Raw genomic sequence first — 72,089 nt, 5'->3', positions numbered from 1 at the left:
ATCATATAGACTTTTTTATTCTCTACCCCCTTTATGTTATAGTTGTCTTCACATTATATTTGCATATATTAAAATCCCCATTAGACAATTTTCTATTTGATTTGAGCCATGTGAGCCAACTCTTCTTCAGATCTCAACAGAAGAATAGTCTGTTGCCCTGGCCATGTGGCTCTCATGGTTGGAACATCATGAACTGAAAGGTTTGTAGGTTTGATTTTGGTCAGAGCACCTGCCTAGGTAGGGGTTCAGTCCCTCATCAGGGCATGAACCCCTGATCAGAGATCTCTGGTCTGGGGCGCATAGGGTAAGGCAATTGATTGATGTTTCTCTCCCTCTCTCTCCCTCACCTTTCCCCATCTCCAAAATCAATAAGCATATCCTAGGGTGATAATAAAAAAAGAATAATCTGTTATATTTACTGAGATATTTACCATTTGTGTTCAATCCTTACATTCCAACTTTACTTTTGTTATCATTTCTCTTCCCTTTGTTCTTTTAGAGTGAATTTGTTGGCAAGGAATTCTTAGTTTTCCTTCACCTGAGAGTTCTTTTATCTCACCTTAATTTCTGAAGGCTTTTTTCCCTCACTGGAAATAAATCCTGGGTCATATTTTAATTTTAGCACTTTAAAAATATCACTCCATTTCTTTCTTTCTGATAAGAAATACACATATATTCAAATCCTTGTTTTCCTATAAGGTAACACTTCATTCCTTCTGGTTTCTTTCAAGATTTTGGTTCTCTGTTTTCAGTTTTCAGAAATTTCAGTGTGATATGTCTGCATGTGGATTTCTTGGGATTTATCCATTTGGAATGCACGAAGCATCTTGAATCTCTGAAGTTATGTCTTTTAGCAAATGTGGGAAATTTTCAACCATCACCTATTCACATTTTTTTCAATATCGCATTTTCTGATTTCCCTCTGGGGTGTCAATGACATAAATATTGGATATTTTGGGACTGTCCCACAGGTCCCTGTGGTTCTGTTTATTTATTGATTTCTATTGTATTTTTTCCATTACCATTTATTACCCTTTCCCCCCTTCCCCTCTGCAATCACCACACTATTGTCCATGAATCTTTTTTCCCTTTTGCTTAATCCCTCCACCCCATCTTCCCACCTTTGCTGTCATCCTTCTCTCCATCTATGAGTCTTTCTGAATTTTGCTTGTTAGTTCAGCTTGTTCATTAGATTCCACATAAGAGTGGAATCATATGGCATTTTTCTTTCTTTGCTTGTCTTATTTTACTTAACATAATGTTCTCTAGGTCCATCCATACTATCTCAAAGGGTAAAATTATCTTGGAAAACATCAACAAAATGAAAATACAACCCACGGAATGGGAGAACATATTCACCAATACATCTGATAAGAAGTTAATATCCAAAATTTATAAAGAACTTATAAAACTCAACACCAAAAATGCAAACAACCTAATTAAAATGGGCTAAGGACCTGAACAGATGCTTCTCCAGAGGACATACAGATGGCCAATAGACATATGAAAAGATGCTCAAGTTCAATAATCATCAGAGAAATGCAAATTAAAATCACAATGAGATACCATCTCACACCTGTCAAAATGGCCATCATCAATACATCAACAAACAACAAGTGCTGGTGAGGATGTGGAGAAAGGAAAATCTTTTTGCACTGTTGATGAGAATGCAGATTGATGCAGCCAGTGTGGAAAACAGTATGGAGATATTTCAAAAAATTAAAAATGGATCTGCCTTTGGATGCAGTGATCCCACTTCTGGGAATATATCTGAAGGAACCCAAAACACTCATTCAGTAGGACATAAGCACTCCTATGTTCATTGCAATGTTATTTACAATCGCCAAGATATGGAAACAACCCAAATGTCCATCAATAGACAAGTGGATAAAACAACGATGGAACATTCGCACAATGGAATACTACTCAGCTGTAATAAAGAGGAAAATTTTACACTTTGTGACAGTACAGATGGATCTGGAGAACATTCTGCTAAGTGAAATAAGCCAGTCAGAGTAAGACAAATACCATATGATTTCACTCTTATGTGGTAACTAATGAACAAACAGAACGAACAAGCAAAATAGAGATAGGCTCATAGATAAGAGAACAGGATGACAGCTAAGTGCGGGGTGGGGGGGTGTCCAGGGGAATTAAGCAAAAAGGAAAATGGAATTATGAACACGGACAATGGTGTGGTGATTGTGGGAAGCAGGGAAGATGGTTTAAGGGGACTAAGTAGTAATGGAAAAAATACAATGAAAAAAAGAAAATTGGTGATACTCTTTTAAAAGACTTTATTATTGAAATATCACTTGCTATAATAAAATGTATAAATCGTAAGTGTACTTAAATACATTTTTACTTATGTATACATCTATATGAAATACCAGTCAGATCAGTGTATAAAATATTTCCAGTACCCAAAAAGCTCCCCATGTGCCCTCTCCCAATGAATAACCCCTGCCAATAACTGCTCTTCTGACTGGTATCAACATAGTTTGGCTCGTTCTGGAAACATCAGATAAATGTAATTGTATAATCTGTATTTTTTGTGTCTGTATTACTTTGCTTCAACAATATATCTGAGCTTCATCTATGTTGTTACATGCAGCACTGGATCATTCCTTTTTATTTCTACATAATATCCCATGGAATGAATGTACTTCTGTTTGTTTTTGCAAAATCATGACATTGTTATTCTAGCATTCTTTATTCATATTTAGCTGGAATTCTTCTCCAAAAATAAGTTACCTTTAAAGACTATTTGGTTGCCATCAAGGTACAGCTCATAGAGAAAAGGCAAGATAAATGCTGGGTCCTTTTTCTTTATCAGTTTTCACATTAATGAATTATTCCCCAGTATTCTCCAAAAGCAACAAGAGACAGTTATTTTTCTAGTATCATTTTTTACTTCATTTTATTTTTATTTTTAAGTATATTTTATTGATTATTCTACTATGGTTGTCCCAGTTTTTTCTCCCCTTTTATCCCTCTACCACCCTGAACTACCTCTGCCCCACCTCCAGCATTCCACCCCCTTAGTTCATGTCCATGGGTTGTACATAGAAGTTCTTTGGCTTCTCTGTTTATTATACTATTCTTAACCTCCCCCTATCTATTTTGTGCCTACCAATTATGCTTCTTATTCACTGTACTCCTCCCCCATTTTTCCCCTCCCCCTTCACACTGAAAACCCTCCTTGTGATCTCCATTTCCCTGGTTCTTTTCCTGTTCTAGTTGCTTGCTTAGTTTTTGTTTTTTAAGTTCAGTTGTTGATAGTTGTGAAGTTGTTGTCATTTTACTGTTCATAGTTTTTGATCTTCTATTTCTTAGATAAGTTCTTTTAACATTTCATATAATAAGGGCTTGGTAATGATGAACTCCTTTAACTTGACCTTATCTGGGAAGCACTTTACCTGCCCTTCCATTCTAAATGATAGCTTTGCTCGATAGCTTTGCTCAATAGAGTAATCTTAGATGTCTGTCCTTGTCTTTCATGACTCAGAATACTACTTTCCAGCCCATTCTGGACTGTAAAGTTTCTTTTAAGGAATCAGCTGATAGTCTTACTGAAACTCCTTTGTAGGTAACTCTCTCCTTTCCTCTTGCTGCTTTTAAGATTCTCTCCTTATCTTTAATCTTGGCTAATGCAATTATCATGTGCCTTGGTGTGTTTCTCCTCGGGTCCAATGTCCTTGGGGCTCTCTGGATCTGGACTTCCTGGAAGTCTATATCCTTCTCCAAATTGGGGAAGTATTCCTTCATTATTTGTTGATATAAACTTTCAATTTCTTCCTCTTGGTCTTCTCCTTCTGCACCCTATGATTTATTCGCATGTTAGAGTGCTTCATGTTATCTCGCTGGTTCCTAAGCCTCTCCTCATTTTATTGAATTCTTATTTCTTCATTCTGTTCTGGTTGGATGTTTATTTCTTCCTTTTGTTCCAAAGCATTGATTTGAGTCCCCATTTCCCTCCTTTCACTGTTGATTCCCTGTATATTTTGCTTTATTTCACTTTGGGTACCCTTCCTTCCTCCCTCCCTTCCTTCCTTCCTTCCTTCCTTCCTTCCTTCCTTCCTTCCTTCCTTCCTTCACTGAATGGGCTCAATCAGTTCTGTGAGCATCCTGATTACCAGTGTTTTGAACCCTGCATCAGGTAGATTATCTATCTTCTCATCGCTTAGCTCTTTTTTTTTTTTTTTGGATTTTTGGTCTGTTCTTTCATTTGGGTCATATTTCTTTGTCTTGGTACACCAGATATGTTGTAAGGAGATGAAATCTTAGGTATTAACCAGGACAGGACATCCAGTGTCACTGTGATATGGTGCTATTTGTGGGAGCAGGGTCCAAGAGGGAACAATGCCACTTCCTGGGCTCTCAGTCAGCTTTCAGTCATGCTACTCACTACCCACAAGCAAATTGGACACTTCTGGTGCTGATTCCCAGGTGGGTGGGTTTGTGTACATTCTATGACCCTGTGAGTCTCTCCAATGAACTCTCCTGTGAGGCTGGGAGTTTCTCCCTCTGCCACACTCCCCACAAGTTTTTACAGCCAGAGGTTTTGAGGCTTTATTTCCCCATGCAGTAACCCTGGCTTGTATGGACTGTTTTGCTCCCCAGTTGTTCCTCCTGAGTTAACTGCATGCAAATGTGGGACCACCTGGTTTGGCAGTAGGTGCCTTGCCCAATCCAATAGCTGCTGCCTTGCCACAGGTTCTCCCTGCTCTGGCTGCCAGTCTCCACCCCCCTACCCATCTGAATGAATGCTTCTTCTTTAACTCCTTGGTTGTCAGATTTCCATATAGTTCTATTTTCTGGGAGTTATGATTGATTTTGGTTTTTAAATGTGTTGTTGTCCTTCTTTTGGTTGTGTGAGGAGGCAAAGTGTATCTACTATGCCTCCATCTTGGCAGGAAGTCTTCTAGTATCATTGAATTTATAATGAATTTTAAATGCTTCATGTGTTTTAATCAATTACAACTATTATTCTTATTGATGTCTAAGTTGTTCCATCCTTGGTCGGTGGCAGACTTCGAGTTGGCTCCTGAATCCCTCCAACATGACTCCATTAGCCTTCAATAGCTTTCTTGCTCTCCAGTGTAGTATCTTGTATCCTTCCTATCTCAGTCCTGGAATCACTGTTCCTCCAAGGAGCTCTGATTCCTCTCCATGAAAAATGGTATTTACAGAACACAGTCTCAATGCTGGGGTTTTCATCATAGTCGGGCTGCAAGGAAGACTTGTAAAATTCCCACTAAAATTCCTCATCTCTTCAGGAAGTGTTTTTTCTGATCAGTGCAGCCTCAGTGTTCTCTTGAGTTGGTTATGAATTTTTCACCTGCTGCTCTTCTTCTTTTTCAATTACATATTGTTATCTGTTTAGATGCATCATCATTAGATCCATGATTTTAGATTAAATAGCACTGCGTCTTTGGATCAGTGATATTTTGGGCCCATAATTTACCAAAGGAGAGGCATTTATGCATTGCATTTCCAGTTAAATTATTTATCATTGTATTTCTCAAGCAGACTTATGCACATTTTGCCCTGGAATCTGTGAGTACAGTGATTCTTCTTTGTTATCACCTAGTTCTTTTCTACTGAAGAGTGGGAAGAGGTGGTGAGGGGAACACTAGGGTATATGGACCCACTGAAGTGAATAGAGTTGATATATTTTTAGAGCCACTGCTTTAACCTGAAAGAAGGGATAGCAATTGAGGAGATTTCTAGCACCTAGATGAGGGGAAATTTGGGTCTGGGGAGTAAAGGACTGTGGTGCCAGACCCACATAACCTGCCTCTTGGCAAAGAGGCCCTGCTGTCAGAAGCCTTACCCTAAAACTTTGCTGAAGCCAGGTTCAAGAGTACCCATCTGTCCTCTGGGACACAGCTGAATAGGCCTCTCCTTCTACCCTTTTTTCCCTCCTGCTTTTGGATCCATGGTTTAATTCCCAGAAGGACAGTGAGCGAGAACGGGCCATGCAGTGTGCTGCCCATGTTCTTGGGTTTGCCACAACAATGGATAACTTCAAAGTGAGTGGGAACCTTCCCTGGAGCCTGGGCTTCATACACCATCTGGTTGCCCTTATTCCTGCATTTATCCAAAACTTCATCACATGCATTACTGAGTCTCAGTCACTCGTGCTCATCCTCCTTCGTCCTGACCCCATTATGTTTTCTCTTCTGCATCTCATTTTGTTCTCTCCTTCCTCCCTGCTGACATCTTTTACTTGGTCTTTTTTCTCCATCCACCAATTTTATTTCTTTCCATTTGTTTCATTTTGATGCTATTCGTCCAAATGAGCAGTTACTAAGCACTCACCTTGTACCAGGCACTGTGCTAGGTACTATAGCAAACACACAGATGACCGAGACAGTTCCCTGACTATATGGATCTTACAGTCCACTGTGGGGAGAGGCACGCACAGCACGAACTTAAACAGAAGGTGATAATGAATGTATAAACCAAAGGTTGTGGGAATGAAACATCAAAACAAACATTACAAGTGAAGGGAGCAGGGAAAGCTTCATAGAGGAGGAGGCATTTGAGTGAGGCTTAACAGGTGAGTGGGGTCTTAAGAGGCAAAGAAAGGAGACAGAGTAAGGTCATTCCAAAACTATCATTCCTATGTCCTTTATGGACACAATTCACATGTCTAATCCCATTCTCAGTGACCTCACCTAGTCTCTCACCTTTCATGTCTCTGGCACATGCATTCCCTCCTCCCAGTTCTTTTCCTGTGAGAACTCAGCCTAAGGGAATGGTTAGGATAACTTCCTGCTTCCTTCCCTAGATGCTGATTGAGATCACCCAGGTGGGGCACTGGGTAAAGCTGCTGGCCATGTGCTGCCAGGACCCCGTGGACAACATCTGCTCTCTGTCATCCCAGGCTGCCTACAACCTCAATTGCACCCTTTTAAGAAAAGAGTGTATGTGGAAGCTTCTCTTATCACCTCCCCTGCAGCCTCCCACTTGGGCTGGCCATCCCCCCTACAATCTGTTCTGGAACAGTGAGACCCAAGTTAATCAAACACCTCATTTCCATTTACGAGTCTTACTACAAGCATCTACAGTTAATCTTTTGGACCAAAATACCCACACAGGAAATAGTTCTTTTGCATTAGTTTCTCCTCCTCCTGCAGAGCCACATACTTTTACCCATTTCTGCCACAGCTCTGAGACAAGCAGCTTCAGGGTCCTTTGAGCTCAGCTGCTACCATTCCTTTTCTCAATGTCCATTCCTCTACTCCCAGCCCCACAGGATACATAATAGCCTCCAGCTGACTTAGGGCAGTAGGAGTTTGGCTTAGAAGGTGGGAAAGTGGGGAGCCTAAGATGCTTTCTCAGTGTCTAAAGGGTGTTGTTTCAGAGATGGAAAAACAAAAACTGGCCTTGCAGCAAGAAGAGGACAAGAGTGAATAGCACTTGTTCAATAGAAACACCATTAAGATTAGCAAGGTGAGGGGGGCAGGACCAGAGACAAAGTGGGGAGAGCCTGAGGCTCTCATTGATCTGATATTAGAGACTCCTGGGTGGGACTTATTGATCCCATCTCATTTCCCATTCCATTCCTAGACGGGAACTTTACCTTTTGGGAAAACTTTCCTACCACATGCTACCATTTGTTCCCCTTGGGCATCATGGTTCTTATTCCTTTCTGACCTATCTCCCCAGAAGACTTTGCTTCATGCTAATGATGCTTTGTGAGCAATGTGTATACACCACCCATGCCCCACCCATGTCACTGAGCCTCCGAGCCCCAGCCCTCCTCTCCCTATGCTCTGCCTCTGCAAACCACTATCCTCTGAGCCTCACACTGCATCTGAAGTCCATATTATCTCCCTTCCATCCCCAAAGACTTTGTCACCAGTGAAAGAGTCTTCTGGATCTAGGCAGACAGCACAAGTCTAAGACAAAAGCACACCATCTTTCCAAGAGAAGCCCTCCCTAGCCAGAAGGAATGGCACAAGCTGTCTCAGATAGGGGACCCGCCCCCACCCCCGTCCAGCCTGATCCCACCATGTTGCAGGCATTGGCAGAGTTATTCACCCAGCCCCAGCTCACCAACCTGGTACTGATGACCATGAAGAAACCGAGCAGCAGCAGGGCCCAGATGATGAGCACTGTCATCCAAGAGCAAGGCACAGATGTGAGGAAGGTAGAGTGGTGCTGCAGTGGTGCTCTGCCCTGAAAGTCAGGAGCCCTGGACTCCTCCCCTGACTCTGTCACCAAGCAGCCAGAAGGCCTTGGCCAAGTCCCTCTCCTCAGCTGGCTTTAATTCATTGACCCCTAAAATCTAGGCTTGCACTAAATTTTATCTGTGGTCACAGAGAGCCCTAACAGTGTAATTCTGAGCCAATAACTGCAGTGCCTCCCAGCTGGTGGCCAATTCCTCAGTTAATGACAACCACGTGGAGGAGTATAGGCACTGTTGGGAGATTTACCCTGATTCCCTGGGGTGTCAGGGGGCCTAGACCTCTGTGAAAGGTAAGGCTGTGGACTGCAAACAAGCAAGCTCATGGAATATCTGACCTTTGCATAAATTTTCTATTAGGCTAACATATAAAAGTGAGAAAGTTTAACATTTAAAATCTACATTTACTACTTCACTCAAAAAAAAACCTTTTAAAGTGGGGTCACATAGGGCAGTTCTCTTGAGTGGCCACCATTCTACTTACATGTGACTTGCCTGGCCTAGATATCAGAAATAGAAGGATACCATGAGGGTGTCCTTGAGGAATTAGAATGCAATGGCCTTCCCAAAGGTCCATATACTAGAGATCAGAGGGCCAGGTAAGAGCCCTGTGGTCCTTCCACATCCAGTATCACTGCGCCTGAAGTTTCATGAGTGTACATTGATCTCAGCTGGGAGAGAAAGCCCTGAGATGTCTCCAGAGCTTTTGTCTTCCCTCTGGAGGGTCTTGTGTCTCCTGAGAAACACGGGAGCTCCTGTCTGAACTTCATGGCTATGGGCAGGCATTGGCTACAGTAGGCCTTTTCATGAGCTTCTGGAATTGTTTCCATGGCCCCTGCTGGTCTGGCCTCTGGCACCCCAGAACTCTGCCTTGAGGAGAGTTGCTGACAGGATTGCAAATAGGCCCCTTGAGCTTGAGGAGTTGGTAGACAGGGAGGAGGAGGGAAGGACGTAAAGAAGGAACAACTGAGGTTCTTCTGGCTCTACCCTGTAGGTTGGGGAGATTGTGGAGGGCATCATGGAACAGCTGAAATCCCAGCTGTAACCCAGCACAAAGGAGGAGACCCTTTGAGCCATGTGCTTGCTGGCAGGCAACCACTCACACCATGGTGCCTCTGCTGCTCATCAAGCCCCTCCCTTGGGATAGGTACCTCTTCCACTGCCCAGAAGCACATTCTTCATCCCCATGAACCCTCCTTTGCTCCACCCCAAGCCTGTGACAAAAATCTGTGCACAAGCATGCTTTTTCTTGATGCCAGTCAAACTTCATGTTTCCTGGCCAGGTCCTCTTGGGTCCCCCTCCCTCTACAACCTAAGAACTGGCCTTTTACAGGCCTAATGTCAGATTAGTCCTAGGGACATGGTCCCCGGGGCCTATGACATAGCTGTCTCTGGGTGCTGCAGAACCATTCTGGCCCTGTGGAAGGTGTTTGGCACCTGGTGAGAGACTACTGTCAACATCCTGCAGCTTCTCCCAGACATTCTAGAACAGTACCACACAGGGAAAATGAGGGAGATGGCCCCCCAGCATGTGTTGGTCAGCATAAGGGAAGAGAGGGGGCTGAGGAATCACTGGGACTTGGGAACAGATCTGAAGCACACAGGGCACCTGCAGGGTGGGAACAGGTGTCAGGGAGGAGCAAAGAGGAGAGGGTTAACACTGGTCACAGTAATATTGCACATACATGGACGTGGACATCAAGAAACTACATGATTTAGAAAGGGTGGAGGTCAGTCCCATTTCATGGACAGGTAAACTAGTGTTCAGAGTTAATCATCTTTTTCCCTCTCTTGGTTTGAGGGCACGCACTCATTTTCCTGGAGCCTGGCCAGGGGGATGGGGGATGGTGGAGCGGGAGGTTTGTTACCTGAAGTTGTATTGGACAAATTCTGCCCCAAATCATTTTCTGTTGAAAATTTAGAGTTGCTTCCCTTTTTGTTTGTACGTTGGGGAATGGACAGAGAGCAGATTACATGTGCATGGCTCCTCATTTTCCCAAAGATGATCTCTGGGTTTTCTGTCTTTGCACGCCCTTTGGTCAGTAAGAAGTGGGGGTGGGGCTGGACTCAGTGTGTGGGATCACAGGACCCTTTTGTCTGCACCAGGCCTAGTCAGTTCTACTTCCCTTCTTCCCATGTGTTTCCTCCCAGGTGGTTTGTGCCTTATATGAGATGCTGTCTGGGTCCCTGTGCCAGGACTCCAGTCATGAACTCTTCCCATGGCTCTTGCTGGCTGTGCTGTGTCATCTCCACTGGGTGACTGACAAATATCCTTCTCTGAATGTTGTCTATATGGAGAATCAAAGCTCAGAGAAGGAGAGCAAGGTCTTTAACCCATCTGGGTAAGTCTAACCCCATGTGAGGGAGGAATGGGACTAGTCAACTCCAGGGGGCCCTGGGCAACTGGATGCTGATCCCCTAGGGATGCTGAGAAAGAGATTCTGTGGCCTCCATGCTGATATTCTGTCTACTTACCATTGTGGGTGCTGCAGCATCACACACTGGAATGTTCTCACATATTTTCAAGTTTCTCTTTCTTCCTTTCCTTTCATGCACTGTTCTCCTGATTCACTCAGTGGTTCACATCTATGTTCATAACTCTGCACGTGAATTTTCAATTAGATGGTGAATGACAGGACAAGACTACCCCTGTGTCATTCTCTCCATGTGGTTGTGGCCATTCAAATCTGGGTGACCTCTGGCTGAGCTTTGCAACTAGCTGTGACATCTTGTGAAAGTCACTACTGCAGTTTTCTGCAGTAAAGTGCAGGTTGGGCTCCTAAGTAAGTGGTTGTCATACCTCTTTCTAAAACCTCATAACATTGGATTCAAGTGCAAGCTTATGTAAAAAAAGTAGAAACAAATAAAATGAGTCAGCAGAGACATTCTGATTGGGTGGCTGTGGAGGTGAAGACATATCCTAACCTTTCTATGTGAATCAGTGGTTGAGACTCTGGGGCAAGACTTTGTAGGCAATCTGTCCAGTTGAATCACGGAGGCTGACCTCATCATCAAGGAAATGTGGCTCTATGGGATCAGTAACCTAGCACTGCACCCAAAAAAAGTAAAAATGGGAGGACCCGATGGAAATCAAGTGTCAGTCTCTGAACCATTTAATGTACCTCCCTTAGGTCTCTTACTCAAGACTTAGTTCATTCCCCACCCCCTCATTCTAGGGCAGTAAAGCATCCAGTCTTTAGACTTACACAGTCTGACCATCATGCCTCCCACACACCCTGAGCATCAGCCTTCCATGTCCTCGGCACATCCAGCCCCTAGATCCCCTGTGTCTGTTTCTCTTAGGCACCATCTCTTTTCTCACACAAATCCTTGTCCCAGAGTGTTGCATGATCTCCAGGTGGTCAGTAATCTGTGCCTTCTTCCAAATGGAGTCTTTGAAGAGCCTGGTTCCCATCTTGAAAGACCTCCTGAAGGATGAGTAGCAAGTGAGGGTACAGGTGGTGAAGGCCTTACAGAACATCACCCACAATGTGAAGAGAAAAGACATCAAGCTGGTCTTTGGTAGAATCACTGAGCAACTGTATGCACTCATCCATGATGTATCGGCCTAATTCCCTGGGAGTAGTTGGGAACAGTATGGGCTGGGGCTGCAGATGAACCATTCAAGCTGAATTCAGGATTCTGGGACATGGCTACAGGACTGTGGTGGAAGGCTGAAATCACTAAGGGGCAGAAACAAAGATGTGACTACTTGAAGCAGTGCATTGGATAGGCCCCAAATTCATCCCCTATTACATACAGATGTGCCTAGCACACACTCATCCACTCCTCTCTTGTCACTAGTTCCCTGAGGGAGCCACTGAAGGAAAAAAAGTGATACTGATATGAAATTGGTTCTGACACTCAGGATCTTCTCCTGCAGACTTGGAGAGTGTGAGGGGAGGTCATGACTTCTAGCCTCCTTCCAAACAACACAGGGACCCTAGAATGCTAGAAGCCTGGTTGCAAGAACCCAAAGGCTCAGAAATCTGAACTTCCCAGACCAGTACCTATTCTCTTCACATCTTACCCTGCTTACAGAACATAGAACTTCAGAGGTGATGGGACTTGACATCAGAGATGCATGTTTACAGTGCTCCTGTTCTGACATCTATAATTTTTTAGTTTTTGAACCTAGGCTTTAAATTATTTTTTTGTCACTCTTGTCATCTCTAACAGCCTGGACACTCACTTCAAGATGGCAGGGTCAACACTGATTCATCTATATCTCAGTTACTTATAAAGTCCAACACATATATTTGACTTAACAAAGCTCAGAGATAATATTTTCCCTTCATACAAACAAAAAATGAAAGGACCTTAGAATGTTTTAACTCTGATTATACCCTCCTATTTTATATATTGTTGTTTAGTGTTTTAATTTCACATTCTTTTAAAATCCCTAAATTTGGTCTTTAACAGCATCATCGTTACTGTTGTTGTTTTATACAGTCAATAGCTTTTGCCCCCCTCCTAGATTACCTTTTCTTTCTGTATGGTTTTTTCAGTGAGGGTCTATTAATAGTCAATGTTTTCAGTTTTTGTCTGAAAATGTCTTTATTTGTCTCACATTTGTCTTTAGTTTTCAGCTGTTTAGGATGTGTTGGCATGAATTTCTTCCATTTCAGCCTATTCAGGGTTCACTGAATTTTTCAAAATATCTATATTTATGTCTTTTAACAAACTTTGAAAGTTATCAGCCATTATTTCTTCAAGTATTTTTCAGCACCACATTCTTCCTCCTCTCCTTTTAGGAGTTTGATGACAGCAATGTTGGACCTTTTGTTCTTGTCCAGTAGGTACCAAGATTCTGTTCATTTTCAATGATTTTTCTCTGTGTGTATCAGATTGGGTAATTTTTATTGATCTTTGTTCACTGACTCCTCTGCCATCTGTGTTTTGCTACTTAGTCTACTAAATATGTATTTCTCAGTTTCAGTTTAACAATTTCCCGTGGTTTTTCTATATATCTTCTATTTCTTTGCTGGGGCTTTTATTTCTGTATGCATTTCAAGGGTGTTCACTGTTGCTCCTTGGAGTATTTTGTATATAAGTGCTTTAAGATTAATATCAGATAATTCCAGCATCTGTTTCCTCTTGACTGGCACATCAATGGTCTTTTCCCATGTGAGTTAAGGTTTTCTTGGCTCTTCACACATGGAGTAATTTTTTATTGCATCATTTCAAATATTATGCTATGTGACTCTGAGTCCTATTTAAATCCTATGGAACATGCTAATATTTTTGCTTTAGAAGGCATTTGACCTGTTTATCTTCAGGCTGCAGGTTGTGACTTGCCTTCTATGAGTAAACTGTGATTTCATTGTCAGTTCTGAATTTATTGCCATTGCTCTTTGAATTTTCACTTGCCTACGCTCCTCCTCCTCCATGAGCTTCATGGTTTAACCATTCCCAGGATGCTTTTCCCCCATTGTTTGACCAGAAAGCTGGGGCTTTAGTTACCCTGCAATGGCAGCCACATGTGTGACTGTGCTTGCAATTAAACCAAGTGGCCTGAGGGCAGAGAGAGGAAGTAAAGCACTGGGGATTTGCCCATCCTCTTGGGGCCTCAGCTCCTTCAAATGGAGAGTTAGGTTTCCCTCCCTCAGAGTTTGGACTCCTATAGATTCCCATTAGGGCTTGTGCAGGATCTGCAGCATGAGGGCACAAGGGAAGAAAAAGAGGTCAGGGATTTCCTCACTCTCTTGGAGCACTGTGAGTTCCCTTTCTGGGTCCTTGAGGTTAATTGAAGGGCTTCTCTTGGAGTTCTCTATCTGCCCATCATGCATGCTTCCCAATTTATTCCTAGGTATTTTAATTTATTTTATTATTTTATTTTTTATTTTAAATGCAATTGTGAATTGGATTGTTAACTTTCTTACAGTTACTTACTGGTGTATGAAATGCAACTGATTTCTGAACATTTGTTTTGTATACTGATACAAAACTGAATTCATTGATCAGTTTTAGATTTTGGGTTGAATTCTTATGGTTGTCTATATAGAGTAGCATGTTGCTTGCAAACAATGACAGTTGTATTTGTTCCTTCCCATTTGAATGCCTTTTACTTTTATTTCTTGTTTGATTGCTGTTGCTAGTACCATGTGGCCTAAGAGTGGTGAAGGTGTCTTGTCCTGATCTTTTAGTTTTTTCCCCATTGAGTTTGATGTTATCTCTGTGTTTGTCATATTGGACTTTATTGTGTGGAGGTACAGTCCTTCTATTCCCACTTTGCTGAGAGGTTTTTCATAATTGTTGCTAAATTTTATCAAAATGCTTTTGCATCTATTCATATGATCATATGTCTTTTATAGTTTGTATTGTTTATGTGGTATATCATGTTAATTGACTTGGGGATATTGTTCTATACTTGCATCCTAGGAATAAATCCCACTTGATTATCCCATGTATTATCTTTTTAATATATTGTCGAATTCATTTTGCTAATAATTTGTTGAGTATTTTTGCATCAATGTTCACCATGCACGTTGGTCTATAATTTCTTTCTTTGAAGTATCTTTATCTGATGTTGGAGTCAGGGTCATGCTGCCCTCATAAAATAAGCTTGGGAGTTTTCTCTTTTCTTGAATTTTTTCAGAATAGTTTGAGAAGGATAGGTGTTCTTCTTTGAACATTTGCTGAAATTCACCTGTGAAGCCACCTATCCAGGACTTTTGTTTGCTGCAAGTATTTTGATTACTGCTTTGATTTTTTGGTTGTAACTGGTCTATTCAGAGTTTCAGTTTTTTTCTTGATTCAGTTTTGCAAGATTGTATGTGTCTATGAATTTATCCATTTCTCCAGTTTCTCCCATTTGTTCTTATATAGTTACTCATAGTATTGTCTTATAATTCTTTGTATTTTACAGTGTCATTTCTTACTTTTACTCCTTCATTTATTATTTTATTTCTTTGAGTCCTTTTTGGGGGGGCTTTGGTTAAAGGTTTATAAATCTTGTTCACCTTTTCAAAGAATCTGCTGTTCATTGCATTGATCTTCTGTGTTATATTTCTAGACTATTTCATTTATATCTCTCTAATCTGTATTATTTCCTTTAGTCCACTCCCTTTGTGCTCTGTTGTTCTTTTTCTAGTTCCTTTATGTATAATGTTAGATCATTTATTAGAGACTTTTCTTGTTTTGTTTTTTGAGGTAGGCTTCTGCTGCTATGAATACTCCTCTTAATTTGTTGTGTCAACAACAAAATTTGTTGTGTCACCTAGATTATGAATTGTTCTTTTTATTTCACTTGTCTTTTTTCTTTTTAATCACTTTTCTATTAATGTTTGAATACAGTTGTCTCCATTTTCTTCACTTTACTTTCCCCTGCCCCTCCACCCCTCCCACCCTCAATTCTACCCACCCTTGGATTTGTCCATGGGTCCTTTATACATGTTCCTTGATGACCCTTTCCCTTCTCCCCTCCATTATTTCCCTCCCTACTACTATCTGGGTACCATCAGTTTGTTCTTTATTTCAATGTCTCTGGTTATGTTTTTCATGGTTGTTTGTTTTTTTAATCAGGTTCCACTTATAGGTGAGATCATATGGTACTTGTCTTTCACTGCCTGGCTTACTTCATTTAGCATAATGCTCTCCAGTTCCATCCATGCTGTTGTGAAGGGTAAGAGCTCCTTCTTTCTTTCTGCTGCACAGTATTCCACTGTGTAAATGTACCACAGTTTTTTAAATCCATTCATTTAGGCACTTAGGCTGCTTCCAGCACTTGACTATTGTAAATTGTGCTGCTATGAACATTGGGATGCATAGGTTCTTTTGAATTATTGTTTCAGGATTCTTAGGGTATAATCCCAGCAGTGGAATTGCCAGGTCAAAAGGTACTTCCATTTTTTGTTTTCTGAGGAAATTCATACTGTTTTCTACAGTGGCTGCACCAGTCTGCATTCCTACCAAATGTACAATAGAGTTCCCTTTTCTCCACAACCTCACCAGCACTTGTTGTTTGTTGATTTGTTTATGATGGCCATTCTGACTGGTGTGTAGTGGTATTTCATTGTGGTTTTAATGTGCATCTCTCTGATGGCCAGTGATGCTGAGCATCCTTCATATATCTTTGGGTCCTCTGTATGTGCTGCTTGGAAAAGTGTTTGTTCAGGTCCTTTACCCATTTTTTAACTGGATTGTTTGTCTTCCTGGTGTGGAGTCATGTGAGTTCTTTCTATATTTTGGAGATCAAACCTTGTCTGAGTTATCACTGGCAAATATATTTTCCCATGCCATTGGTTCTTTTTTCATTTTGCTATTGTTTTTATTAGCCATGCAGAAGCTTTTTAGTTTGATGAAGTCCCATTTTTTTATTCTTTCCTTTATGTCCCTTGCTCTAGGGGACATATCAGTGAAAATAATGCTGTGTGGAATATCTGATATTTTCCTGCCTATGTTCTCCTCTAGGACTTTATGGTATCATGACTTATGCTTAAGTGTTTTATTCGTCAGGTGCTTATTTTTGTATATGGTGTAAGATGATGATTGAGTTTCAATTTTTACATGGAGCTGTCCAAATGTCCCAACACCATTTGTTAAAGAGGTTGTTTTTACTCCATTTTATGCTTCTGCCCCCTTTATCAAATATTAATTGACCATAGTGACTAGAGTTTATTGCTGGGCTCTCTATTCTATTCCATTGATCTATGTGTCTATTCTAATGCCAGTACCAGGCTGTTTTGATTACAGTGGCCTTCTAATATAGTTTGATGTCAGGTATGGTGATCCTTCCTACTTTGTTCTTTCTCAAAATTGCTGTGGCTATTCAGGCTCATTTATTGTTCCATAAAAAATTTTGAAATATTTGTCCTATATCTGTGAAAATATCATTGGTATTTTAATAGGGATTTCATTGAATCTATCAATTGCTTTGGATAGTATGAACATTTTGATGATGTTAATTCTTCCAATCCATGAACACAGTATATGCTTCCATTTATTTGTATCTTTCTTAATTTCTGTCTTCAGCATTGTGTAGTTTTCTGAGTAAAGGTCTTTTACCTTCCTGATTAGGTTTATTCTTGGGTGCTCTATTTTTCTTGTTGCTATAGCAAATGGGTTTTTTTTTTCCTGATTTCTGTTTCTGATATTTTGTTGGTGGTGTACAAAAAATGCCTTTGATTTTGAATATTAACTTTGTATGCTGTTGTATTGCCAAATTCACTTATTAGGTCAAGTAGTTTTTTGGTGGAGTCTATAGGGTTTTCAATGTACTCTATTATGACATCTGCAAGCAATGAGAGTTTTACTTCCTCCTTTCCAATTTGGATACCCTTTAATTCTTCTTATGTCTGATTGTTGTGGCTAGGACTTCCAATACTGTGTTGAATAGAAGTGGTGAAAGTGGACATCTTTGTCTTGTGCCTGATCTTAGGTGGAAAGGTTTTAGTTTTTGCCCATTGAGTATGATGTTGGCTGTACGTTTCTCATATATGGCCTTTATTATGTTGAGGTATGGTCCCTCTACTCCCACTTTGCTGAGTGCTTTTATCATAAATGGGTGCTGTACCTTATCAGATGCTTTTTCTGCATCTACTCATATGACCCTGTGGTTTTTGTCTTTCCTTTTGTTTACATGATGTATTACACTTATTGATTTGCATATATTGTACTATCCTTGCATCCCTGGGATGAATCCCAATTGATCATGGTGTATGATCTTTTTAATGTATTGCTGCATGCAGTTTGTCAATATTTTGTGGAGGATTTTATCATCTATGTTCATCAGTGATATTGGCCTTTTTTGTGTCTTGATCTGGTTTTGAGATTAGGATGATGTTGGCATTGTCAAAAGAGTTTGGGAGTCTTCCTTCTTCTTGAATGTTTTTGGAATAATCTGAGATGGATAGGGTTTGGCTTCTCCTTAAAGGTTTCATAAAATTCTCCTTTGAAAGCTTCCAGGCTAGGGCTTTTGTGTGCTGGGAGTTTTTGATTACTGCTTCAATTTCACCAGCTCTTATCTGTCAGTTCAGGCTTCATGTTTCTTCATTCAGTTTTGTAAGATTATATTTTTCTACAAGTTTGTTCATTTAACCAACTTACAACATGTACAAAAATAAACTCAATATGGAAAAAAGACTTAAATATAAGTCATGACACCATTAAAGTCCTAGAGGAGATCATAGGCAGGAAAATCTCAGATATTCTGCATAAGAATATTTTTACTCTGTGTCCTCTACAAAAAGGGCCATAAAGGAAAGAAGAAGCAAATGGGATAACATCAAATTAAAAATCATCATGGCTAAAGAAACATTAGCAAAATAAAAAGAGAACCAACCATATAGGAAAACATTTTTCCAAAGATACCTTGGTCAAGAGTATGATTTTCAAAATATATAAAGAAATCATGATTCCACTCCAGGAGACAAATAATCCAATAAAAATGGGCAAGGGACCTGAACAGACACTTCTCCAAGCAGCACATACAGAGGGCCCAGAGGTATATGAAAAGATGTTCAGCATCACTAGCCATCAAAGATATGCTAATTAAAACAACTGGTTTCTAATGAGATACCACTTCACACCAGTCAGAATGGCCATCATAAACGAATCAACAAAATACACATGTTGGTGAGGTTGTGAAGAAAAGGGAACCCTAGTGCATAGTTGGTGAGAATGTACACTGGTTCAACCACTCTGGAAAACAGCATGGAATTTCAATTTATACACAATTTATTGCATATGTTGTGCCATCCTTGCATCCCTGGGATGAATCCCACATGATCACAGTGTATGATGTTTTGATGTATTGCTAGATGTGGTTTGCCAGTAATTTTTTGAGGAATTTAACATCCATGTTCATCAGCGACATGGCCTGTAGTTTTCTTTCTTTGTTGTGTTTGTCTGGTTTTGGGATGAAGATGATGCTGGCCTCATAAAAAGAGTTTGGGAGTCTTCCCTGTTCTTGAATTTTTTAAGTAGCCTTAGAAGGATAGGGGTTAGCCCTTCCCTTAATGTTTTGTGAAATTCTTCTGTGAAACTGTGTTGTCTAGGGCTTTTCTGTGCCAGGAGTTTTTTGATTACTGCTTCAATTTCAACAGCTGTTACAGGTCTGTTCAGGTTTTCTGCTTCTTCATTCAGTTTTGGAAGATTATATTTTTCTAGAAATTTGTCCATTTCACCTAAATTTTCAATATTCTTGGCATACAGTTCTTTGTAGTAATTTCTTACAATCCTTTGTATTTTTGTGGTATCAATTGTAATCTCTCATCTTTAATTTCTGATATTGTGTATTTGGATCATCTCTCTTTTTTTCTTGATGAGCCTGCTTAAAGGCTTGTCAATTTTGTTTATATTTTCAAAGAACAAGCGCCTGAATTTATTGATCCCTAGAATTGTGCTTTTAGTCTCTATGTTGTTTAATTCTGCTCTGATCTTGGTTATTTCCTTCCTTCTACTTGCTCTGGGCTGTCTTTGTTGTTGTTCCTCCTGTTCTTGTAGTTCTAGGGCTAGGTTGTTTGTTTGAAATATTTCTATCCTTTTTAGGTATGCCTGTATTGTTATGAACTTCCCTCTCAAGACTGCCTTGGCTGTGTCCCATAAGTTTTGGGTTGTTGTTAGTTCATTTTCATTTGTATCCAGAAACTTTTTGATCTCTTCCTTGATCTCATTCTTAACCCATTCCTTTTTTAATAGCATGCTATTCAATCTCCATGAGTCTGAGTGTTTTTGAGAATTTTCCTTCAGATTTGTTTCTTGTTTCAGTCCCTTGTAGTCTGAGAAGACGCTTGATATGATTTCAATTTTCTTGAATTTGTTGAGGCTTTTTTTTTGTGTCATATCATGTAGTCTATCTTTGAAAACATTCCATGTGCACTTGAAAAGAATATGTACTTTGCTGCTTTTGGATGAAAGGTATATATATACACACACACACACACATATATATACATATATACATATATATCTACATATCTACATATATATGTAGATATATATATACATATACATATACATATATACATATATATGTAGATATATATGTATATATGTATATGTATATGTATATATATATATATATATGTAAAGTCAATTTGATCTAGTACATTGTTCAGTGCTGCAATATATTTGTATATATTTAGTTGGGAAGATCTATCCATTTTTGACAGTGAGGTATTAAAATCCCCTAATATAAGTGTATTGCTGTCAGTATCTTTCTTGAAATCCTCCAAGATCTTCCTTATATATTTGGGTGTTCCTTGTTGGGTGAACATATGTTTATAATGTTTATGTTTTCTTGATAGATTCTTCCCTTAAGTATTATGAAGTGTACTTCTGGGTCTCCCTTAATGGCCCTTGTTTTGAAGTCTATTTTGTCAGATATAAGTATTGCTCTCCTGGGTCTTTTTTTTCCCCTGTTGATTTACTTGTAATATTTTTTCCAACCTTTCACTTTCACTCTATGTAGGTCTTTTGTTCTGAGGTGGGTCTTTTGTAGGCAGCATATGTGTAGGTCATGTTTTCTTATCCATTCAACTACCCTATGACTTTTGATTGTAGTATTTAATCTATTGACATTTAAGGTTATTATTGATAGGTACTTATTCATTGCCGTTTTTACTCCCTTTGTACTTTTGTTCCTTTCTCTCTCACTGTTTTTCTTCCTCTTCCTAAAGCAGTCCCTTTCACTTAGCTTGCAGTGCTGATTTAGTGGAGATGTATTCTTTTAGCCTTTGTTTTTCATTACTTGGAATAGTTCTTGCCATTCCCTTCTGGCTTGTAGTGTTTCTGTTGAGAAGTTAGCTGACAGCCTTATTGGGGATCTCTTGTATGTTGCTTACTGTTTCTCCCTTGCTACCTTTAGGATTCTCTCCTTGCCTTTGAATTTTGCCATTTTAATTATGATGTGTCTTCCAGCGGGCCTCTTTGGGTTCTCTTGTTTGGGTACACTTTCTATTTTTAGACTTGTGTAGCTTTTCCTCTCATCCAACTAGGGAATTTTTCCATCATTATTTTTTCAAATAGGTTTTTCTGTTCCTTGCTCCTCTTCTTCTACTTCTGATATCCCTATTATACATATATTATTCCATTTCATGTTGTCCTGCATTTCCCTTAATCATCTTCATTTTTTTAGTCTTTTTTCCTTTTCTTGCTCTTTTTGGGAGTTTTTTTCTACTTTGTCCTCCAGCTCACTAATTTGATCCTCTACTTCATTGAGCCTGTTTTTTATTCCTTCTACTGTGTTCTTCAATTCAAAAAATGTATTCTTCATTTCCTCTTGGCCCTTGTTGATAGTTTCTATTTCCTTTTTCATGTTGATATAGTTTTCAGTAAGTTTCTTGTAGTTCCCCTGCAGTTTTTGGTAATTCACACTGAGTTCACTGAGCTTCCTTATAACCATTGTTTTGCACTTAATACCTGATAGTTGATTTGCCTCTGTTTCATTTAGCATTCTTTCTGAGGATGTCTCCTTTCCTTTTGATTGGGAGTTGTTTCTTTGCCTTCCCATTATTTGTAGAAATCTTCTTTGCTTATGCTTCTTAAATTGATCTGTTTTGACTTTCAGACTTTGTGGTGTGAACTTCTATGGTAGGATGCCTGTGAGATTCAGTGGTGCAGTTTCCTTGATCACCTAAACTTGATATTCTTGGGATGCCCTTTATGCCTTTAATCTTGTTCTCTGGATGTAATTGCCTTTTGATTGTTGTTGGGTCTGTCTTTGGTGGTTCCTTCCCTCCAGCTGGTTGACTGAGGGTCACTCCATCCATCACGTCTTGTGTGCTGCTGTGCATGTGCTTCCAGAACAAAAAATAAAGCCCAGGAGACAAACCCACTCCCACAAATATAACTCCCCACATAACCCCACTATCAGCAGTAAATAAACCAGTATTAATAAGGGTGTAATGAGATTAAGACTATTTTAACAAAAGAGAGCAAATATGAGATGACCTACTGAAAGAAAAGTGATTTTGAGAGGGTAGAGGGAGGAACACACTCAGAGTTGGGAGTCAGAGCAATGGAAAGAGAGAAGGTAAAATTTACCTCATGAATAAAAATGGAAATGAAGAATGTGGAATGGAGTATGAGAAGAGAAGCATATAATATTAGGTTTAAATGGAAATTAAAATAATATAAAATAAAGTGAGTTAGAGAGAGAAATTGGAAACAAAAATAGTACATAATTAATGAAAATGTATGCACCAAATTGGAGAGAAAGATTCATCACAGTACTATCAATGACAAGTGAGCTAAAATTAATATAGGTGGTAAGGCAATAAGAGGGAAAAAAGAAACAAAGAAAAGTCTAGGAGATGTTTAGAGGAAGGGAAAGTAATTTTGAAATGATAGAGGGAGAAGGAATACTAAGTGAGGAACAAACACCAGACTAAGAAGGGAAAAATTAAAATTTGGGATGTAAAGAAAAAGAAAAAAAGGATGGATAAAGAAAACTATGAGGTCAGGATTAAAGAGAAATAGAAGAAAGAAAAAAAAGAAAAAAAACAGGTTCAGATGGCAAAATTAAAATTTGAGACCAAAAAAAAAAAAGAGTAGGAGAGGGGACCAGTAAAATTTGATATATGAAATACAGAGTTAGTGAAACTCTAGAGGTAAAATTGAAAGAACAATGCAACAACAACTACCCTACCCACAACCAACTAGCAAAGATTGTTGAAGGTGGAGAGAGAATGCAGGATTTTGAGAGTAAGACAAAAGGATGTGAAATGACCCTTGACAAGACAATAGGTTTTGTGTGTCTGGACAGGGGAGAAATAGAAAGAGTGTGGAATGGAAGCAAGTCATAGTGAGAGAGAAAACAAAATTTGACATGAAAATATCACAAGGAAAGAGGAAGGTAAAATGGGCTAAGAAGAGGGAGGGACAAGATATGTGAATTGAAATACATAATAGAAAAATCTAGTTACTTAATATGTACAGACTTGCTGGACGAGAAAGGAATGTTAAAAAGCTATGCAGGAAAGATTATATCATAAATCAGGAAGAAGACCACAGTGGCTTTCATCTCATTAGCCTCTTATATTTACCCTTGTTTTTATCTTTCTGGGTCTGCCTCTGGTAATGTCAGATGTTGACCCCGTCTGACCTTAGGAACCTTATGGTCTGACCTTATGGCCTGTTCCATACTTCCAGTGATCTGCTGTCCCCGACTGTCTCCTTCAACTGTTTTTCTCGTCACTGTGCACTCACCAGTCAGGTTTAAGCACCATAGGATGGGGCCAAATCCCTCCTAGGGTGGAGGCTATAGTTTCCCCTCAAGCTGTTGCTGCTCCAAGAGGAGTGGTCTGCCTGAGCAGGATGGTTGCTGCAGGTGAGGGCTGGCTCAGCATCGAGATCCTTGTGGCCATTTCTTAGTTCTCTCCCCAAGTCCTCCATCCCCAGTCTCCCAAGTCTCTCTAGTCCACTCTGTCCCTGCTTTGCCAGGGATCAACTGTCTCTGGCTATCTCCTTCAGTTGTTAATCTGGTCACTCTGCACTTAACTGTCAGGCTTAAGCACCATAGGGCCGGGGCAGATATACTCCTGGGGTCAGGGCTATTGGGGCTCAGGAGTGGTCTGCCTGAGCAGGATGACTGCTACCATTTAGGGGATGACTCAGCACTGGGACCCCAGCATCTACTCTCTCAGTTCTCTCCCCCAAGCTTCATTCCTTAGTCTCTCTTCTGGCATCACCAGCCCACTGTGCCTGTGCCTTTGCCAGACCCCAGGGTAAGTGGCTGCAAATGAAAAATTGTGTGTGGGCACTTTAAATGGCTCTTGTGTCTCCAGCCCTGTGTCTCTGCATCCCTGCTACTTTTCACTGCTGGTTATCTGTGTACCTTTTGGGCTCTGGTGCTCTATGCCAGGAATCCTAGCTTAGGGTTTAGACCCCATTTTTCTCAGGGGGGATCCAGCCAGCCACATAATTATCCCTCTGGCACTGGCACCTGTGGGCGTCCAGCCAGCCCTCTTGAGTCTGTACCTCACTCCTTCCCAGACAGACTGTGCTGAAGCTGATTCTTCCATCTATATGAAGTTATGTGGCTTCCCTCTGGCTATTGCTTAGTTGTTTGTTCTGGGAAGTTTCTCCACACTTGCATTGTAATTCCAGATTGGCCCCGGTGGGAGGTCAGTGTGACTTCCATTCACTCCCCCACCATCTTCCCTCCCATATATCTATTTTCACTTGTCTTAAGGTCTCTTTTGATTCCTCCTTGATCTCATTGTTAACGCACTCAATGTTTAGTAAGCTGTTATTTACCCTATGTGTGTTTCTCATTTTTTTCTTGTAATTGATTTCTAGCTTCATACCATTGTGTTTAGAGAGGATGCTTGATATATTTCAGTCTTCTTAAACATATTGAGAGTGGTTTTGTGTCCTAATATGTGGTCTATCCTGGAAAATGTTTCATGTGCACTTGAAAGAATGTATAGTCAGCTGTTTGGGGGTAAAATGCTCTGACAATATCAGTTGTCAATGGTGTGTTAAAAATTTTCTACTATATCTGCATTGCTGTCCATCTCTCCTTTATGTTCACCAAGATTTGCTTTACATAGTTAGGTGCCCCTATGGTGCATAATCAGTGTTTACAAGAGTTATATCCTCTTGTTGAATTGATCCCTTTATCATTATGTAATGTTCTTCTTTGTCTCTTATGATAGCCTTTGTTTAAAGCCCATTTTGTCTGATAGAAGTGTTGCTACCCCAGCTTTTTGTTTGTTGGATTCCATTTGCATGAAACCTCTTTTCCATCTCTTTCAGTCTGGGTGTGTCTTTCCTTCTGAGGAGGGGCTCTTTAGACAGTATGTTTATGTGTCTTCTTTTCAGATTCATTCAGCGAACCTGTACCTTTTGATTGGAGCACTTAATCCATTTACATTGAGAGTGTTTTTTATAGGTACGTATTTATTGCCATTTAATTCTTTATAATTCTGCTCCTCTTTTTTTCCTTCCTTCTTCTTACAGAAGTCTCTTTAACATTTCTTATAATACTGTTTTGGTGGTAATGAACTCCTTGAGCTTTTTCTGATCTTGGAAGCTTCTTATTTCTCTTTCATTTTTAAATGATAGCCTTGTTATGTAGAGTAATCTTGATATGTAGGTCCCTGATTTTCATCACTTTGAATATTTCTTGCCTGTTTCTTCTGGACTGCAAAGTTTCTATTGATAAACCAGCTGACAATTGTATGGAAGTTCCCTTGTAGGTAACTCACTGTTCTTCTCTTGCTGCTTTTAAGATTCTCTATTTGTGCTGACTTGTTAAGAGGATACCTGGGTTTCTGGCAGAATCCCTTCTCTCCCTAGTGGATAAAATTCCTGCTGATTTTCATAGCCAGATGTCAGGTGGGTTTCTCTTCCTGGTTCTGTTTCTCAGGTCTGGGGAGCTGGTGGAGGGCTGAAGCCTTTCACTCCTCAGACTGGACCTTTATAGGTGAGATACCCCTCCAGATTCTCAACTGCATGTGGGTGTGGGGCTAGCCCTTTCTGCAATTCAGCCCTTCTCATCAGTCTCAATTTGGTTTCTTCTGCAATTCATTGGTTGTAAGACTTCTAGTCTTCTAGTCTTCAGCTGGTTATTCAGGTTGATTGTTCTATAATTTAGTTGTAATTTCAGCTTGCTCCTGGGAAGAAGTGAGTGTAATTTCCCCCTATTCCACCACCGTCTTAGATCCTGTTTTTTTAAATTGAAGTACTACCTTTGAATCAGCTTTCTGTTTAGCCATTATGTGCTCTATGCAAAAGATGATAAAATGTATATTCAACTTGTTAAAATGTCTGTTCTTCATATCCTACAAATTCAGAGACTGTCTTGTCCTATCATGCCTGTTATTTAGTACTGTGTCTAACTCATGACTGGTGCTCAGTAAATATTTATGCAATTAATATACTTCTAAAAGTGTAACATACTCCTGAAAGTTTATGATCATTGTTAACATAGATTTAAACAATTATATTCAATTATTTATAGATTTATACAATTATTTATTAATATATACAATTATTACTCTATGTATAATTATTTATAGATTTAAAGCTAAAATACAGATTTAACTGATTTTATTCACAGCATAACTAGGATAATTCTCTGTGTTTTGTTTTTAATTTGGCATTCTTGAGGAAAATCCCCTAAGAGACAGATTACCAAGTTACAGATGGTAAATATGGTTTGTGGTGGAATTAAAATTATAATCTTCCCTAGCACTGTGCCTTAATAAACTAACTCATTAGTTCTAGGGGGCAACGAGAATTCCTGAGCTGCACAAGTCATGTTGCCTTTCCAGTATGCAAACACAGTGGCACCAGTGTCATTTCGACATGAGGAATGAAGTGTGAGGAGTATGAAGGCCAGGTCAGGCAAGGTCAGAGGGAAACCAAAGCCTTTTCACCTCCATTTTGCTCTTCATGGCAGGAGAAGGACGAGGTGAGGATCTCAGTCACCTTTCCTCTGGGCCACACGCTATGTCAAGTTAGAAATTTCAAGCCCGACTCTGCCCTCCAAAAAGAGATCAACAGCTTCTTAGTTCCGTGATGCTCAGCTTGCAGGACAACAACACTGACGTAGTCAAGGTACTAGCGTCCTCTGTCCTGCCAGCCTCAGCTTGATTCAACCCCCTCCTGCTAGAGGATAGCCCCTTCCCTTTAGTCCTCTTTCATGAGCCAAGTTTGGGGTCTGCATTCATTGTTCACCTCTTTGGTGCCATCCTCTGGGCTGGATCTGAGCACTTTTACCCTCTCTTGGGTGTCATCACTCTTCTCCTGATATGGTTCTGCTCCCTGAAGCTGTTTATGTCCCTTCACATGAACAAGCCCCCATATTTCACCTGATCCCAACTACTAATCCCAACCAAACCCCTTGGGGCCCACTTTCACAGTCTTCCACTTAGCTTCTGGTCTGGCTCTGCAGTTGCAGGAGTGAGGCTTTGAGGATTTCCTTGTTCGTGTCCCACAGGCCTGTGGAAGGACCAAAGTGATGGGCTGTCCAATATTGACACAAATATTCCAGGATACCGACCTCAGTGATCATATCCACGTGTTGGAAGAAACATGCAAGTACCTGGTGAGTGAGAGTCTCTGAGGAAGCCAGGTCACAGTATTCACATTAGGGACTCAGTGACAGGCTAGGTGAGTAAAGAAGAAAGGGCTGACAGAAGACATCATCTTTCCTTTCCTTATCTCATTCTTTATCATCAGCAAACTCTGACAACCCACATTTGGGATGCCAGCCCCTGGTCCTCCATATCTGATCCTTCTAGCATCCCAGTCTCTGCCTTCAGAAGCTAAGGACATCATGCAAGGGGAGTAGATGGCAGTGGGATAAAGGCCTTCTGCTTAGAGGTGGCAGGAAAAGATAGAGGCAGGAGTTCTCAGGACTTTAGATCAGTCGTCTGGGTGCTAAGGACCTGTGGCTTCTGTGACTTCAGGAGTCCTTGTTGAAAAGTAAACATGTAAGGGCTAAACAAATCAGTTAGGAGCTAACATGAGTAATTCTAACATTATGAATTTGGGTTCCTTACATAGATAGAGCACTGTAGAGTTTACACTACATCCATTCTCCCATGAGAGCCTTGCAGTCATGCAAGGGAGGTTGGCAGGTTTTATTTAAACTCTGCAGATGACAAAACTGAAGCCAGTGTCAGGGCCAGTATTCAAACCTGCTCCTGACTCCACATCAGTTGTTTCCTCCTCTGTCATGTTGGTATTGAGGAGCAGAACTCTCCTTATGAACTTTCTGCTGAGCCTGCTCTTTGGCTGGGGCTGAAATGTCTGATTGTGCAGGTAAAATGATTTAAGCTGACTGAAGACAGAAAACAGTGCTGCCTCTGGACAGGGTGAGAGAGGCATGACTGCAAGCAGGTCTGAAGTAGAGTCCCTTCCGCAGTCATCACCACGCCTCTTTGACTCCACAGGTGAACACAGGCAACACTCAGTTCTTGGGAGATTTATTGCTCCAGAGCTTTGAGCTCCTAAAGAGCACTCAGCTCTTCCTTCAGGCAACTGCAGTCACCTTCATAAGTGAATGCAGGTGGTCCCTCCTGTCGATTCCTCCCTCCCTTATAGCAAGAAAACTGTCCTTGACATTTTGCTAAAGGGGGAAGCCAGAACCATGATATGATGAAGCTGGTCACATCCTTTTCCAGCTCTGACCTGGTTAGAGAGGTTGACCTCAAATTGTGTGTTGCAAAGGCTTGGGAAGCTCTCTGCTTTCATCCTGGCTGTGTGAACATCTACCCACAAGGCATGCTGCTTTGTGAGAAGAGAACTATATACACTTGGCAGGGAAAAAACTTGCTTCAACTGGAACCACATGGATTTTCCCAAATAGTTTTGTTTTACACTGTTCCACAATAACAGTATGCATTAATGTTAAAAGGCATAAAATATCCAGATTGGCTAAAAGAAGACAACAAATAATGCTAGAATTTCTATCATTTAGATTTAACCACTACTAACATCCTAGAATTTTTTAAAGCAAAGTACGCAACACAGACACACACATATAGCACCTTTTAAAAATGCAAACTTTGGGCCAAGGCCAAGCGACTAAGTTGGTTAGAGCTTTATCCCATGTACCAAAAGTTTGCAGGTTTCATTCCCCTTCAGGGTACATACCTGGGTTGTGGCTTCAATCCCAGGTCAGGATGCACACAAGGCAACCAATTGGTGTTTCTTACACTGATGTCTGTCTGTCTGTCTGTCTCCTTCTCTTGTAGATCAGTAAACAAAGATTTGGGTGAGGATTTAAAAAAACACAAGCATTACTACACAGCTGTATCACCAGTACATGCATTAGATACTCTTCAGCATTTTAATGACTGCATAATATTAATTCTACTGCATAGATGGATTTATGAAACCAATCCTTATTTTTGAATATTGAGACTGTGCCATTTTTTGTTTTCATAGGCAGGGACATAGTGGTTAAATGTCTACATGCCATCATGATTATTTTGTTAAGATAAATTTCTTAAAAGTAGAATTGCTGGGCCCAGAGGGTGTGCATGGTTTTAAGGACATTGGTGCTCATTGCCAAACTGCATTCTACAAAGTTAGATCATTTGTTGTCACCAGTACTGTACGTGAGTGTCCATTTCTTCAGACATTTGCCCACCTTGGGTAGTATGTTTTAGAAATCATTTCCAATTTGATAGGTAAAAATGAGAAGCTTGTTGTTTTGGTTAATATTTTTTATCAGCAGTGAGGTTAAATATTTTTATGGTATGTATAGCCAATATGTATTTTATTTTTGCACATTAGTTGCCTGTGCCCTCAACTTTCTATGAATGTGGGAACTTCCTGAAGATTAACATCCTTGGCTCATGCTCGTCACCTGCTGACGATATTTTTCCTGGGTCACAAGTGTTCTAGGACACTGACATGTAGGGAGCAAGGCATCTCTTAGATACATTCTCTGCTAAAACTGGTTTACAGATTTCCTTGTTCACTACAAAGCCTGGGGAAAGGAGATGGCCCAAAGATCCAGGAATTCTGGAAGGAACTTTTTGTTTAAGATTTTATTTATTTATTTATTTATTTATTTATTTATTTTTAGAGAGGGAAGGGAGGGAGAAAGAGAGAGAGAGAAACATCAATGTGTGGTTGCTGGGGGCCGTGGCCTGCAACTCAGGCATGTGCCCTAACTGGGAATCGAACCTGCGATGCTTTGGTTCACAGCCCGCACTCAATCCACTGAGCTACGCCAGCCAGGGCAGGACCTTTTTTTTAAATGGTTGTTCAAGTATGGTTTTCCGCCTTTTACCCCCATCCCAGCCCACCACCCCCAGTCCTCCTTACTTCCCTTCCATTTCCACCCTCCCCCTTGTTATTGTCCATGTGTCCTTCATACTTGCTCCTGCAAACCCTTTAAATATCTTCTGTCCTTAGCATCAATCACTCTGAAGATAAACCTGAAGGACATACATGAGGATGTGTAGCTCTTACAAAATAGTGAGTCTGGGTTTTTTTCTGGGGTTCTGGGCTATACCAGGAGGTGCGGCAGGATAGGAAGGAGGAAGGGAGAATTCCTTAAGGATATGTTTTATTATTTTAGGTCAAGTTTATTTTTACCATTATATGTATATATGAAGGCATCAGTGGAGAGAAGCAAGAGGAAGGAAACAAATGATCCATCATTAGACTCATTGGATAAAATCCCTGCTAACAAAACGTTCCAGTCACTGCACCTTTATCACGTGCTCCAGAGGCGGACACTGCAGTGGTGTGTGAGGCAGACAACATTGCTGCCCCACAAAGAACTTGCAGTTTTGTGTTCCTTTTAACTGCATTAAAATATTTTAAAATTAATTTAAATGTAGGAGAAATTCATGAGTATAGTCTCATTGCAAAAAAAAAAGAGATCGATAAGTGTATAAAATTCTATTAATTCCCAACTCTTGTTCTTCTCCCCCCAATGCCTGTTTGCTCTATAGTCCTATATTATGTTTCTGTTTGCAAATAGAATAAACTGGATATATGATTTATATATCTGTGATATAAAATATGTTTATATATGTATATATATAAATGGTTTCTGCAACTTGCTTTTTGTCCTACTTACTGTGTTGCTATATACAGATCTCCTGCATTCCTGTAACCCTTGATAGGTTACTAAAGTTGTTTCCAATTTTTTGCTATTCTGACAAGCTACCATGAACACTCTTATATATGACCCCTCATGTACAGGCTTAAGTGTTGCTTCAGACTGGATACAAAAAAAAGAGACTTTTATCGTGCATATTGAACTCAACAGAATAAAGTAAAACAACATTTTAACCTTCTCTTCTGTGTTGACATAAATTCCAGTCACCACCCCTCCCAACTTACAGGCTTTTGTTAACCAATATTTGAGTTCTCTTTTTTTAACCCATAATTTAGATGCTGTGGTTATTATTGTTATTTTTTTCTGAATGAGTCCAGTTTATTTATTAAGTGCAGTCTCCCTCCTCCTATTCTACTACTGTGTGTGACCTTGGTCTCATTTCCTCTTGCTTCAGTTTTGATAGTGTTCCATAGGTTTTCTTTATTTTACATCTGATTTCCAATTTTCCATTGAAGTCCACTGTGTAACAGCAAGTTCAAGTTCCTCCCTTCCTCAGCTACACTGTTAATCTAGCCTGTCCTTTATCACCCCCTATTTTACACAAGCCTTTTAGATTCACAGAGTGTTATATGCTGACCATTCCTTTTGTATTTCTGACCATCCTCAAGTACACCTTTTAGGAGTTCCTTTAGTGCTAGTGCCTTGACAGTACACTCTCTTGGTTTTTGTTTGTAATAATTTCTTCTTTACCCTCATTCTTACAAGATAGCCTTGCTAGTGACACAATTCTGGACCAATTATTTTCTCTCAGCACTTTGATGATATTCTACTATTATTTTCTAGCTTTCTCTGTTGCTAATTTGAAGCCTTCTGTTCTTTTGTTCGCTTATAGGTAATCTGTCCTTTTCCTCAGGCTGTTTAAGATTTTTCTTTTCTTTTTTAAAAGTGTTCTTTCAAAGTACAGTACAGAGTATAGTAACACCCCAGGTGCCCAAACCCCAAATTCAACAAGTAGCAACTCACAGCCAGCTTGTTTTTTCTATTTCCCTACCTATACCCTTTCTCTGCTGGAACTATTCTGAACCAATTCCCAGACTTCATATTGTTTGGTTTATAAATATTTCAGTACATATTTATTTCTAAATCATACATTTTTAACAGTAAAACATTGAAGAAACTATAATGGCCATGGAAATTATGTATGAATTTTTAAGATAAAAATGTCCCAAGAATTTGTAGACTATAGCCACATAAGACCACTAATCCAGAGCCCTGGGGCTACCAATGATTCTCTTTTGCCTTAGAAGTTAGGGGCACTTCAGAGAAGCATTTGCTAGCTCTAATATGAAAGCCTCCTAATTTCAGAAGCTGGGTCATTTGTCCAGGGTCACAGAAGAGATTTAATGGAAGAACCAGAACTGGAATTCCTAATTCAGGGATCTTTCTGCTAACCCATGCTCCAATATTCTTTAATTTTACCCAAGTCCTGAAAAAGAGGTAGGGAATGGGGGTGGGGGCTGTGGAGGAGAGGAGCTGTTGTTCCCATGTCTATCAGAAGAGAAGTTTTATCTCACCTTTCAAAACCCATTGTTCCCTTCAATCCCTGAACAGCCATACCTGGGTTGGGTGTAGGACCTATTTCCACTGACTCCTGACCATTGCTCTCTGTTATCTAACTTGGTTTCTTATTACTGACAGCCTACTGCCTACTATGCACTGGGATGCTGCAGAAGACAACACTGGTGACCTTGCCCTCATGCAGCTGACATGCTAGTGGAGAAGGGAGGACTAAGTCTTCCACAAGTACAGAGATGTTACATAAGCACTATGTAGATCACTATCTCCATAAGCCAGGGGGAAGAAAAGCACAGAGAGGATCAGGGTGCCCCTCTGCTAGGTCACATAAATGAGGGAGTGAACTGTATGACTATCTGAGGAAAAAGCACTTGGCATGTTCAAAGAAGAACAAAAAGATCAATGTGATTTGCATTCAGTGAGCAAAAGGAAGAGCAGGACATGATGGGATCAAAGAAAACAGTGGGACCAGGATCATGCTGGTTTTTAGCCATAGTAAATATTTAGGATTTTACTTGAATTTAAGGGCACACAATTCAACACAGTTCTTGCCTCTTCTAATGGAGGCCAGAAGGGATTTAGGGTACTTGTGATACGTAGTGGGTGTTTCAATTCATTCCAGTATTGTAACTGAAACCAAGGTTCCACTGCCTGCTGCAATGAAAGTCCAACTCATGAGACAGTTGCTGGTGAAAAAGGAAAGAGGTTCTATTCAGGTGCTGGCAACCTAGAAGATGAGTGCTCTTGTCTCAAAGCCCATCTCACATCTCAGTGCAGGCAGGGGTTGTTATAGGGAGGGAGAAAGACAAGGAAAACAAAGAGGTCAGGGGAGAGGTTGTGGACCTACACGCAGTGCCCTTGCTGGTCCCAATATGGGTCATTAATGTCTGCATCCTGGAGCTGATCAGGGCAACCTGATTCCTGTAGCTGGGCCATCTGCATCAACTGGAGTTGTGGTCAAGGCCGTTCCTTGTACAAGCAGGAACTGAAACTGCCGGCACCTGCAATTTGCTTACAAAAAAAAAAAAACTGAGTGTTTTGTAAGGAGAATAGTGTATGAGTTCTTTTTATCAGTTTGGTAGTACATCTTATTAGAATAAGATGTGTTAAGTCTCTCAGTTGTAATAATTCTCTCTCATGGCAAGTCAGAGTAGTATAAAGTTTTTATTTCCTGTTAGAGGACCAAATGGCAATTATTTTTCAGTGATTTATTCTTCACTATTTTCCATGCCACAATTTCCTTCGTTTGATGTAGAGACAAGATGAAGAGAGCATTTGCTTTTACAGCTCCTATTCCTATGTCTCAGCCCTTTTGTATTTAAGAGGGTTATGTGTATATCTGAATGTCCTGACCTGAATGCCACAGGTTTGCTACTGTAGTGCTGCAGATGCCTGTCCACAGGGTGTTTGCCTTCAGGTTTGAGCCCAATTAGAGGTCCCTGGGACCTTCTTTGAGGCAATATTTTGGATATACTGTTTTGAGTAATGATAAAGCCATATCTCAAAGGAAATACCTAGTCATTGATGGGAGATGGACAAGGCTTTTTGTTTCCTTTCTGGTTCTATTGCAGCTCTTTATCTAGAGAGTACAATGGTAAGTGACCTTTAAAGTTCCCGTCTTTCCTCAAAGTCAGTGCTGTGGTGGAGAACATGAGCTCCAGCGTTAGCCAGACCAGTTCTACACACTCAATCTCTTGAGAATGAGCCATGTGAACTTGGGCATGTTACTGTGTCTCTGTGCCTCAGTTTCTTCATGTGCATCACAAGGATGCTAGTGTTGATCTTAAACACTGTTGTAAAGATTGAAAATAAAGCTCAGAAAACACTGAGCTCTGCTGGGCACCTAGAGATCCCACAGACCTTTTGTGCAGAGTTGCCTCAGGCTTCTGGGCTAGGGCAGGGGAATGTATCAAGAGGGTAGGTGAGGAGTACACTTAGAGCTGAGGGCAAGGGGAAATCAGTTTGTTCACTGGTTCACAGAATGTCCATGCTACTTCTAGCACATTAATGATGAGGTAGTAGTATCTGTCCCCTCAGGGCTTCAACCCTGGCTTCAGTTCTGACTCTGACATTTTGTACCTCTGCTGCCTTGTTCTAGATTTTACAATTGTATTGTTCTAGATTTTACAATTGTACTGTATTGTGCAGTAGACACCTATACACAGCCACCCCAGGGGAATTTCAGGGAAAGTACATGTATAATGGGAATCCTATACTCTCCCAGAAACTGGGTAGTCTTCCCCCTTGCTTTCCTCATCCCACCCTGCCTCCAAGAAAGACGGCCTAAATACCTAGACAAGAGGGAATTTTTCCCAAGGAAAATGACTGGAATACACTTCCACCCATAGCTAGTGCCTGACATAAACTCTGTGGTCAAGAATTGATTCTTTAAAGGATTGTATTCTTTCTGTACAGCACAAGCCGTCTTTTTTCTGTTTCCTATATATGAGACCAACATGAAGCTGTAGACTTGATAGGCCTGAGGTACCTTTGATCTTTTGCACTGGTCAATTTCCTGTCTCCACACCCTCTGTTCCACCTGAATCTAGACTTTGCATCCCCATTCCCTAACTGGACCACTTAGTCCCCAGGACCCTCTCCCTCTCTCTACACCAGGCTCCAAGTAGCAGCCAGGTTCTCAGTGACACACATACACTGGGTCATGTCACCACCCCTTTGCTTGAACTCCTCAGTGGTTTTCCACTGCTCTTTGGGTCAGTCTGGTCCCTTGCCCTGAGCTACAAGGCCCTTGCATATCTGGCTTCTGACTTCTCTCCACCCTTATCCTCCATCATTCCCCCTGCACTTGAAGGGATGGCCACACTGGCCACTTTCTGCACCATGCCTAGACTCCCACTTCGCACTGGTAGTGATTCTGCCCTTGCTCTTCATGGGGCTGGCTTGGAGGCTGGCTCTCATCCTTTTGATCTCAGTTCAATTGTTACTTCTCCAAGAGGCATTTCCTGACTGGCCTGTCTAAAGGGGTCCTTCCCAGTTATTCTCATCACTCTTAAATTTCCTTCTCTGTTCTTAATTGATGTTGGCTTGTTTGCCTAGCCTTTCTTCCACCAGAATGTTCAGTTCTTGACTGTGGAAAATCTGTCTTTCCTACTCAATACTGTATCCCTAACACATAGCACAGTTTTTGCTGACACAAGTCTCAAGAAATAGTTGTTGAGTGATTTAATAGTAATTGTTTATTCACAGTGAATAATCTCAAGCAACCTAATTATTCACTAATAAGGGTGTCATCAAAGAAGGTATGATAGAATCTTGTGCTTGGATATTAGTAGGTAGGAGTATTTTATGGGAAGAAAAATGGTAATCTTATTTTTATAAAATAATGTGTCTAAGTTAGATATTTAAGAAATACTACAAACATAGGTATGAAAATATTAATGTTGTTTATTCTGGGAGTGAGTGCTTTTATTTCCTTTTTAACAAATAATTTGTATTTACACATTTTCTAAAATAAAGCAATATTACTTTTACAGTGATAAAAATCTTCTAAATGAAGTTATATTATAATCTGACATGTTGGGTAGGAAATAAGGGGGTTTGGTTAAACAGTCCTCAGAGAGTGAGCATCTGAGTCACCTCCTTTCTGGTTTCAGCTCTGGAAAGTATGAGAAATGAGCCTATCAGAGAAATACAGTATTCTGTCAGCACCATTCCATCATGTTGCAATGCACCTGTCAAGAGAGCGCAAAGAACAAAGAGGCTCTTTAAGACACAGGAAAGAAATCGTTGGCTCCTAGGCCTTCTAAATTCACTGTGCAGCTGGTGCAAGGGAAAGTAAAAAATACTCCACACTCACAACCACCAAAGTCCAAAAAGCCCCCTGAAGAATCTGGGCCTGTCCAAAAACAAATAGCTCCTGAGTCACTGTGAACATGGAAAACTTGGCACTAGAGCCTTTCCTAGTTCTTTATCCATATGTCAGTGCTTGACTCCACTGGAGTCTCTCCCACCTTTTGTCTGACTGGATGGCAATCCAAATGGGTAGTTTTTCTCATAGAAGACACAGTATGTTCTTTGTCTTTATCTCCCCTAGGTTATTGATTGTTGGTGATCAGCATAACATTTGTAAATAAAATTTATTTTCTTATCCTAAAACAATGTAGCTTCCATCCTAGTTGGGGGGCTAGGAAATAAACCTGAGTGACAGCAACAGCTCTAGATGCATTTCCTTGAATCTTCAGGCAAAGTGTCAAATGACAAAAGGGAGGAATAGGGTGGGAGAACCACACAGTACCTAGTTTTCCATCTTTTCTCCCCACCTCTGCACAGCTTGTATGAAATCCCCATGCCTCCTGACACATTTCCATGGCATATTCAGATTTTGGTTTAGAGCCTGAAAGGCAGGCTTTTAGGGTTGCATACAGTGAAACAGCACTAACTCCAACCCTCTGTCACTCAAGAAGGCACATCAGATTGCCATGGAATGACATTATTGTTGAGATAACTTTGAATTCATTTTATTTTTGAAAATCATTCTAAAACTTAGATTTGAACCCTTGCTCTCTCCACCACGTAACAGTTACCACTGACCAGTTTTTTATACTGTACTACTTCATGCTCTGTGCTTCATTTCCCTGTGCTTGGATTTCATCTGCAAAATGGTATTAACTATAATACCTCCTGTGGTATTGTCCTCCAATATCCATTCTCCCCTTCCTCCTTTTTTGAAACTGTGCAATTATTGGCCCAGAATAAAGAATATGTTTGCCATCCCCTCTCACTGCTAGCTGTGACCATATCGCTGGGTTCTGAACAAGGGGTGTAAGGGACAGTGCTCATGCAGCTTCTGAGACAGGTCCTTGAAGGGCTGGGGCACATCCACAGCTGTCCCTCCTGTCTTCTTGGTGACTCGAATGTAGACATGACATTTGGAACTAAGCATCTGTCTTGGACCTTCAGAAGGAAGTGGTATGTTGAAGAGAGCAGAGCCGAAAGATGAAAAGAACCTAGATCAGGTATGAGAATAGAGCTGTTCACCAGGTTGGAGAACTTTCCCTGCAGACTTTGTTTATCTGGTGGGGGGATTGTGGTAGAGATAAAACTGTATGTATCTTAACAACTGTTGCATTTTTCTGTCACTGCCAAATTCAGTTCTGGTGGATTTACTTAATTCTTCAAAATTGCTCTAAGGATTAAAGGAAATAATGAGTATAAAGTGCTTAGCTGTTTGTCTGGCATAGTAAGAAGGCTTAGTATCCAAAGACTAAGAGACATTCTGTCTCCAAAGTCATGAGACAGTTAGGCTATTGGAACATGGTTCTGAAACCTTGAAAGGTATGGAAAGCCCAGGAACTGGCTCCCACTCTGGTCAAATTGACTAATTTTATTATCTGATGTTAGCAGTGATCAGAGTGATTTTGATTGCTCCTAAATTTTATGAAGAGTTAGATAAAATCTGACATTTGGTTTCCTTGTATATAAAAGTGAGAATATTTAAACTTACTTTATAGGCTTTACAGAATTAAACAAAATAGTACCACATAGTAGGTATATACTAGGTGCTTAATAAATGACTGTAGTTATTACTTAGGTATGATGGTTAATTTTATGTGTGAACTTGGCTGGTCATGGTGCCCAGATATTTGGTCAGATGTCATTCTAGATGTTTCTGTGATGGTGTTTTTGGATCAGATTAACATTTAAATCAGTAGACTTTCAGTAGAGCAGATTATTGTCTATAATTCGATAGGGGAACTCAAGGGTTAAAGATTTTAGCCTTGGTTGTAGGTGAGAGCCTTAGGTGATTAGTGCACATGGAAATCTGTTATACCAGGAACTGGAATGCATGACCTATGTGACTCTAGGAGGCTGACAGACAATTCAACCTCTGTGCCCCAGAGGGTCTGCAAGTGATGGAGATGGTATCTGAGCATTTGTGTTCCAAGGAGGAAAGGCCCATGACACAGATAAAGAATTGTTGATCAACAGATAAAGAAGTACTAGGAAAATCGCTGTGAACTGCAACTCTTACCTGACTGACTTTTTTTCCCAAACCCCTTATCTACCCTTTCTTCTCCTTATAGAAATGCTGGCTTGAGGTGAGATGTTAAGATGGTGTTTGAGGGTACATAACCCTCCATCTTCTCAGATCACTGGCATCTAAATAAAGTACCCATAAAGATTCAATCCTTATCTCTACTTATTGGTTCTGGTAGTGACAGGTAGCAAGAATGGTGACTTCTCCAGTTTCCTTTACTGGTGACTCTGGTGGGATATTTTCAGGACTCTTCAGCAAGTCTGAGTGTTTGGCAGGTTGTCTCTTTGGTGCCTGGACTGGAGTGGGATGAGCCAAGCTATTTATTTGGAGACTGGCAGTTGCCAAGTGCTTTCACTTGAGAACTTGCATTCTTCATTTCTGGGCAGTTACCGTCACCTTCACTTTTGATGAACTGCTGCATTTTCTGCTTCAGGATTACAGTCCCGGATTATGGCTTAGAACACTTGTCAGGAATTAATGTGCCTTCTGGTTTGTGTGATATTACAGAACTCTGTGAAGTAGCTGGGGAAGGGGACTCCATTCTGGGGAAACAGCCCACTGAGGCACATTCTGGCTGATTGGTTGACCTATGCTTATGAACCTATGACTAAAAAGGAAATGGTTTTTTATCACACTACTGCTTGGCCTACAAATAATCTGGACTCAAATGAGCACTGGCCACTGAACAGGTCTTTAAATTGGTATACTATAATGCAGTTAGTGTTTTGTCAAAGATCAGGGAAAAGGATAAAATACCTTAAACACAGGGTTTTATGACTTTACATAATAGAGATACAGATGCAAGATTAAAAGGAAATTGACTGGTGGCCCAAAAGAAAGGGAATTTGTATGTGGTAAAGATCAGAAGTTCAGAAAAGAGGGATTGGGAAGATTAGAATGTTGTGGTTGCTGCAAGCTTGGTAAGGATTCTCATGGCCCTTCCAGCCCTGGGGGACCCTCCTCCTTGCCTGGCTGAGGGAGCCGAAGGAGGTGAGCCTGAACTGGTCTCTCCATTCTGAACCTGTCAAGGAGCCAGACCTGGTGGATGACAAGCTTCTGGGCAGGGCTATCATATTGCAAGGGGAAAAGGCACAGGAAAGATGAGTGCCACAAGGGAAGGAACCAGAGGTCAGAATCTGAGAACTGAGCAAAACTTACGGTGTGGGGACAAATTGTAAAGCTTTTTGATTGATACCAGAGTGACATATTCCATGGCCAATAGACCTCTAAATGAACTGGGACTAGAATTTCTGGAAGCCCTGAAAACCAATTTTTCTTGACGCCATTAGAATGTGTTGGAGGAGATATGGTTTTCCTTTCCCAAGAAGGGATTTGTTGTTGAAACACCATGCTCAAATCACTTTTTCTTCAGAAGAACAACAGCTCCACCTGTGGGTACCTCCAGAGCATGCCTGGCAGTTCTTTATGAAGCTATTGGAATAAGGAGAAAAGGAACCCGGCCCAGAAGAAATTGAGAATCAGGTAAAACCCACTGTATGGGCTGTTGGAAGGCCAGATGGCAAAGCGAGCCTCCCCTGTTAACGCTGACCTCAAACCATGGGTGGGGACTCCCAATAAGAGGCAGTATCCTTTATGCAGGGAGACCCTAGAAGGAATATGCCAAATAATTCAGAAGATTCAGGAATATGGACTCATTCAGCCCTGCCATTCCTGTACAATACAAGATTTAAGGGCATTAAATGACATAGTGCAGAATAGTATACCCAGGGACAGCTTCTGGTATCAGTATTGGACTTAAAAGATGCTTGCTTCTGAATTCTGGTTGACCAAGACTCTCAAATCCTTGTTTGCTTTTGAGTGGCAGGACTTGGAATCTCAGGTCAAGACTCAGTACTGCTGGATAGTCTTACCACAAGGGTTCAAGAACCTACCCCATGATTTTTGGGCAGACTCTGAGCCAGGATTTAATAGATCTAAAACTAGAAGGAGAAACTCTGTTACAATATGTGGATGCATCTTTTAACTAATATTATAGCTGCCTTACACCATTTGGCATCTTGTGGCTACAAAGTATTAGCACAGAAAGCCCAGATTTGTCAACAAGCAGTAAGGTCTCAGGTTCCTGCTTGAATCTGGCAAAGGGAGTTTTAGTGGACTTGTCAAAGAAACTAGACCACACTGCCCAGGGGTGTCCAGTCTGCTTGAGTGCTGTGGCAGCCACCTGTGAGCTTTTATAGGAAGCTGAAAAGTTTTCTGGGGGACAGCCTATCACCATTTATGCACCCCACCAAATGTTAAGTAGTGCTAGGACAAAAAAGAAATTTTGGGCTCACTGCTGGAAAAAAAAAGAACAGGTACCAAGCAGTTTTTCTCCACAGTCCCAATGTCTCCCTCAAAATTATAAGTTAAATTGTGCTTCCCTTCTCCCGGAGCCTTGGTCATGCTAATGCTTGACTGTGCTGGAATAATTGATGAAGTTGATTCTAGAAGAATTGATTCACAGGACATCCTTTAGAAGAGGTAGAAAGATAGACGAAATTATATAGACAAAGATAACAATGACTGCATGTGCTGTTGTGATTCTCGAAGGAATAGTAGAGACCAAGCCCTTACCACCATGAACCTCTGCTCAGAAAGCTGAACTAATGCATTGATGAAGGCACTAGAATTGTCATATGAAAAGAAAGTGAATGTGTATACTGACTCGAGGCACACTTTCCCAATTTTGCATGCACATAGTTTAATCTGGAAGGAAAAAGGTCTATTAACCTCCAGTAAAAGGAACATTAAGCATGCAACAGAAATTTTTAAATTACCAGAAGTTGGTCAGGTGCCTTTCCATGTGGTAGTTATGTGCTGTCCCAGGCATTAGAAAGACACCTAAGCGGCTAGAGGAAACAATCTGGTGAATAGAGCAGCAAAAGAGGCTGCTAAAGGAACATTTATAATGCCTTTGGTACCTGTTCTAGACTTAACACAATTCGACCCTGACTATTCGACTGCAAACTTAGAGAAAGGTGAGAACTGGGATTTTGAACCACCTATATTTTACCATGGTTCATAAGTCCTGGCATTTCTAAAGCCATGTGTGCCAGAAGAATGATCCTAAAACAAATCCCCATCAGAAAAAATAAAAGAAATAATACCAAGGGCAGTACCTGTGCAAGGACTGGCAAATAGATTTTACCCAGATGCCAAAGGTCTGAGGAAGGAAATATTTGTTAGACTTTGTTTATACGTTTTCAGGATGGGTAAGAGTCCTGTCCCACTAAAACTGAGAAATCCTCAGAGGTAATGAAAGTCTTGATGATAGAAATAATTCCTCACTTTGGCTTATCCAGCAACTTCCAGAGTAATAACAGACCTGCTTTTGTTTCAGAAATTACATGGAAGTTTAATAAGTTTTAGGAATGAAGTGGAGACTCCACATGGCATGGAGACCTCAGGCTTCTGGGAAGGTAGAGAGGATGAGTAACACCTTGAAGAAAAATGTAGCCAAGCCCTGGCTGGTGTGGCTCAGTGGATTGAGTGCCAGCCTGTGAACCAAAGGGTCACCGGTTCAATTCCCAGTCCAGGGCACATGCCTGGGTTGCAGGCCAGGTCCCCCAGTGGGGAGTGGATGAGAGGCAATCACATATTGATGTTTCTCTCCCTCTCTTTCTCCCTCCCTTACCTTCTCTAAGAATAAACAAAATCTTTTCAAAAAAGAAAAATGTAGCCAAACTGTGTCAAGAAACCCATCTCTATTGGGATCAAGTTTTACCTGTTTCTCTGCTCAGGATAATGGTGGCTCCTTGAAATGGAATTCAAATGAGTCCTTATAAAGTTGTGTACAGAGGACCAATTCAGACAGGATTGGGGTGGGAGAAATGTATGTAGATTAAGAAGTGAAGGTAAAGAACTGTGTACAACATTTACGTCAGAACTTAGCTGTGGTTAATGACCTTTGCTGTATTAGAAACCTCTCCCCCACAAGTTCAGTACATTCCTTTGAGATAAGGTGCTACTCCAGGCTTGGAAGACAGAATCCTCAGAAAGCCAACTAGAAGAAAAGTGGGCTGGAACCTAAGTCAGACAAAGTTTCATTTCATGACTTATAGGCACTTATACTCCACTGGAAAGATAACTGGAGTCCTAGGGTAACTCTAAAGGACAGGGAAATATATTTAAAAAAAAAACAATGCTAGCATAGCCCAAGCTGGAAAATGTGCAACTTCTGTCAAATGTACTAAACTCTGTTTTGTATGAATTGTAACACCACCATTAATGTATGTATCTTATCCTTCTAGTTACATCAGATTGACTGCAGGATGTTTTCTAATATGTGGAAGGACTGTTTATTCAACAGCAAAATGATTTTTAAATAATCTTATCTGCTTTTATGTGATTTTAGTTTGCATTTCTTTAATTAAACTAATCTTACAGAAATAAGATAATTGAAAACTAACCATAGGGGAACTCAAGAGTTAAGGATCTTAGCCTTAGTTACAGTTGACAGGCTCAAGTGATTAATGCATGTGAAAATGTGTTGTTCTAGAACTGGAATGCATGAACTGCATGACTCCAGTAGGTCAACAAGCCATTCAACCATTGTGTCCCTGGGGGTCTGCAAGGGGATGGAGAAGGTATCTGAACCATTGTGTTCTAGGGAGGGAAAGTCCATGATGCAGATAAAGGATTGTTGATCAGCAGATAAAGAAGTACTAGGAAAATCACTGTTTTTCTTACTTGATTAACCTTTAAAAAAAGCCTTACTTTCCCTTTCTTTTCCTATGAAAAGGTCAGGCAATTCCTCTTAAATGGTCCACACAGACTTACTTGGTAGCTGATTGAAGAACATCAGAGACATATAGGAAGAAACTGAATTGTCTGCCTTCAGGGTGAGACCTGGGAGGCAACTTCCAGACAGAAGGACTGTCAGAGACTGTTATTCTTTTTCTGAGCCTTCCTCCCACAGAGTTACAGAGCTGGCAGGCAGGTGCCATATTTGAGAAATCATCAACCTGGCTCACACTGCTTGTCCCACCCTGGTGATTCCTTAAGGCCCTGTCCCACCCAACTTTCAGGTCCTTCCAAGATGTGTTTAGTTGCTTTTCCATACAAATGGTGTGTCTTGGGCCATGCTCTATATTTCCTTAAATTCCATCAAATATATTATCTGGCTTTAGTGGGTCCTGTACCTCTCACTAAGTTTCCCCAGGCCCGAAACTAGCAGCAGCCAGCCTTGGTTCACAGCATGGCCTTACCTGGGCATCTCCAAGCCCAACACAAGTAGCAGCCATTGGATCACTCTATAGCTTATGCTGTGTGACCCCGGACAGAACACATTCACTGGCTCACCTTGGACATTCCAACAGTAGTCAAGGCTCAACTACAAAAGAAGGGTGTACATGGCCCCCCTCATCATGGGCACACCTTGAGTACCCAGCTTGGGTAAGAGGGGAAGCTGTGCCACTGAAATCTACAGATACCTACTACTATGTTAGGCCACACTACCAAGCCAGGAAGATGTCACAGAACTACTTAATACATAGAAACAAACATGAGGAAGCTTCCAAAATGAGGAGACAAAGAAACATGGCCCAAATGAAAGAACAGAACAAAACTCCAAAGAAAGAACTAGACAAAATGGAGACAAGCAATCTACTAGATGCAGAGTTCATAATAATGGATATAGGGATACTCAGTGAACTTGGTGAGGACCTCAACAACATAAAAAAATCCAGTCAGGAACAAATGATAGATACACTGATTGGAACAAAGAACAATATACAAGGAATCAACAGTAGAGTGGATGAATCTGATAATCAAATCAGCACTTTGGAATACAAGAAGCAAAAAACAACCCATCAGAACACGAAGAAGAAAAAGAATTTTAAAAAATAAGGATAGTGTAAGGAGCCTCTGGGACAACTTCAAGTGTACCAATATGCACATAAAGGCAGGGCCAGAAGGAGAAGAAAGAGCAAGAAATTTGAAACCTGTTTGAAAAAATACTGACAGAATACTTCCCTAACTTGGTGAAGGAAATAGACATGCAAGTCCAGGAAGTGAAGAAAGTCCCAAACAAGATGAACTGAAAGAAGCCCACACCAACACACATCATCATTAAGTTAGCAAAGTTTAAAGACAAAGAAAGAATATTAAAAGCAACAGAGAAATGCTGTTAGTTACCTACAAGGGAGCTCTCATAAGACTGTCAGTGGATTTTTCAAAAGAAATGACAGGATAGAAGGGATTGGCAAGAAAAATTGAAAGTGATGAAAAGCAGAGACCTACAATTGAGATTACTCTACCCAGCAAATCTATCATTTAGAATTGAAGGACAGATTAAGATCCTCCCAGGCAAGGAAAAGCTAAAGGAGTTCAGTACCACCAAACCAGTACTATATGAAATGTTAAAGAAGAAGATGAAAAATGTGAACATCCCTGACTGGTGTGGCTCAGAGGATTGAGCATCAGGCTACAAACCAAAGGGTGGCTTGTTTGACTCCCAGTTGCAGCCCATGCCTGGGTTGCAGGCCAGGTGCTGAGATAGTGGCATGCAAGAGGCAATCAATTGATGTTTCTTTCCCTCTCTTTCTCCCTCCCTTCCCTTCTTTGCAAAAATAAATGAATAAAACCTGTAAGAAATTCAAAGAAGAAATATTTTTAAAAGGAAAATAAAAACAATATAATAGCAATAAACACATATCTACCCACAATTGATTCTAACAAACAAAATAAGCAAGAAACAAAACAGAATCATAGATACAGAGAACATTTTGATGGTTGCTAGACGGAAAGAGGTTGGGGCATGGGTGAAAGAGGGGAGGAGGTTAAAAAGTACAAATTGGTAGTTACAGAATAGTCATGGGGAGGTAAGTACAGCATAGGGAATAGAGTAGCAAGAGAACATATATGCAGGACCCATGGGCGTGGACAATGGTGTGGGGATTGCCTGAGGTGGTGACAGGGCTGGGTAGAGGGGGGCAGAGGAGGAAAAACTGGGACAACTATAATAGCATAAACAATAGAATATAATTTATTTTTTAGCTGCAGGTCCTTTGAGTGCTCCAGCACTTCCCAGTCATCTGTTTTGGTCCCCTGACACCATCCACTTTTCAACATGCCTGGTCTGACCCCCAGTGGCACTATTGTGCCACTTTCAGGACACTCTCCCAGTAAAGCAGTACCTGCCTTGGTGGCAGGTTCCATGGTCCAACAGAGGAAAAATGCCAGCTGCGGGATGACCTCAGCAGGCACTAGGGGAATGTGGCACTTCTACATGGAAGATTTGTCTGGCCTCAAAGTTGGCCCTGTTCCAGTACTGGTTATGAGTCTTCTGTTCATCATTTCTGTATTTATGTTGTACATTTGAGGCAAGTACACTTATTCATAGATTTGGCTACATACATCTGTCTGTCATCCGAAGAAAAAAAAAACATGTCTTGGACCAAAACACAGTGATTTTCTGTAAGCTTACTGTTTTAAAGGCATCTTAATGATAATTTATTTATGGAATCAGTTTTTTGTATGGCTATGAAACTGTTTAATTCATTTATGTATATACATAAATTTAAAATATATATTATATATTATAAATATAAATGAATATATAAAATATATATACATAAATAATTTGAAAAAAGAAAGGTCAGCTTGTGATGAGATGTTAAGACAGTTTTTGAGGGTACATAATCTTACACCTTTCCCGATTGTCAGCATCTGAATAAAGTGCCCATAAAGATTCAATCCTTGCCTCTACTTATATTGGTAGAGACAGGCAGCATGAATGTCAACTTTTCTGGTTTAATTCGAGTGTAACTCATTCATTCAGATGAAGATCTTAACAGAACAGAGTGATATCTTCAGAGAAAGAAGAGATGCTGCCAGAAGAAAGCCTTAGTACTTAAACTACAACCATTCCTCGAGTTTCCAGCATGCCAGTCTATCCCATCATATTTTGGACTCACCAAGACTCCATAATTGTATGAACCAACTTAAAAATAAATCTGTCAGGATATAAGCATGTATCCTGTTGGTTTTCATTCTCTGCAGAACTCTAACTTATACATATGATGTCTTCAAGACTCATCCATATTGTAGCATGTGTCAGAATTTCCTTCCATTTTAAGGCTCTTTGTAGATACTACATTTTGTTCATTCATTCATCCATTGATGGACACTTTGGATGTTTCCACATTTTAGTTATTGTGAATAATGTGGCTATAAACATGGATATACAAATATCTGCTCGATCCCATGCTTTCACATCTTTTGAGTATATACTCAGAAGAACTGCTGGATCATACGGTAATTTTATTTTCAATTTTTTCAGGAAGTGCCACACTGTTTTCCATAGTGTTTGCACCATTTTACATGTCCATCAGCAGACACAAGTGTTCCAATTTCTCCATATCTTGCTAAAACTTATTAATTTCTTCCTTGCTTTCTTCCTTGCTTTCTCACTTTCTTTCTTGCTTTCCCTCTTTCCTTCTTCCTCTCTCTCTTTCTCTCTTTCTTTCTTTCTTTCCCCTTTGTTGCGCGTGGGTCACCGGCTAGCAGTGACCACGGAATGCTGTGGATGGCTCGACAATAAACACGCGAGAAATAACAACACATGCACAGAGACAAACTAGTTTCTGTGGGGAAGTAGGGACAGAAATGGCCACCCCCCCCCCCAGTGGGGAGCGCGCTGATTTATCGTCCATACCTGCTTTTATTAGGCTCATCCTGCATAATAATTCAGGTAAAGTACAGCACTCACCAGGGGAAGTAAGGAACTATAGAAAACAAAGAACTCTGCCGGTCTATTGAGTTGGGGGTCAAAGAGCTGTAAGGCTGAGGAACAAACTAGCTTCCTCCTAAGACCCTTCTCATTCAACTGAGAGCATTCTTGAACAAAGAAGGTTTCACAGTAATTTACATGTTCTTTCTTAGGCCTGATCACCCTGGGAAATCCGCACTTCCCAGTACCGAGCTGTACTACCCCGTCATTGTTTCAGGCTTAGGTGGAGCGCGGGAACTAAGGCCACCGAGAGATAAGGAGATTTTCTTCCGGATGCTGAGAACTCAGACTTTGTCAAAGCCGAGGAGCGAGGGTCCATCACCCCCTTTTGCTGCAGCCCCCCCAAGTCCTTCTTTTGGGGGGCCTCCCAAAAGTGATCGTGCCTGGCTTGGGTTGTTCCCCCCGTGGGGAATCTTACCCGTCTTTGGCTAACCGACCAAGCTTTTTGGGGTTCAGCAGCAGAAGCAGCATTCCTGCCAGGGAGATAAGCTTTTGTCTCCTTGCCGGCTCACGGTTCCAAGGGCGTTCCCTTAGCCTTAGCTAGGCGGGGGTTTCAGCTTCTGATACCAGTCAGGGCGGTTCCCAACATATCCCCCTTTTTTAGTTTTTTAAAATCAATTGTGGTTGTTAAGCCTGTGAAACCTACTTTTGCTGTTTTCGAATGCAAATCAGAAGAAAAGCAACATCTATATACATCATAAGGCAATAATAGAAATATAAAGCAGAAACTAAATTCTATGGGTTGTGAATACCTAAATTTCTAAATTCAGTGCAAGAAAACATATTAAGGGAAAAACAAAAGTAATAGGTCTGATTACATTTCAATCTTTGAGAGAAATTACATGGATATCAGGAAAGGCAAATCACATGGCAGTTTGAGCATAATGCAAGCCTGACTTTTTACGAGAGGATTTCTTAACAGGTGCAGTTCTGCGCACCGACTCATCACCTACTTTCTTACGTGGGTGTTGAGTTTTAATTTTACGCCTGCCAGAGTGGTTTCTCATACCTTCTCCCTTGTTTTCTGTTAGGACTGCTAAGGGTTCCATAAAGATGGCTACTTGCTGGTCTCTGATACGACCCTGGGAAAACAATTTGCAAATACACCGAAGTACACAAATCAATATCACAATCAGTAAACAACCAGCAGCTCCAAAAACCCAAATTCTCAAATTAATTCCATCAAACCATGTTTTAGGATTCAGCCAATTAATATTTTCATTAAGGGCTCGAAAAATGTCCTGTTTGGTTAAACGTTGAATGTCCTGCAGCTGATGATGTAGCTCCAACTGCAATTTATCAATTTGTCCTTTTAAGTTAGTGGAGAAAGCTCCCCTCAAGCGATGTTGTATATCAGTCCAAGTATGTTGGCTGGAATTCCACTGTAGCGGTGTGACACACAGTCTGGAGAAACCAGGGTCACAAGTTAGGTGCTGACGAGTCACGAGAGCGTCCCTGGCGTTCGCCAATCCAGTCCAGTGCTGATTCAACTGCAGAAAGGCGGGTCAGGATCTCCTGATCTATTTGGGCCTGTTGGACTAATTCTAAAGTAGCATTGATTAAACCATAAGTGCAACCAGGTGTTAACAAACTGTCGGACTCATAAGGAGAGCAGTGCATTGTTAAATGCTATAATGCCATTTGGATTCATTCATTTTTTGGTCATATTCTGGAGATGACAGATTTGGAAACAGTTGGAAGACACAATTAAATCATAACCACTATTAACGACTGGTCTTGTTAGATTTATGCAAAGAAACCTTATGTCATTATTCACTCCTTTAGAATGCCAAATTCTGGAGGGATCAGGTAGGGAGAAAAATATAAAGTGTGAAGGAAAATCCTTTTCCTTCTGCTATCTACCAGGCTTCTTAAAACTTTCACTTCCACAGACCTTCTGCAACATTCACAAACTCTCTATTCTTTTTCATTCACTTTCTGATATCCACCAAGATTGCATCTCCATGCTTTAGACCTTCCATTACTAACACACACCACATAATTCTTTCTTAAAACATTTACTTCCACAGACTTTCTGAAACATTCACAAACCTTCTAATCTTTCTTTCATACTCCTTCTGATATTCACCAAGATTGCATTTCCATGCCTTATACCTTCAATTATTAACTAACATCACATAACTTCTTTCCTAAAACTTTTACTTTTCCATTTATCTTTACAGTTTCCCATTTACATGCCTAGAGTGTGAAGTTTCAACCTTCCCTGGAATCCTCAATTTCTTTTTCAGAGCAGATACAGAGCAAAATCCATCCTTCTCTGTGGGGGTGAAGGTGGGGCCTCCTCGATCTGCTCACTCAATTTGCACACCGTTTCACTGTCAGAATCAGATTCCTCCTCAACAGTCTAGCTCTGTTTTCTTTGCCCAAATGAACTCAAGAGAATCCCTGACAAGCCTCCAGGTTACAAAGGTGTGCACACCAATAGATATACCACTGTTTTGCAAAGATTTCAACATTTCACCCACTTTTTCCCAAATCATCAATGTCTAACGTCCCTCTATCAGGAAATGAAGGACAATATTTTCTTATAGATTGCAAAAGCTGAACCAAATGCTTTTCTTTCTTATACTTTGTTATACTTTGTTATACTTTCTTATACTTTGCTTCTTTAAGAACTTGTTGTAATATACGCAGAAAAGATTTCTGCCCTTTAGATAAGTTACAACCTATGTTTACCTTCCTTTTTTTTTAAAGAAAAAGCTTCCTTTTACTTACTTTTAATTAGCCAAAATAAATCACCTGATTACTTTCTTCAAGGCAAATCATTTGTTTTTTCAAACTTGAGAATTAAATTACTATTTACCCAATTATAGGTGGTCGCAAGAGAGAAACGACCTAGAAAAGAAAGACCTACTTCCCTGAAAATTCAACGCATCCCACGACATGCCCGAGAAAGAGTTCAGGGTCGTCGGCCCTTACCTGGGCTGTTAGCGCGCAAATCCACCCGAAGTTGATGCGTTGTCCACAGCGACGGCTTGTAGCCGCTAGTTCCAAGTGGTCTCGAACGGGGTCCCACCTCTGTGGTCCCAAATCGCTGCCCCACGTTTGGGCGCCAGCTGTTGCGCGTTCCCTTAGCCTTAGCCTAGGCGGGGGTTTCAGCCTCTGATACCAGTCAGGGCGGTTCCCAACACCCCTTCCTTCCTTCCTTCCTTCCTTCCTGTTTTTTTCTTTCTCATTATTTTTAAAATAATTGCTATCCTAATGAGTGTTAGGTGGCATCTCATTATGATTTTTGATTTGCATTCCCCTGATGATCAGTGATGTTGACCACCTTCTTCTGTCCTTTTTGGCCACTTGTGTAGCTTCTTTTGAGAGGTACATATTTAAGTCCTGTGCCCATTAAAAAATGTTTTTTAATTCTCACTTGCGGATATGTTTATTGATTTTTTGAGGGAGAGGAGAGAGAGAGAGAGAGAGAGAGAGAGAGAGAGAGAGAGAGAGAGAGAGAGAGAGAGAGAGAGAGAGAGGTGTCTTTCTCTCTCTGACTGGGGAGAATCAAATCTGCAACCTAGGTATGTGCACTGACTGGGAGTCAAACCTTCAACATTTGGTGAGGGGATGATGCTCCAACTAACTGAGCCACCTGGCCAGGGCCTAACTTCATTCATTTTTAAAAGTATATTTTATTCACTATGCTATTAGAGTTGTCCTATTTTTTCTTCCCTTTATCCCTTCCCACCCTGCACTCCCCTTCCTTCCAGCATTCCCTCCCTTAGTTCACATTCATGGGTTGTACACATAAGTTCTTTGGCTTATCCCTTTCCTATACTATTCTTAACCTCCCCCTGTGTATTTTTCAACTACCAATTATGCTTCTTATTCTCTGTACCTTTTCCCCCTATTCTCCTCCTCCCCTCCCCACTGATAACCCTCCATGTGATCTCAATTTCTATGATTCTGTTCCTGTTCTAGTTGTTCGCTTAGTTTGTTTTTCTTTTGTTGTTGTTGTTGTTGTGTGTGTGTGTGTGTGTGTGTGTGTGTGTGTGTGTTTTAGGTTCAGTTGTTGATAGTTGTTAGTTTTCATTTCATAGTTCATACTTTTGATCTTCTTCTTTTTTCTTAGATAAGTCTCTTTGACATTTCATATAATAAGGGCTTGGTGATGATGAACTCCTTTAACTTGACCTTATCTGGAAAGTACTTTATCTGCCCTTCCATTCTAAATGATAGCTTTGCTGGATAGGGTAATCTTTGATGTAGGTCCTTACCTTTCATGACTTGGAATACTTCTTTCCAGCCTCTTCTTGCCTGCAAGATTTCTTTGAGAAATTAGATGATAGTCTTATGGGAACTCCTTTGTAAGTAACTGTCTCCTTTTAAGATTCTCTCCTTATCTTTAGTCTTGAGTAATTTAATGATGATGTGTCTTAGAGTGTTTCTTCTTGGACCCAACCTCTTTGTGACTCTCTGAGTGTCCTGGACTTGCATGTCTATTTCCTTCACCAGATTGGGGAAGTTTTCCTTTATTATTGGTTCAAATAAGTTTTTGGTTTCTTCCTCTTCCTCTTCTGGCACTCCTATGATTTGAATTTTGGATCACTTAAAATTGTCCCAGAAGTTCCTACACCTGTCCTCATTTTTTTTGAATTATTGTTTCTTCATTCTGTTCTGGTTGGATGTTTATTTCTTTCTTTTGTTCCAAAACATTGATTTCAGCCTATTTCCTGCCCTTCACTTTTGGTTCCCTGTATATTTTCCTTTATTTCACTTTCAATAGCCTTCATTTCTTCCTTTATTTTGCTACCCTACTCAGTCATTTCTGTGAGCATCCTGATCACCAATGTTTTGAATTCTCCATCTGATAGGTTGGCTATCTCTTCATCACTTAATTTTTTTTTCTGGAGCTTTGATCTGTTCTTTCATTTGGGCCATATTTCTTCGTGTGGGTGCACCTGTTATGTAGTAAGGGAAAAAACCTTAGGTTTTTGCCAGGGCAGGAAACCCACATCACTGCATATGTTGGGGAGGGGTCAGGGAATGCCACTTACTAGTTTTCTCAGCTCTGGCCCCACTTTTCATCACTTCCCTTGCTTCCCCCAACTGGATTGTGCCCTTTTAGGTGCTGATTCCTGGGTGGGTGGTTTAGTATACATTGTAGGACTCTGTGGGTCTCTCCAGCAAACTCTTCTGTGAGGCTGGGAGTTTGTCCCATTGCCACAACCCCCACAGTTTTTTACAGTCAGAAGTTTTGAGGCTTTATTTACCCACATGAAACTCTGGGTGTGTAGTTTGTCTTGCTCCTCAGTTGTTCCTCCCAGTTTATCCATATGTGAATGTGGGATATCCCTGTCCACCAGCCACTGCCTGTCCCTTCCTGGTTAGCAAGCTGCCTTGTCCTATGCCCTCTCCACCCCAGCTTCCTGTCTCTGCCTCTCCTACCAGTTTGGGTGAATGTTTCTTCTTCCACACTTTGGTTGTTAGAATTCCATAGAGTTTGTTTTTTCTGGCTGTTCTGATTCTTTTTTATTTTTAACTTTGTTGTTATCCTTATTTTGGTCGTACAAGGAAGTGAAGTGTATCTACCTATGCCCCCATCTTGGCCAGAACTTTTCCAACTTCATTCTTTTGCATGTGGATGTCACCTTACTTTTTATTTATTTTTTAACTATTCACTTCTTCAGAAATTTTACCATTTACCATAAGTTTAGTTCTTTCATCAGTGGTGATCAAATCCATATATCCAGCTTCTACTGATTTCCTAAATTCACTTCTCCATTTTCAAACATTATGGAATACCTCATGGAGTCACTGACAGTAGCACCGTCTGAAAATTCAGTTTGATTAGTTATTGACTACTATGTGAGGAAACGGAATATGCCCCATGTCCACTAGAGTGTGGCTTAATGAGCAAAAGTAGTATGTCTCCATGTACTCTGGACAGAGTAATCAGAGAAACTTGGTTTCAGATGCAAGTATTATTAGGGTGCATTTTGTACTGTTATGGAGAGAGGCACATGGGGTTTTGGGGATGTGAGCAAATGGTCTCTAGCAGAGTGTTTTCTCTTATAGGACAGATGCATTTCAGGGGACTCTCTTCATGACTAGGTAATATGTTTCACTCAAATTCCTGTGATTTGAGTCTACACTCACTAAGTAATCTTCCAACTAATATTGGCTACTCAAATAGAAAAAGATATTAGCTTATGCTCACTAGAAATGTTTCCTTTATAAGGAAAGAATAAACAAATGAGACCTCGTCAAAATAAAAAGCTTCTGCACAGCTAAAGAAAACAGTAAAGAAAATAAAAAGAGAACCAACTGTATGGGAAAACATATTTGCCAATGATACCTCAGACAAGGGTTTAATCTCCAAAATATATAAAGAACTTACATGACTCCACTCTAAGAAGACAAGCAACCCAATTAAAAAAATGGGAAAAGGACTTGAACAGACGCTCCTCCAAGGAAGACATACAGAGGATCCAAAGATACGTGAAACGATGTTCAATATCACTAGCTATCAGAGAGATGCAGATTAAAACCACAATGAGATAGCACTTCACATCTATCAGAATGGCCATCATAAATAAAGCAACAAACAACAAGTGTTGGAGAAGTTGTGGAGAAAAGGAGACCCTAGTGAACTGTTGGTGGGACTGCAGACTGGTACAACCACTATGGAAAACAGTATGGAACTTCCTCAGAAAACTAAAAATGGATCTGCCTTTTGACCCAGCAGTTTTACTGCTCAGACTATATCCTAAGAACCCTGAGACACCAATCCAAAAGAACCTTTGCACCCCCAATGTTCATAGCAGCACAATTTACAATAGCCAAGTGCTGGAAGCAACCTAGATGCCCATCAGTAAATGAATGAATCAAAAGACTATGGTACATTTACACAATGGAATTCTATGCAGCAGAAAGAAAGAAGGAGCTCCTACCCTTTGCAACAGCATGGATGGGGCTGGAAAGCATTCTGCTAAGCTAAATAAGCCAGGCAGTGAAAGACAAATACAGTATGATCTCACCTTTAACAGGAACCTAAGCAACAAAACAAAGAAACAAGCAAAATATAGTCAGACACAGAAATAGAGGACAGGCTGACAGTGACCAGAGGGGAAAGAAGAGGGAATTTCAGGGGAGAATGGGAAGGGTTTATAGAACAAATATAAAGGACACATGGACAAAGACTAGAGGGGGTGGAAATAGGAGGGCGGTGGGGAGGGATGGGTGGGTGGGCTGGAATGGGAATAAAAGGCATAAAACTGTACTTGAGCAATGACTAAAATGAAAAAAAAATTAAAAAGAAATGTTTCCTTTATAAATGTATGATGATTGGAAAATGTAAAATTAGTGATTATGCATCTGTACCAAGCCTGATATTTTCTGAGTGAATTTACTAAGGTAATTCAGCTTCTGAGCTGCTGCTCAGTTAATATTTATGAAATGAATGAATGCCAAGGAAAGTTATACCCTGGAATAAGATGCCTTTGAGAGGTACTTGTCCTGCTTATAATGTAAATGACCCTGCCCAGCCCCACAATAAACACACTAATGTGTACCCCATCAAATTGCATAACTTTAAGTGTCTCAAGCACAGAATAGTCATGTTTCTCCTCATAATGCATAATCATTCCTGACCTTCCTTATCTCTGTCTTCCAATTGCCAAAGTCCTAAAACTTAAAATTTGATCCACAGTTAGGCTCAACTTTACTTATTATTATATTTTATTTTTTTATTGATAGATTTATATCACAGCTATTTCTAAAGGGGATCTAAGGAAACAAAACCATAGGAAAACTAAATGCAATTAATATTAGCTGTAGCTTAACTGTTTTTAGGGTTTTGTAATGTGGCGTGCAAAGTGCTAAATTATTTATGGTACTGAGATGATCTGATTCTTATAAGAATCCAATAGGATGGAGAGGCCCTGTTATTATCTCCATTTTATAACTGAGAAGATGAAAGCACAGAGGGTTTACATAAACTTCAATGCTACTCAACTAGTTAATATCGGAGCAGGGAGCTGAATCCAGGTAGTTTGACTTTACTTAAGGGCTTGTACTTAAAATTGGCAAGAAGCAGTGAGAACAGGAAAAAAACGTATCAAAAACTGGTGGCCAGTGAAAATGAAAACAACACACAATACTTAGCTTTGATACTACAAGCAGAAAAGGAGAAGAGGAATACACATAATGGGTTTAAATAGCTCTGACCATAAAGTTATAGAAAACATTATTGAATATCAATAGAAATATTTTTCTCCCTGGCCTTGGGTTTTGAGAGGACTTTGTTAAGAAGGATTTTGAGTTACTTTAATGAAGGTCTCAAATAAGGCTGTTTAATAAGAAATGCAGAGGTGCTCCACAGAGGGCTAACTTCTGATATTACTTTTGGGATAAAGCCCAGGGTGTTATGTTAGAAGCATCACTCTCTAAATATAAATCTTCAGGTAAAGATGAAGAGAGGATAGAGGGACAGGATCTGGGTTTATAGCCTAGTATTTACTGTCTCCATCCTCTACATTCCTGTTGCCACCTAAGGTTCAAGTCCCTATTGTATTGTCTGGTTTACTGGATAACCTGACTTGTTTGCTTGCTTCTGGTCTCTCTCCCCTCCAAACTACCCATCACAGCTTCCATTCTAACCTTGCCAAGACATTGCTTTCACAATTTCACTCCTCTGCTCAAAAATATTTAAGTGACATGCAAATCACTTACAATATAAAGTCTAAACCGATTAGCTTGCTATTTAAAGTCTTTAAAAACTAAATCCCATATCTTATCACCTTATATCTATCCAATAGTGCTTCTCACATTGGAGGATTCATACCGGAGAGGTGTGTGTGTTGGGGGCGGGGGGTGGGGGGGGGTGAGGGTGCAGCACTTGCTGGAGCGGAGAAGGGAGAGGGGGAACTTTGAAGCAAAAGGCCAAAACCTAGTGTATCTTCTTGAAGTGTCAAGTTTATCAGATGACAATTACTTTAGAACACTTTTTATGCTAAACATAATTGTTATACAGTAGAATACAACATTTATATGAATTTTAAAGTTAAAACTGAGGCATCAGAGACCTTTTTTGGATTTTTGGTGGGCCATGTTCCAAGACCCTGAAGGTTATTAGTCTCTGGCACCCCTTCAAACTGCACCAAGCAGTGTTAGTTGAAAATACTGACAAATATCTGACTCTGGAATCACCTTTTGTAAATTCCCACAACCTAGCTTTTACACAGCTTGGAACACTGGCTGCTCTCTGTGAAAGCCCATGTACCAGAAACTGTCCCTAATACTTCTTGATCCTGCTGGAAAGTCACACCAATTACCACTATTATTCTCTGGGTGGGGTCACTGGGCATAAAATGCCCCCAATTTTCATGTCTTCAAACCATACTGTGACATTGTAATCAATATGTATGGTAGTCCCCTCTAACCTGAGGTTTCACTTTTTAAAGCTTCACTTACCTGTGATCAACTCTGGTCTTAAAACATTAAATGGAAAATTTCAGATATAAAGAGTTCATAAGTTTTGAATCACATGCTATTCTGAGTAGTGCAATGAAATCTCATGCTGTCCTGCTCAGTCCCTCCAGGGATGTGGGTCATCCATTTTCCCAGAAGACCCATTCTGTATTCACTCCCTATCTATAAATCATTTAGTAACTGTCACAATATTGCAATGCTTTTGAAACTGGAAAAAACCCTGGCATTCATGCTGCCTGTCACATACTGAATCCAATCAACACAGACAGGAATTGAATCTCTATGGGCACTTTATTCAGATTGTTACAGGGTGCAGCCAAGAGGGGGGACCCCAAATGGGCATTTGAAATGGGGTCCAGAACTTAAGGTGTCCAGGAGATTTTAAGATGTCTCCATCCCCCCACCCAGGGTGTGGGTTGGGGGAAGGGACAAATGGAGCAGGGCCATTGAGATCTGTTTTGCATAGCAACAGCCTTGCAGCTACCCTCTGGCGTGGTCATTTAACATATCTATAGCCTTTGGCTGGTCGCTTAGGTATGTTAAATAGCTGTGATCATCTCTGAGCCAGGGGAATGGAAGTAACATCCCCACCAAGATGTGACTGGGGGCAGATCCCCCAAGCTACAGCGCCTGCGTGGGAGCTCGGAGAAGATTGGCTCCAGGACATGGGGGCCACACCTGCCCAGACTCATGATGGCAGCCCAGTAAAGCTGGAAGGATATGAATTCTGGCAAGTGAAGCCGAGTGTGGGAGGAGTCGGAAATGAGGCTGCAGAGGAAGATTGGCCGTGGGGATTTAAAACCCAGACTTGGTGGCCATTAGGGGAGAGAACCATGGTGCTTTAGGGGGGAGAACCATGCGCAGCCCTGAGAGAAGAGAACCATGCAGCTTTGGCAGAGTGGGGACTCTCCCCTTCCCTCAGCCATAGGAGAGAGAACCACGCGGCTTTGTCAGAGTGGGGACTCTCCCCTTCCCTCAGCCCTGAGGAGGAGAACCACGCAGCTTTGACGGAGTGGAGACTTCCGCAGCCCTGAAAGGGAGAACCACGAGGCCTGGACAGAGCGGGGACCCCCGCAGCTTTAGAAGGGGAACCACCACCAGGTTTTAGCAGAGATCCCGGCGACTCAGCCGAGGGTGCCGGGAACCCAGGGAGGTCTCCCAGTCGAGATGGAGGACTAACTAAGAACCAGAGGACTGCCTGAGCCATGGACTTCGTTTTCCTTCCCTGAGTTATGGTACTCTGGACTGGGCAAAGGGGGAAGGAAGGAAGAACTGTGTCTGTTTGTGGGTGTTTTGGGGGACTTTGGGATTTTTGATAAAGATATTAGGTCACTACTTTAAGTTTGTATAGCATTAAATAAACATTTCCTTTCCTTTTCACGAATCTCTGGCATTGAGAGACGTCTTTCCTCTGGCGGCGGACATGACGGACCTGGGGGCCTTTTAAATAATAGTATATCGTCCCAGGCCCCCCTTGTTCTGTTCTGTAACAAGATGGCCAGTGATCTGAGAAGACGGTGGGTTCATACCCTAATGAACCATCTTAATTCCATTTTAAGGTGGTCCTTTTTTTAAAAAACATATTTAAGTAGAGCACTGCGCCCCCCATCTTTCCCACTTTCCTTGAAAACTCTGAACCTAGGACCTACCGGGTCCTGAGAACAACAGGGCAATTAACTTGTTGGTCAAACTCATTGCAGCTTACAGAAATAACCAGGCACTCTGAAAAAATGTAATATTCCTTGCTTCTGAGCTAAACAGAACATTAAAGAATGTCCTGTTTGCCAAGCCCTTAGCAAGGAAGCCCCATTTACAGGAGTTAATCCTCAAGGACTAGGTTCTCAAATAATTTGGCAAACAGATATCACTCATTACGCTCCCTTTGGAAAATTCAAATACGTTCATATTTCTATTCATACTTACTCTGATGCCCTACATGCATCTGCTTTAACAGGAGAATCTGCTAAAAATATACAAGCCCATTGGCTTCAGGCCTTTAGTCATTTAGGGCAGCCTCAGCAAATTAAAACTGATAATTGCCCTGGATACCTTGCCTATTCTACTCAAGTTTTTCTTCAGTGCTGGAATATCCTAACCCTAACCTTATAATCCAACTGGCCAGGCAATTGTAGAACATGCTCATCATACTTTTAAAAATCTTTAAAACAGAAAAAGGGGGAGTCATGAGTCCTTCCCCCCCAAATTTGATTATGTTAACCATGTTTACGTATAATTTTCTAAATTGTGATGAATCACTCTGTACTCCAATTGAGAAACATTTTCAGAAGAAAGAGCCAAAATCATCTTATATGTAGGTTTTAAATAGTGATTTTCTGGGAGATGGCTCTTGGCAGGGCCTGGTAGATCTCTTAACTTGGGAAAGAGGGTATGTGTGTGTTTCCATCCTTATAGATCCTGTCTGGCTACCAGCCAAAAGAGTAAAGCCTTATCATGAGTGGGATAGATGCCAAGCTCTGCTACCTGGAGTCAAGAACCGATCGACTGACAGACCAGATGGCCCAGCTGACCCTGAACAACCAGCAGGAAAACAGACACCCACATCATCACTCACGGGCCTGCGTCCACCAATGGAGGAGGATGGGGCCTGCCCCAGTGACAGGGGCCAAGGCTCAAATGCTCCTGCAGAGGACAACAACCCCTCAGTGCCCCATAATGTTCCCTTTAGGTGTGTCCCCACCACATGGGGGGACATCAAGGCCCTTAATGCTTGAGCACAGGCCTTACCAAACAAAAAGTGTTCCAGAGCCTCCACAATAATCTTACAATGGCTGAACCCTAAAAACTGGTTCAATGGACTGAATTTATGAGTTTGGGTCATGGCAGCCCTTGGATGCCTCCTTGTCTTAATACTTATTTGTGCTATATGATATATACAGAGGCTGTTTTCTTAAGATTGTGTTCAGGAACAGCAAATAGTAGGTTTCACAGACTTAACAGCTACAATTGCATTCACAAACAAAAAAGGGGGAGATTATATGTTGGGAACCACTCTGCCTGGTTTCAGAAGCTGTAACCCCCCATGGCTAAGTTTGAGTGAGAGATCTTGGGACCCTAAGCCACTGAGGAGACAAAGCTTATCTCCCTGGCAGAAGCACCGCCTTTGCTCCTTCTACTTCACCCTGCCTGGCCCCCAGTGCTTAATCGATTAGCCAGTAATGGGTAAGATTCCTCAAGGGAAGGACGACCTAAGACAGGAATGATCAAGGGGAGGCCTTCAGGGAAGGACTTCGGGGGCTGTGGAGAAAGGGGGTGATGGACCCTCACCCCTCGGCTTTGACATAGCCTGAGCCTTCATTCTGTCTGCAAGAAGTCTCCTAATCTCTTGGCTGCCTTAATTCCTCTGCTCAACCTAAGCCTGAAACAATGCTGGAGGTGGGTGCGGCCCTGTGCTGGAAAGGGTGGGTTTCCCAGGGCAATCAGGCCTAAGAAAGAAAAATAAATTCCTGTGAAACCTGCTTTGCTAATATCCTCAATTTAAAGATAAGAGTCCAAGCCTGAAATAAGTTAGTTTCCCCAAAGTTTTATGGCCCTTCAGCTATCTGACCCTGACTCAGAATAGGCCTTCAGAGTTCTTTGAATATTATCTATTTCAACATTACTGCCTGACAGTGATCGATGGGCCTACTCTGAGAATGTGGGTCTTTGGAGCCTCTGGTTGCTTACTGATAATAATAATGCTCTGTGTACTTTGACACATTTGCAAATTATTTTCCCAGGGTCATGTGAGAGATCAGCAAGTAGCAAGCAAACTTTGTGGAATCTATAGAGGTCCTAACTAAAAACAAGGGGGGGGGCGGATATAGCAGACCATTCTGTGTGGTGTGGGCCCAGCTCCCACTCAGAGATGCATAGGACCCACACCCATGGATAGGTTCTCCCATGGGAAATCTAGGCCTGCACTGTACCTAGACTGCTATGAGACTTGCTTTTGCTAAAACTCCCTTACCCTGAATTGAGACAGCAAACATTTACTGCAAAGTTATTCTTAAAATCCATGCTAAACCTTCCAAGGATGAGTGTAACCTGTTCAACCACTTTTTTCTTTGCATTTGCAAATATCCTTCTTCTGTGAAGTGATTAGCAGCATTGGCTCCTTTGTTTTCTGTAAAAGGTAACCACCTAAAGTGAACCTGTGCATAATAAATGAGGACCATCGTGTAATGTGCCCAGAAAAGAAATAAAGGCCAGTCATGGCAAGGGCCGTGCTTTTTCTTCCCTTGAGAGAAAAGCCATGCTGTCCCTTTTCCTCCACAGGACTCAGTAGTCCGTGTGAATTTCTCATGCCTCATCCACAATGTGGCAGACCCCATGAGCCAGGATCTGCATCAGCAGCAAGAGATAGCAAAGAAGACAGTTACCTCCTTTGAGTGCCCATAAGACAATCAGCTTATTTCTCAAAAGAAACCTTGCAATCAAGAAGGGGCTGGAAAGAAGTATTCAAAGTCATGAGACTTACATTGGATGTAAGGACCTACATCCAAGATTACTCCACCCAGCAAAGCGAATGAAAGGGCAGAAAAAGTGCTTCCCAGAGAAGGTCAAGTTAAAGGAGTGCATCATCAGCAAGCCTTTATTACATGAAATGTTAAAGGGACTTATCTAAGAAAAAGAGGAAGATCAAAACTATGAACCATAAAATGACACAAACTCAAAATTATCAACAATGGAGTCTAAAAAATATAATAACAAAAACTAAGCAAACAACTAGAACCAGAATGGAATCACAGAAATGGAGTTCACATGATGGAGGGTTATCAGTGGGGAAGGGGGAGAATGGGGGAAAAGGTACAGGGAATAAGAAACATAATTGGTAGGTACAAAATAGATGAGGAGGTTAGGAGTTATACAGGAAATGGAGAAGCCAAAGAACTTATATGTATAACCCATGAACATGAACTAAAGAGGAAGGGAATGCTGGAGAGAATGAGCATACCAGGTGGAGGGGGATAAAAGGGAGAAAAAATGGAACAACTATAATAGCATAATCAGGAAAATATATTTAAAAACAAATGGTGTCAGGAAAACTGGAGAGATACATATGAAAGAATGAAACTGAATTGCTTTCTTATTCCACATACAAGAATAAACCCAAAATGGATTAAAAACTTAAATGTAAACCTGAAACCATAAACCTCCTAGAAGAAAATGTAGGCAGTGAACTCTTCAACATTGCTCATTATATTTTTGGTGGGGATATCTCCTTGAAGAAGGGAAACAAGAACTAATACACAAATGGGACTACAACAAACTAAAAACTGTTTTTGCACGGCAAAGAAAACCAATAACAAAATGAAAAGAAACCCACTGAATGATAGAACATATTCACCGATGATACATTTGATATTAATTAATATCCAAAACTTATAAAGAACTCATACAAGTCAACACCAAAAAAATCCAATTAAAAAATGGGCAAAAGATGTAAACATACATTTCTCCAAAGAAGACATACAGATGGCCCATAGACACATGAAAAGATGTCCAATACCACTAATCATCAGAGAGATGCAAATTAAAACCACAACAAGGTGTCACTTCATACTTGTCAGAATGGCTATCATCAATTACTCCACAAAGAAGTGTTTGTGAGGATGCAGAGAAAAGAGAATCTTCATGCACTGTTGGTAGAATTATAAATTGGTGCAGCCACTGTGGAAAACAGTATGGAGGTTACTTTAAAAATTTAAAATAGAACTACCTTATTATTATAGAAGGTGGGAGGTGGTCAAAAGGAGGACAATATACTATTACCTGAAAGGAACCCCCCAGGTTCGTTATGTCTGCCACCTTATGGGAAAGACATCTCTCAATGCCAGAGATTTGTGAAAAGGAAAGGAAATGTTTATTTAATGCTATACAGACTTAAAATAGTGACCTAATGTCTTCATCAAAATTCCGAAGTCCCTTAAAACACCCACAAACACACACAGTCCTTCTTTCCCCCTTTGCCCAGTCTAGGGTACCAGATCTCAAGAAAAGAAATAGAAGTCCGTGGCTCAGGCAGCCCCCAGTTCTTCCCAGTAATCCGTCTCGGCTGGTAGGCCTCCCTTGGTTCCCGGCACCATCAGCTGTGTCGCTGGGATCTCTGCTAAAGCCAGGTAGTGATTCCCCTTTCTAAAGCTGCAGGGGTCCCCACCTTGGCAAAGCTGCATGGTCCTCTCTGCACAATGGCCATGGGAGTCTCCACTCAGCCAAAACGCATGGTTCTCTCTCTACTGCCCCAGCCGCATGCTCCTCTCTCCCAGGGTTGCCGCATCTGGGTTTAAATCCTGGCGCCAATCTTCCTCTCCAGCCCCATTTCTGACTTTGCCCACATTTGGCTACACTTGCCAGCACTCCCATATCCTTCCAGCTTTACTGGGCTGCCATTGTGAGTCTGTGCGGGTGTGACTCAATGCCATGTAGCCAATCATCTCCAAGCTCTCAAGCAGGTGCTGTAACTCAGGGGACCTGCCCTCCAGTTACATCTTGGTGGGGAAGTTACTTTCATTCCCCTGGCTCAGAGTGTGGCCACAGCTATTTAACATATCTATGCAACCAGTTAAAGGTTATAGATATGTTAAATGACCATACCAGAGGTTAGCTGAAAAGCTGTTGCTATACAAAACAGCTCTCAATGGCCCTGCTCCATTTGTCCCTTCCCCCAACTCACACTTACCTGTGGTGGGGAGGGGTGAGGACATCCTAATATTTCCTGAGCACCTTGAGTTCTGGACCCCATTTCAAATCCCTATTTGGGGTCCCCCCTCTTGGCTGCACCCTGTTACATTATGACCCAGCAATTCCACTTCTGGGTATTTATCCAAAGGAATCCAACACACAAATTTGAAAACATGTATGCAGCCCTATGTGCATTGAATCATTATTTACATAGCCTTGAAATGGAAGTGTCCATTCATAGACGAATGGATAAAGAATGGATAAAGACATGGTACATGTATAATGGGATATTACTCAGCCATAAAAAGGAATGAAATCTTGCCATTTGCAACAATATGGATGGACCTAGAAGGTATTATTTTAAGTGAAATGAGACAAAGACAAATACCCCATGATCTCACTCATGTGGGATCTATAAAACAAAATAAGTGAACAAATAAAACAGAAACTGATAAACACAGAGAACTATTAATGGTTGCCAGATTTGCCAGATGGGAGGGGATTAGAGCGATGGGGGAAAAGAGCAAAAGGGTTAAGAAGTACAAATTGCCAGTTAGTCATGCAAGGAAGGGTGTAAAGTAGAGCATACAGGAAAAGCCAATAATATTTTAATAAGTATATATGATATCAGGTGGGTACCAGACTTTTCAGAGTGATCACTTTATAAGTTATATGAATGTTTAACCAGTATGTCATACTCCTTAAACTAATATTTTATGTCAACTGTGATTGAAAAAAAAAAAAAGACATTTTAGCTCCTGCACAAGCCATTCACAACCCAGTACAGGTGTGTACCGCCCATTCCGAGGTAAAATAACAGATTCATACATATTAAGGCCCAACAATGGCAGGGACAGGTATACAGGATTCTCAGTTCTTGGGCATAGCACTGGCCCTGCGGTGTTTGGTAAATATCCGCCAGCTTGATCAAGTCAAGCAACTGTAGAGTGCTTAGCACCTCTAGCGCTAATTGGCGGAGGATCAAACATTCTGCACTGGGTGGGAGGGCAGAGGCAGTCCAGCAGTAAGCCTAAAATCTACTCTCATAAAAGAGGGTATAAGTCTACTACGTCCAGCGTTCCTACTGCAGGAAAACAGTCCGGGTCTGAGCCAGCCGCGCAAGCGCAGTGTTGCAAAAAGAGAGAACACGCCCAAGGCCCCCAGTGAGCAGCCACTTTGGCGCGGGGTCTTGGTGTTGCTGGATGCTCCTCCTTGGGCTGGTGTGGTCCAGAGGAGCCGCGATTTTGAATTCAGCTACATTCTCTCTGATGCCTCACCAATCTTCCCTGAAGTAAAGCTGCTCTTCCCGCAAATAGGGTGAGCACGGTGTGGCGTGGTAACAAAGCTTAGGACGAAGAGAAACAAGTGTGACAGGGCAAACTGCCGGGTAAGCTAAACCAGAAGCTTGCAAATGGCTGAGGGGAGCCTGGAGCGGGAAAAACCGTGGCTCTTTAGGGGCGGGGCTAAGGTGTGATGGACAGGCGAGAAACCAATGCAAAGGGGAATGGGAGGTGAGTGAGGGCGGGATCTGCAGTTAATCTAGAGCGAGGCTTTGGAGTCACAGTAGCTAACAGGCACCTGGGGGGTTCAGTAGTCCAAGTAAGCTAGGCGTTTTTCATAAATTACCTGGTTTACTGGTCACTGTAACCTTGACAGTATGCGCTTTGACCTCGCTCTCTTACATAAGGAAACTGAGGATTAGGGGCATTAACTGAGGCACGATACAGCTGGAATCCCAAATTTGGCAGTGTGACTCCAGAGTCCACACTGTTAATGGCACTTCCCTAGTGTCTGCCCTTCAGAAAATAAAGGTGGAGTGAGGTCCAAGTCAAGAGGATTCGGATGAGTGGAACTGACCACTTTGTTGGAGGATGTGCCGTGAAAAGTGGAAGTAAATACTAATAAGTAGCAGGTTTTTCCTACACAGTGTGAGAGCTCTGAGGATGGGGCTGGGAGGGAGAGAGAGGCCAGAGCAAGGTTGTAGGCCAGGCCATGTCCCAGCTGTGGGAGCATTGTGGCTCTACTGCATATCGTGACCCTGGATATGTGTGAATTTACCATTTCTTACCTGCCTTTGTATTTTACTCTGGATAATGTAATGCTAGGAACTGTGGCAGCCACCTTGTAATCAAGAGAAGAAAAAATGAAGAGATGCTAACCCAGAGTCCTGATATCATCATACCACTAGATCAATATGAAGCTTTCTACCTCTGTACTTATTATATGTAATAATAGACACTTGTAGTCTATTACTTGCTGCCAAAGGCCCCTTGACAGATGTATCAGGTACCCACATGCCTTTGTACCATCTGTGTGAGTCCAACAATAGTGAATTTAGTCTGGAGAAGTTTGTTGCATACCTGTTAAAGAAGAATGATGAACCCTGGCCAGTGTGACTCTGTTGGTTGTGCATTGTCCTACAACCAAAAAGGTCTCCCATTCAATTCCCAGTCAGGGGACATGCCTGGGTTGCAAGTTTGGTCCCTGTGTAAGGGGGTACTGAGTTAGAGTTTCCCCCAAATGGAGAAAACCGCCATAGCTGTCACTTGGGAGGTGAGGGAAGCCAAACAGGGCCATTGAGAGCTACTTTGCACATCTTGGTCAGTGTTTTAGCAATGTTAAAACCTGTGCCTGCTTGGAGCCAGGAAGATGGGTGTGACTGGAACCCATGATGTGATGTAGCCAGAGGGGCTACCTGCACCTGCAATAGCAGTGCGGATGTAGTTTCTGTGTCATGGGGCCATGGTTGCTGGGACTAATGATGGCAGCTGAGAAAGGCAGAAGAAATCAGACTACTGGCAGGTGTAGCCCAGTGTGGGAGGAGTCGGAAATGGGTTATGGAGGAAGGTCCACTCCAGGATTTATACCCAGGTGCAGCAGCCATGCTGGGGCTTGACCACGCAGCTTGGGAGCAGAGAGAGGGTCTCTCTTGACCACGCTGCTTAGAAAGCAGGTGAAAAACAGGATGTAGCAGCCATATGAGGCTGTCTGCCTTGGCCACATAGTTTGAAAGAATGGAGGAGGTTTTCTACCAGCCCACCATGAGGAAGTGCCACACGGTTTTGGGTTAAGCCGAATTATAGACTATTTCTTTTCCTGAGATACGGTGCCCCTGATTGGTCTGGTTTGGCAAGGATAGGCGGGATTGTATGTGCATGTTTGTGGGTGTTTTAAAGGGACTTTGGGATTTAACGGTGACACTCTGCCATTACTCTAAACCTGTGTAACTTTTGAATAAATAGTTCCTTTCCTTTTTACCAAACTCTAGCACTGAGAGCCACAATTCCTACCTATGGCAGGCAAAAAGAACCCAGAGTAACAAGACCCTCGGGGGAGTTTCTGTAGCACCAGCAGGGGTATGTACAGAAGGCAGCTAATGGATGTTTCTCTCTCATGTCTATGTTTCTCTCCCTGTCCTTCCTCCCTCCCCCACCTCTAAAATCAAAAATAAAAATTTTTAATAAAGGGAAAGGATGATCGGAGAAGATAGGACAGGTTCCTTTCTGGATAACCCTTAGCGAAGAAATGGCACTAGCCCCCAGGAAATGTGTGAATCCACTGTAGTCCCACCCCTGTCTCAGATTGTTTACCTCAGTCAAGTGTACCTATTTGTTTCTCTTGGGATAATTTGGAAAGGAAACAAATGAAAGGACCTCAAAGTCGAGGAATATGCTCTACCCTGTTGATAGGGCATTGGATTAGATGAGATGTTTATGTGGAAGAGGGAATCATCCTAAAACCATCTTGAAACGGTCTTCATCTGAGAAAACTATGGTAGAGACATTTGGCTAGCAACAGTCTGTGTATATATGTGAGTGGGGGACACATTGCTGGAAATTCCCAGCCTGGGCTGGAGGCGGGGATGGGCATTGTGCACATTAGGGAACTTGTGAGTGAGAGAGACCAAACAGAGGAGAGTCTTTAAAAAATAACAAAATCTGCCTTCACCATAAAGAAGTCAACTTTGAACACCTACCAGGACCAGAAAACACCACCATTAGATCCCAAGTCACCTGTTAGGTGAGATAGTTGCTGTCCTTTCTCTGGTCCCCTTCGCAGGGGTCACTGTGTGAGTGGAAGGCGAGGTGAGGAGTACTCCAGGAGAGAGGGGAACCTTCCTTTCCCATCTGTAACCTTCCATCCCAAAGAAAAACCAAGTTGGAGAGAAGCTTTAATTTTTCCATAAAAATGTTAAAAATTTTAGAAAATGTCATATATTATGTAAGATTATACATATGTACAAAAGTAGAAAGAATACAGAAATGAACACCCATTTACTCATTCCATTCCCTCATCTCAACAATTACCAATATTCTGCCTTTTGTGTTTTACCTATTCTTTCCCACCACTGTGTTTCCTGGAGTAATTTAAAGTACATCCCAGACATTGATCACTGTACTGGTAAGTACTTCAGTCTGTGTGAGAAAAGGGCTTAAAAAAAAAAAAACATAACCACAATGCTATTATCACACCAACCAAACAATACTATTTCCATAATATCTAATGTTTAATAGGCACTCCATATTCGATTTTTCTCCCTTGGCTAAAAACACAAATTTTTCAGTTGATGTATTCCAATCAGGATCCAAGCAGTGTCTTCGCATTCCATTTGTGTGATGGTCCTCTGAGGTCTTTACTTTGCTACTTTGGTTTTTAACAGCCAGTGATGATTGTTCTCAAGCCTCACGATTTCTTTAGGGGTTGCACAATTTTTATTTTCTAACAATATAATTACTTTAGTATTAATTAGCCGGGCTTTTCTTATCACAAAGAATTTTCCCCTATCAACTGTTTGGTTATTCTGAAATACGGACTATATAGGAAAGTCAGACCAGATGCTAGAATCTTCCCCTTTGTGTATCCATCTTTAGAATAATGTGTAGGTGTCCTGGCACCCTCCAAGAAAGCCAATAGGTTTGGGTGTTTCATTTGTATTTTTTAATTTATTTGCATCATTGTGTACCCATAAGTTTCTATACGAGTATATTTGATTGTGCTCATCCTTCTTTTTGATGCTCAGATTGCTCCACATTCAGTGAATTGGTGCACCCTCAGGTTGGAACCTTTGTTCTTTTAAAAATACCATATGATCTCACTTATAAGTGGAACTTAATCATCAAAACAAACAAATGAGCAAAATAGAACAGAAACTTGGAAATAAAGAACAAGCTGACAGTGACCAGAGGGGTGTCGGGGGAAGAGGAGGATAATGAAGGAAAGATGGGGAAAGGGGAAGCCAAGGAACATCAGTAGAGGACTCATGGGCATGGACATGTGGGAGATGGTTGACTGTTTAAGTGGGAGTGGACAAGGCAGGGGAGAGCAATGGGGAAAAAAGTGGGACAACTGTAACTGAACAATAAAAAATGCTGAAAAGACTATGCTGTGATCTTTGATGGCTTTCTTAACATTAAGGTTCAGATATCTTAGGTGCATCTTGTACATTTCCTGCCCCAGATCTGACATCAGATATTTCTATTATTTAGAGAACAAATCTGTCAGGAGAAGCATTTAACTTGAAATGAATTTGGAGCATTGAATATTACATGAAATTAGACATATTTAATTACAGAAAAATGAGACCGTACTAAAATTTAGAGAAAGACTTCTATTTTCCAAAACTGATGAGATTCATGGTACCTGTTCTAACTTGTGTCTGGGAAACTGAATGAACATTTCTAGCCCCAGATTTTCTAATATGTAAAATAGGAATCACAACACATAACTCAATGAGCTGTGATAAGGATGAAATGCAAGAGTTCATGTATCAAGTTCTTATTCTAATAAATGACCCCCAGTGGTGGCAGTAATATTTATTATTTCTGGAATCTAGAGGTGATACTCACTCTTTAGGATACAGGAAAGCTACCCAGATGGTGGAGGATATAAAAACAATGACTTGGTGGGGAAACATACAAATAGTTCCACAGTTTACCAAGGGCTGACTCTGTACACATGCATACACATGCATGTACACTAACACACAGTTATTTTGCAGGAGGGAAGGTCATAGTAGCATGCCAGACATGATGTCTTGGCTATTAATAATAATTGCACTAATCACATACAAACCCAGTGTAGGAGATGTTACTATTGCCCTGAGAACACATGGGTTAGCAACCAGCCATTTGAAATGGTGAACTCCTGATTACCTTGGGCAGTGAAAGAAAAAGAAAAAACACTAGGTGTCTGGACTCACTTTAGAGAATTGTCTGTGGTCTTACCCACTGCTTTATCATTACTGCTCAGGTCCCTACAATCACACCAAGGAAATTATTCCCACCCCACCCTTTACTAAGGGAGACACCAGGTAGGCAAAGTAGTTACGAGTGCCAGGAAGAATGGCATAAAAAAAGCATGGCATAGAAAAGAGAAGGCATTTGGCTATAAGAAAGAAATTTTTTGGTTGTCTTCTGAGATTTGGGGTAGTTTGTTACCAAGCACTAAAGCTCATTCACACATGACATTATTACAGAAGAGTGCCTAGCAATCAATGGTGAATAATTAAATATTATTTTATTTAATTGCATGTATTAATTTGACTAGGCTAAGGGATGCTCAGATAGCTGGTAACACATTATTTCTGAGTGTGTCTGTGAGGGTGTTGACATATGAATTGGACTAAGTAAAGCAGATGGTCTTCCCCGACGTCAGGGAGCATCGTCCAGTCTATTGAGGACCCACACAGAACAAAAAGGTGAAGGGTGAATTTACTCTCTGCTGGAGCTGAGTCATCCATCTTCTCCTGCCCTTGGGCTTCAGCCTGGGGTTTCAGACTCAGACTGAGACTTACATTATCAGCTCCCCTCTCAACTTAGGCCTTCAACTCAGGTTGAATTACACCACTGGCTTTCCTTGTTCTCCAGCCTGCAAATGGCAGGTTGTGGGATTTTTGGGCTTTTATAACTGAGTGAGCCAATTTCTATAATGAATATCCTTATATCTCTATATCTACATATCATTTCTTGCTTCTGTTTCTAGAACACCTGTAAAAATTGCGAAGTTAGTGTTGCTCCAACTTGAAGAAGTTTTGAACTGGAGAAGAACTTAGTGCTTGTGATAGGTGGAATTCACATGAAGAAGTACCTGGAGTCAGCTTCCCAGGCTAAGGAAGAAGGTGAAAAGTTTACTAGTAACTGAAATACTTCTGTGCTGGGATCTGCAAAGACTTGTTCAGTGAACTGCACTCAGGGTTCCTAAAAGCTGCCAGTAACTTGAACACAAGTGTGGCCATAAGGAGTATTTGGTGAAGAAATACACAATGCTGGAGAGGAGTTCATTTGGTTAAACTTTGCCTCAGAGTAGCAAGTTCGGGAACAGGACTGTGGCACACTACTGTGTTTGGTTAAAGAGAACCACAGATCCTTTGTTGTCCCTTGTGCCATGAGATAGAGGCAATTACCCCTCCCCTTATATCTTTGCTGACTTCAAAACTTGTGTGTCCTATAGAATGCAGCAGAAGTGTCACTGTGTCAGTTATTGGGAAGGCTGGAAGCCTCACATTGGTGCTATTGTAACCCAACTGCTGTGCTGTAAGGAAGACCAAGCCGGCCTGCAGAGAGAGGCTACGTGGGGAGGCCTAGAAGGACAAAACACAAAGTAGGGAAACAGAGGCCTTGTGGGGCATAGGAGCTGAGGCATTCCAGCCCCTAGATGAAGGTGAGACCAGTAGAAGAACCATCCATCAGACCATAGAATCATGAGAAATAGTGTTGTTTTAAGCTACTGTGTTTTCTGGTGATTTTGTTATGCAGCAATAGATCATTGAAACAACTACATAGTACACAGGTAGCAAACACAAGGTCTGCAGGCCGAATCCGGCCCTTCACCTTGTTGTATCCAGCCCTGCACCTTGTTTCTACCCAGTGGCAGGGCCGAGGTCTCGCTTAACTGTTAAAGAGTAGTTACATTTATACAGTCCTGAAATTATATTCAGCCCTTTGAAGGCAACCGTGAGGTTGATGTGGCCCCCAGTGAAAATGAGTTTGACAACCCTGACATAGTACAAAAAAATTGTCAGTGGTAAGATTAAAGAAATATATTCAGGTAAACAATCTGCCCTCATAAGAAAAGGCAAATGAAGATTTGATGTAAGAAATATATTTTTAAAAAATTAAAAAGTTAAAAAAAGATTTGATGTAAGAAAATGACCCATTGGTGACTTGTTTTGATATAAACTATGCAAATGGAAAAGAATCTAACAATAGGAAAAACAAAATAAGTGACATGAAAGTTTCTGGCTGCTGGAGAGAATCTCATCTTTGCCATAGCTGGCTGCAAGACTTTGGACCGTAACTTTTCCAATTTTGTGGCTTGGAAAGCACCCCTGGAGTTGTATCTTTCTGAGCTGATGAAGGAGGGCAGTTTGTCATGCAGGTGGCATGTAGGAGAAATGATTTTGTTGGCAACCTGGAGGAATATGTGAAATAAGCCCTCAGTTCACAAAGCCCCATGGCCCTGAAACTAGTGGTAGCACAGAGCTTTGATGAGACAATGAAGGATGGAAAAAAAGATGTTCTGATTGAATTTTGTGCTCCTGGTGTAATGTATTTGGGAATGTGGAGCCCAAGTATAAAAAATTTGAGATGAAGGTAAACTGAGGTCTGGATACTGTGAGAGCCATGGGAAATACAGGAAAAACAGGAGCCTCCTGACTAGCTACTTCCATCCCACCTATAGGAAGTTAAATTCAGAGAGATGAGGGCAGTTGGAAAACAAGTGAAGTTATTAACTGCCTACAGTGAAAAGCTACATCTGTACTGGTAATCCAAAATTGAAAAAAAATGCCTAGAAGCTTGATAACACCATAACCAAAAGAAGCACTTTGTAAAAGCCCTTCCAGCAAGGATGGAAAAACCAGTGGGTTCTCTGGCTGTGGAAGGGAGGAGTATGCTTCTTTTAGGACTGAGAAAACAGCATAGATCAGTGGTTCCCAACCATTTTTGGTACCAGTGACTGATTTTGAAGAAGATAATTTTTCCATGGA

At 41.1% G+C, this 72,089-nt stretch overlaps 1 protein-coding gene across 1 annotated transcript; it reads left to right on the top strand.

The window, feature by feature from the left end:
• The first annotated feature begins 45,316 nt into the window (after nt 1-45,316).
• On the top strand, nt 45,317-45,568 carry LOC123813410 (protein transport protein Sec61 subunit beta-like). The gene has a single exon (XM_045830405.1). The coding sequence runs from the start codon at nt 45,317-45,319 to the stop codon at nt 45,566-45,568; it is 252 nt and encodes an 83-aa protein (XP_045686361.1).
• The last annotated feature ends 26,521 nt before the right edge of the window (nt 45,569-72,089 follow it).

The sequence above is a fragment of the Phyllostomus hastatus genome, unplaced genomic scaffold (assembly GCF_019186645.2).
Source record: "Phyllostomus hastatus isolate PE091 unplaced genomic scaffold, TTU_PhHast_1.1 phas_contig_152, whole genome shotgun sequence".
Lineage (NCBI taxonomy): Eukaryota > Metazoa > Chordata > Mammalia > Chiroptera > Phyllostomidae > Phyllostomus > Phyllostomus hastatus.
Note: the sequence above shows the minus strand (reverse complement) of the source record. Positions and strands in the feature narration are given on the sequence as shown.

Bases quoted from the DNA above. Each gene is read 5' to 3' on its own strand.
- LOC123813410 (XM_045830405.1), top strand. From the start codon at position 45,317: ATGCCTGGTCTGACCCCCAGTGGCACTATTGTGCCACTTTCAGGACAC.